Consider the following 71,358-nt stretch of genomic DNA (forward strand, 5'->3'; position numbering starts at 1 on the left):
TTTTTATTTTTATTGAAAAAAAAAAAAATTGAGAGTGGAGGAAGGAATATATACCTGCAAGCATCCTATGAGTTTTATTTATTAATTTAACTGTTATAGAAGTTTCTCAAGGTTAATTTAACTCTAGAATTTAATTTTCAAAAAATAATTTATCATTTGTACTTTTTATTTTTTTACTTCTTTGATATTAGATTTTTATATTATAATATCTTTTTTAATGTTTCAAGTTTTTTTTATTTTGAAAGTAAGATAGAATGAAAAGTTACTGTATAGAAAAGGGACGTGCTAATACATCAACAGCTATACAAAGTGATCATGGTTTAGCCTATCCTTTTGAGTTTAAGTTTTATACAATGATTGATGTAAAAATATTTAAACAAGCAGGTCATTTGGTACACATTATTTCTTGATAAATAATTAAGAATCTGGTAAAATATAGTAGTATCTAATCTGCTGTCACATATTAAAATCTACTGATATGTAATTTTTTTTACCATACTATATATATTATAGTATCCTTGTTTTGGGTGTGTTTGGGGTGGCGTGGGGTGGGGTGCCCCCGTGGGGGGGGTGTGTTAAAGGGTTTTGGGGTAAAGTAAAAAATAAAAATGAGATTTTGACAGTTTTGACTAAAAGTGTGGCAATGCACAGTTCTAGCTGTTCCTCACTCACTATATTGCTTTGTTTCTATGGTCTTTTTTCCCCTTTTTGATGCTTTTTGCAGAGTCATGCATTTCCTGCAGATAATGTTGTAGACGTATGAATTTATGAGATTAAAGTTCATATTAAATTTGAATAAATTCCTGAATTTAAGAAATACTAAACTCAAATCAAGGTTAATTATTTAAGTCCAAACATCGATTCAAATTTAAAACCAATTTTAATTTCACTAGCCCGAAGTCCAAATGGTTATTATTTATTAGTTCATCTTGCCCAAATTAATGTCAATGCCAAATTATATGACGCCAATTAAAATAAAGTGGCAAATAGAATCCTGCAATATGTCGAACGACATGGAATGGTAAATCAAGTAAATTGATCAATTCATGTACGCCAAGCGTAAATAAATGAAATTGGTTCATAACTCAAACGAACAAATCAAATAAAATTTGATCTGATTATAATAAAATGAAGTTATAAAGGATGGTTATTACAAAGAGATATGTATTTAGAGTTAATTTCTTAAATTGTCATAAGTTCATCAAATTATCAACAAGTTTTGACTTTAGATCTTAAAGGTCCGTTAATAAGATAAGCGGAGGTCCAAAGTTCAAGATTACCATTTTTAAAGTTATTGAGTGTAATTCCTTGGTTTTTGTACTCCATCCGTCCCAAGAGTCCTACTTTGACGTTAAAGCCCCCTGCCAAGGGTGACTTAATACTCATGACTTTAATCTGAAACCTTTAATTAATAATGAAAAGAAATTTACCACCCACCATTGGATTAACATAATTAAAATGGTTTTTATCCTATATGGCATAAGATATGAACCATTATCCTATATGGCATAAGATATAAACCAGTTAAAAGTAATGCCAACCCATTCCTAGTAATGCTCTACATTCATGATCTTCTTTCGTGATCAAGTCTGACCACGAAGTCACAGAGTCTAGGGATGGCAACGGGGCGGGTGCAGGGAGGGGCGGGTTTGGGCTTCTGCGGGGCGGGTTCGACCTTCTGCGGTTGCGGGGCAGGTTGAATATTTTTTCCAAAAATTCAATGCGGGGCGGGGCGGGTTTCAAAAATTTAGTGATTCTCCTTTGTTTCGTCTCTGTAGAAGAGACATTACTGTAGCCTCCATTTAGTTCTTATAAAAAACAATATCTTAGTAGCCGTTTGGCCATAGATATCAAAAACAAATTCACTTTTTTTGGAATTTTTGAAGTTGGAATTGGAGTTGGAGTTGGAGTTATGTTTGGCCATAATTTTTGAAATTGTAGTTTTTGGTGAAACCCGCCCCGCCCGCATAACATTTTTCTGTGTTTTAAACCCGCACCGTACCCACCCCGTTGCCATCCCTAATCGAAGTGCAAGCCAAGATTCCAAGCGCCAGATTTGAAATCTTCAGTTTGTAACAGATTGAGTCTCAAATCTTGGTTTGTTACGATCATTAAATTGTTCATGACGCATAACAATTCGTCCGAGATTAAACTATTCAATCACATTCAAAGTTCAAGTTCAAGATCAGGCTCTCAAGCCTTTAAACCTTTAAGGTAATTTAGAATTCGCTCTCAAGTCTATTTTGGAGTATTAGGAATTGATGTAAACATCGGGCGCTAGAAAACTTTTACTATGAATATTTTCATCTAAAATTTTCTACCTTCCTTTTTCGCACTTCTAATTGAAAACTCTATTGATCCCTACCACACTTAATTTATAAGTATGGTTCATTTTTTTAGTTTTTCATTGGGTGTTCGATATCTGAATAATTTTTCGGCTAATTTAATAAGATAATTCGATATATACCAAAGTATGCACTGTTATCTTTAAGTGTTCAAACCAGTATTTTGGTAAAACTAGTTTCTGTTTAAACAAAAAAAAAAATCAGAAACAATGTTAATAATAGAATGTAGATGAAACAGAAATTTCCGAGCCCACAAGTTTCTTGTGCGTCCGTAAGAATCTAATCTCCTCACAGTTGCCAAGGTTAATGAATTAATTCCTCCCAGGATAGAACGGAAAACTATTCTGCAATAGCGGCAATGCAAATTGCAGAACTTCAGCGAACTCAAATGGCGGTAGCAAATCACACTGGACACTTACGGTTTTGGTTTGGAAAATATGCAGAATGCAGAAGAGAGAAGGGAGTAAAAACACAAAGTTATTGTAAAAAAAAAAAAAAATCAGTGAAGAAAATGGGTGCTGAGCCTCGGAATTTATAGCCACAGATTTGGGAAGACATGCCTGTTCATAAAAGGCAGTGTCTGTTCGGTAGTGTCGGTAATATTACAGTTTGGGAGAAAAATAAATTCCGCATTTTTTAAATTTAAATTATAGCGAAAAAAATCAGAATTTAGGAAAATAAATAATGACATTTAGAAAATAAATTTGGTCCAAAAAGATTATCAATCAATCAGATCATTTGACCAAATCCCAATCCGAAGCTGAATCCGAGCCACGACAATGGCGCTAGGGGGAGTCTCTCTTCTTAACTCTTTAAGAGCTAGAAGAAGTGTTTCTATATATAAGTACATGCATATCACTTTCCACCACCAATGTGAGAGAATGCTCATTTGAAAAAGTTTCATTTCCAAATTTCAACTTCCCTCCAATTTTGTTTCCCCCAACTTCCCTCCAATTTTGTTTCCCTCCATTTCCAATTCACACTTCATCTTTAAAGCTCACTACTTAGTGACTTTAAATCCCAACAATCCCCCACATGAATGGGGAATGGCTATATCATGAAGACATGCATGAAAAAGCTTGTGTAATTTGCAAGCAAGGATTAATCGCATCTGGACAAGTAGGTTTCCCTTTGAACTTTCCATAGTGAACACATATCGGATATACTCGATCAATCGGTAGATTTGATATCTTTTAACCGTCGAACTTTAGTGTATACCTAGACAACCACATGTCACACAATTAATCCTTTAACAGTCTTTGGTTCTCATTGTTGTGTTCGTTTCAGCCATGAACCGTGCCTGGTCTCGTAAGTGCGTAGAGAATTGGCCTTACAAAATTTTTCTTGAAGTGGCTTACACTTCACACTTACATATGTGATTCCTAAACGTGTAATCCTTTAGAAACACTATTTGATATACCCTGTATCAAACATAAAAACCATTAAAAAGCCTTAATGCTTTATCCTTGGTCCTGAACATTGTCTTCATCATGAGAATGGACCAAGAATTTGTTTGACAATGTTGAACCGTCAATCATAACTTTGTTTGATCTCTTTGAACCTAGATCTTGGGATCTCCAGTCTTCTAGGTAGAGTTATCGCCATGTTGACTTGTCCTCGGCCATAGTCCCATTCCTTATAAGGAATCGATTTGGGGAAGAACCAAATCAATTCCAAAAACGCGGAAGTTAACGATAAACAAGAAATCAAGACGAGGAAGGAGGATAAAAGCAAGACCCCAATGAATAATGAACCTATGAGCAACCCTCGATATATGAAATCTAGACCCTTTCAATTTGATTCAATTCAAAGAACCTATACTATTTGAAATCAAGGCAAGGGAAATTTAATTGAAATCCACAAATGAACAACCCTTCATGAAATCAATGGAAAATGATTCATAGCCAACAAAGGAATCCACCTATAATGAACTATAACTATCTATAGCTACCTAGCTAAACAAACTCTCACTCCAAAGAGTATTCTCAATACATAATTCATCCAATCTCACTAATGAAATGAACTAAGTCTAGTATTTATACTCCTAGACTAAAAGAAGACTAAGTTATTACAAAAATGCCATTAATGAGGCAAGGGCCTTGTTTGGTTGGTAGTCTTCTTTGGGAATTTCGAAAATAGCCCTCATGTGGAAATCTTCATCTTCCAAACACCAATTGTCTTGCAATTATAGCCCAATTTGTCTTGATTTGCATCGTATAGCCATAATTTGCACTTTTAACCCTTTGCGCTTTTAGCCACTTGGTGTAGAAGTCGCCATAATCTCTTCCCAAGCCGTCATCCAAACGTTTGATGCCCTTCCAAGAATCCTTGTGCCCTTTGTGCTAGCTAGGATCTTATCATCCTCCCCTTCTTCAAAAGGATTCGTCCTCGAATCCGAACCTTGCAAAAACGTAAAAGAGTGTGAGTACACATCCTCGCATAACAAACAAAGGTAATCATCATATGGCAAATGATAATACCTAAAGTGAGCACAACATGCAATCAACATTAAACGCCTTACTCTTATGATATAACCAAGCATCAAATGGATTTAGAAAGAACATGTATCCAAATAATGCCAAAGACACTTGGCTATTCAGGTCATTTTGACAAAAGGATAAATCAAAAAACCCAATGAAAATAGGAATCCCAACATGAAAATCTACATTGGTCCTAACAATTATGAAGCATACATCTCCCTTTAAGTCAAGAAACAAGTGAAATACTTCATGAATAAGTGTAATATCACAAATAAGCCCAACCCGAGTCAAGGGTCCAACCATCACACTAGCCCACGCCAATAAGGAAATCACTCCTAAGTCAACAACGGGCAAATACAAAGATATTCCCCACACTATTTTGCTCACATCTCCCATGCAAGCCCAAAATGCAATTAAGTAGTAACACTAGAATGAAATCACAAGAATGGATAGGTGTGCTACTAATATACTCATCACATAAAGAAGTTACCTCCATGGCTTTAGAAAGCCCAAGAATAAGCATGAGCCACGAATACATACCGTCTGTGAAGGATGTACAAGATGTGACATCATGCCAAAGCATTGTTCGATGAGGTCTTCTCCAATGGGTATCCTCTTCAAGCCTCCTCCTTTGATAAAACTCCACAAACAAGTTAATCACATAATCAAGTTCATCAAAAGAAGGATTTTTACCTTTCGGCTCTTTGAACCTATGCCAAGCTAGGAGTACATCCCCCCACCCTTTAGGTTAGAAGATCTAGGATAGTCCTTCCAAGAAGTATGCTCTTTTCCCTTCAAATTACTCCATTTCTTTAAAGAGCACTCTTCACTTTCGAAAGCCATTCTCAAATTCGATGTTGGTCCATCAAGTGGGTCACAAACCCTCAAGAAGGATCACTTGTCATCGGGGACGGTGTTAAGAACATCACCCACCCCATGTTTGTCATCAAGACTAAGCTCATCGTCATCCCATAGTGGGTTACAAAACACATTATAGCCTCCAAAGGAAACTAAATGCTCAACATTACCATACATTCCACTAGGTACATCATTTCCACAAGTCATGTCAACTTTAAATAAGACATTATCTTTAAGGGAAAAAGATTCAGTGAACAACGAAGAGTCAAAGAATGCAATCTTATTCTCAAAAAGACAAAGGTCATCTACCAAAGCATTTTCATTAACATGACTATTCACATGATAAATTACATCAATTTCATCACTAAATTGAGGTTCATTAAGTACGTCACAAATTTCCTCAAATAGTGGATTATCATTGCAAGCAAATCGATCAAAACAAGTATCCACACTAGTTGGACACAAATTGATCTTGCTCGAAGAATCAATTCGGTCATCGCTAGGATCAATTAGTGGGTGAGCTATCATATCATGTGACAATATACTAACATGCAAATCACAAGGGTCAACACTAGGTGGACACAAATTGATCTCACAAGAAGAATCAAGATGGTCATCAATAGGATCAACTAGTGTTGGACCACCCATATCAATTACATTGTCAACAATCAATGAAGATTCACTAAGACGGTCACAAGGTAAAGGCTTATTAAGCTTAAGTAAGGACAAGCTATCATTTACACTCAATCAATCACATCATTTGGAGTGTCAAGTTTAGCTATTTTACCTTGAATTGCACACAAAGTATTTCCTTTACCATGATTTTCAACTTTGGAGCCCATTTGCTCCTTCGGGAAGCCTTCAACTACCTCATAAACTTTCAAAGTTTGAGGTTCATCATTCGGTTTTTAATCGTCCTCACAGGGGTAAGATAGTAATTTTGTTGGATTTTTGACGCAATGAAGTGGCTACGCATGGCTGCTGAAGTTGTCTTTTCTAGACAATATGGCAATGGGTCCCAATAACCAATTTGTTTGTCCTTTTTCTTCTTTCACGGTGAAATCTTAAAAATGTATACCACCTCCAAGCAAAGAAGTGGGTCCCAATAGCCTTGTTTTTTTTTCCAAAAAAACCCAATGCCTAAAAAAAAAAAGGCTTGAAACCATTAGAAAAATCACATACGTAACTTCTCATTTAATTTTAATGGTGTTACCTTAATTTACTATAATTTTTTTAATTTAATACATCGATAGCCTTTTAAAGTTGTTGCTAAATTTCATTTAAACATTTGAACTACAATTTATTCCAACTGAATATGCGATAACGTCAAATTTTGAAAAATACTTTTGTGCGCGTTTTCAAATGTCAATATGTCTCCTCCTTTAATTATACACATTAGCCTCAACAAATCATAACATTGTGTTTAATAAAGGAGATGCTATATTTTATGTAGTTAATTACCTAACAGATGCTAGCACTCGCAAAAGTTTTTAAAAAATTTGAATCGAAAGAGTTTAATAGGATCACTTTATAAGGTGATGTGCTCAATTGGAACAGGTTATAATTCAGATGTCTAAATGAAATTTACTGACAAATATAATGAACTATTGATATATTGAGTCGGAGGTGACGTTTACGACCATTTTGTGCAAGTGATCTTGCCAATTTGGCTAATGGGTACATGTACACCAATCATTTAATATTCGCTTCGTCTCAATTTATGCATAACACTGTTTGACTATGGATAAAGTTTAGAAGAAATTAAGACTTTTTAAATTTTGATGTCTAAAATATTTGTATGACTACAAATTATTTTATTAAAGGCAAGGGAAAATTTTATAATAAGTTATTTTTATATAAAAAATTAAAGTTAAATTTGGGCCCGGGTTTAGCACGAGCCTAGAGCCACTAGTATATATACATATGCAAAAATTATACCTCAAAAAGCTGCATCAGACTCTAGAAATAAATTAAAAATAGCAGAAACTACAAAAGTTATACCTCCAAATGTGAGTCCCATTAATTTTCTATTTTTTCTTCATAATTCCCGTTAAATCTAACACGCATAATTTGATAAAGTGTTAACTTTGACGAGCTTAAAGGACCAAAATTATTCAGTGCATACTTAAAAGGACTACTTTTAACTTACCCTGAAACATAAAGAACCATTTTTGTCATTTTCTCAATCTTTCAAGTCTTTAACCACTGCTGACTCCACCTTCAAGCATTCTCTGCAAATTTGCCATTTTATAATTTCTCTATACAAAATCATATACCTTTGTAAATTGATTTTCTACAAAAAAAAAAAAAAAAAAAAAAAAACACACACACACACACACACACACTTTACTAATCACATGGCAAATCAACCTTCTTCTTATCCAATTCTTTGTGCTTCTTTCAATCAAGACAACAGGTAAAACCTCCATTTTACAATAATTTTTTTAGTGAGTATTAATGATTTTTCAATCTTGTTTTAGCTATTTGTTGTAATTTCTTTTAGTGGGTATTAATGGTTTTTCAATCTTGTTTTAGCTATTTGTTGTAATTTCCTTTAGTGGGTATTAATGATTTTTCAATCTTGTTTTAGCTATTTGTTGTAATTTCTTTAAGTGGGATTAATGATTTTTCAATCTTGTTTTAGCTATTTGTTGTAATTTCCTTTAGTGGGTATTAATGATTTTTCAATCTTGTTTTAGCTATTTGTTGTAATTTCTTTTAGTGGGTATTAATGATTTTTCAATCTTGTTTTAGCTATTTGTTGTAATTTCTTTTAGTGGGTATTAATGGTTTTTCAATCTTGTTTTAGCTATTTGTTGTAATTTCCTTTAGTGGGTATTAATGATTTTTCAATCTTGTTTTAGCTATTTGTTGTAATTTCTTTAAGTGGGATTAATGATTTTTCAATCTTGTTTTAGCTATTTGTTGTAATTTCCTTTAGTGGGTATTAATGATTTTTCAATCTTGTTTTAGCTATTTGTTGTAATTTCTTTTAGTGGGTATTAATGATTTTTCAATCTTGTTTTAGCTATTTGTTGTAATTTTTTTAAGTGGGATTAATGATTTTTCAATCTTGTTTTAGCTATTTGTTGTAATTTCCTTTAGTGGGTATTAATGATTTTTCAATCTTGTTTTAGCTATTTGTTGTAATTATTTTTAGTGGGTATTAATGATTTTTCAATCTTGTTTTAGCTATTTGTTGTAATTTCCTTTAGTGGGTATTAATGATTTTTCAATCTTGTTTCAGCTATTTGTTGTAATTTCTTTTAGTGGGTATTAATGATTTTTCAATCTTGTTTTAGCTATTTGTTGTAATTTCTTTTAGTGGGTATTAATGATTTTTCAATCTTGTTTTAGCTATTTGTTGTAATTTTTTTAAGTGGGATTAATGATTTTTCAATCTTGTTTTAGCTATTTGTTGTAATTTCCTTTAGTGGGCATTAATGATTTTTCAATCTTGTTTTAGCTATTTGTTTTAATTATTTATAGTTGGTATTAATGATTTTTCAATCTTGTTTTAGCTATTTGTTGTAATTTCCTTTAGTGGGTATTAATGATTTTTCAATCTTGTTTTAGCTATTTGTTGTAATTTCCTTTAGTGGGTATTAATGGTTTTTCAGTCTTGTTTTAGCTATTTGTTGTAATTTTTTTTAGTGGGTATTAATGACATTTCAATCTTGTTTTGGCTATTTGTTGTAATTTTTATTTTTATTTTTGCTTTATTTAGTTGCTTTGCAATTGGAACAAGGGAGGGATTCAAAATCTTTGATTGTAATACTGGAAGACTCCTTTATGAAAGAGGTAAAGTATCTGATCTTGAAATTTTTGTTTTTTAACCTTTTATTTTATTTTTAGTTGCAGCTTCAGTATTTGCTTATGAGCTAAAAAGGGTTTCTTTAAGACTTATCAAGTTTTGATTTTGATTTGAATATTTTGGATAAATTAGGAAGTTAGCATCAACATTTTTAATCTAGTTGTTTTGTTGTAAAGATCAGCTAGAAGGAAATTCAGATTAAAATGGTATCTTTATTTTTGTTATGTAACCGACTCCAACTTGTTTGAGACTGAGACTTAGTTGTTTTGTTGCTTCGACGTAGTTGATAATCAATACCAGGGGCGGCTGGAGCTTTGAGGCATTGGGTTCATCTGAGCCTAGTACTTTCTACACGGAGCATAAATTTATGTGTAAAACTTCACCAAAATTGCAATCAATAGTAGATTTGATCCGCCTCTGTTCAATATCCAACTAAAAATCCAAAAAATTAAGGCTAGAAGAAAATTCAGTTAACAGTGGTATCTTTATTTTTATTGTATAGCTGACCCGAACTTGTTTGAGACTGAGGGTTAGTTGTTGCTGTTTTATTGCTTCAATGCTGTTGATAGTCAATATCAGCTAAAAGTTAAAAAGTTTAGGGTCAGAATGAAATGCAGTTAAAAGTGGTATCTTTATTTTAAATCTGTAGCTGACCCCAATTTGTTTGTGACCGAGGCGTAGTTATTGTTGTTTTGTTGCTTCTGTGTAGTTAATCAATATCCAGCTAAAAGTTCAAAACTTTTAGGGTCAGAAGGAAATTCAGTTAAAAGTGTATCTTTATTTTACTGTATAGCTGACCCCAACTTGTTTGAGACTGATGCGTAGTTCTTGTTATTTTGTTGCTTGAATGTAGTTGATAATCAATATCCAGCTAAAAGTTCAAAAATTTACTGTCGAAATGGAAATCATGGGATATAACAATCTTTAAAATCATGATCTTTCTTTGTTGCATTTGGATTACAAAGTTAGGGATACAAGTTAGCTCCACTATCTTGACGAATTGATTTTTTGGTAGCTGCTGGAGCTTTCATCATAGTAGAAATGTTGTTTAGTTCAAGCCTTCTCGCAATTGTTGGAGCTGGTGAACAGGTTCCGTAATTTACTAAGTTCCAATTGTTGTCCTTTTAAGTTTTAACTATTCATTGATATACTAGATTTCTGATTAGTACCTTACTTCTTGTGTCGTTTCAACAGCCGTCTTTGTCGCCTCGAAGACTGTGTATGTTTAATACTGTGACTGGAGTAGCTCTTCAGGAACTAAACTTCTTAACTTCTATACTTGCCGTTCGCATGAATAAGAAAAGGTAAACTACATTTGCTTCATTGAAGATTCTCGTTGTTCGGTTTTTTATTTGTTTCACATGTTGTACACGGGTATTCTTATAGTAACAAGAAAAGCTTGATGTTTTAGAGGGAAACACTATTTTGGTTCAAATGAAGTTGTAGACTAGATTGAATGGAGCATTTTTCATAAAATATGAACAAAATGGAGAACTTTTACATGTATTATTCCTGATAATTTTATATGTCAGATATTTGTTTTCACTGCCGTTAAGTGTGAGTAACTGCTGTTGCTTTGGTTATTCTTCTAGCTGATTGTATATTTTGTTCTTATTGGACTGAAAATGGTTACTATAAATTAGTCTGAGATCATACTAATGTTTAAGACTCCTGTTGAAACATTAGATTTACATAGTCTTTTCGTGTCAGCTAGGATTTTCTTCCCCGGTACTATGAACTTGCACTTTGATTCTGAATCAGAACAGAATGAATATATTTGGTCTTTGTAACTTGATTGTTAAGGGATGCAATTCAATCCAGTTATTTTTCCATTGTTCCTGATGATTTTTCAAACAATTTCCTGGAATTTGCAGATTGATTGTCATATTGCAGGAGAAGACATTTATTTATGATATAAACAGTCTTAAGATATTGGACACAATTGATACGGTGCCGAATCCAAAAGGTCTGTTTGGAAAGTCTTTTGTTCAACTTTTTATGACTTAACTCTCAATCTTGTTTACTAGATTGATTTGGTATGACATAATCCACCCCGCCTAAAAAGATCAACCGAAAAGGAAAGAATAAAAGAAATCATTGCTTTATAACTTTCAAGGTTTCGTTTAATGAAAGTAGATGGTATAAAATTTCGAGATGGGCTGGCACATTTGCTTATCGACTAGTTCTTGTTTTTCAATTTTAGGACTTTGTGCATTTTCACCCAGCTTGGATGGTTCATTTTTGGCTCTTCCAGCAAGTACAACCAAAGGATCTTTGTTAGTCTATAATGTTTCCGACCTCTGTTTGCACTGTGAGGTCGTGTTTCTTACTGTTACGTATATTGATCTTACGAGATCATTTTAATAAGATCAATTGGTTTTGAAGGTTTAGCACTTTCCTAGCCTTGAACCAACTCTGTTAACAAACATATTCCCTTTCTTTTCCTTTACTAAATGGAGGAGTTCATCTTATCTCGGTTACCGTAATAAAAAATGCAGATAGATGCTCATCGCGCGCCATTGGCTGTCTTGACTCTCTCATCGGGTGGAACTCACATTGCAACGGCATCTGAACAAGGGACCATGATCAGAGTTCATCTTGTTTCAGATGCAACTAAGGTGAACCTTCAGTAGCATATTTCATGAAAAACGTGACACTATCTCTGTTTCAATTTATGTGAAGGTGTTTGACTGGTCACAGAGTTTAAGAAAGAAAGGATGAGTTTTGGAACTTGTGGTCTAAAATAAGCCATAGATATTTGTGTGGCTATAAGTCATCTTATTAAGATTTAAGGATAAAATGGGAAGTTTGAAGTTAATTTGTTGCTAAATATGAAAAGATGTCATTCTTTTTGTGACCGACTAAAAAGGAAAGAGTGTCATATAAATTGAGACGGGGGGAGTAATAAGTATATTTTAAGATATGTATCCTTCTCTTTAAATCATAGAGCTTCTACATTAGTATGTGGACTGATGACCTTCGAGCACTGCTTACAAGTTCTTAGTTTGAGCTTGATGCAAACAAGTAAAGCATGTGTGTAGTATACGTAAAACGTTTCTATGAGGAGTTGAGAAGTACCTATTTTTTGAATTCAATGTATTCGTCGTAGTCCTCTGATTAGAAAGATCTATTAAGATCAACCCATGTGACTCATGGAACCATTAATTCGAGCCTCTGTGTGACCTTTGCTTGGTCAACAAGGGATCATTTTCCTAAAGGGGCGGAGCTATAGTATGGCTTATGGGTTCGGCCCAACCCAATAAATTTGGTCCAAACCCTGTAGTTGTCTCAAAAAAATCCATTGAATGTGTACAAATAATTAATTTAGAATCCAATAACCTAAAAGAATTAGAATTCCTAACCCATAAGCTTCAAATCTTGGCTACGCTTTTGTTTCCTGTTGGCCTGTTTATTCCATACCTAGACAAGAGCCAGCATTTTACCGTTGAGCTCCTAGATAGTTCACTGTGCAGTTCCAACAAATATGACTTGATCATTCTTTCTAAACAATCTATCTAAGGAATGTCAAGTCATATTCGGGAACAATGAGAACGGAAACTAGACTCCCTCCGTCTTTCCTTTTTAGTCAGTCCCAAAAAGAATGACACCTTTCTATATTTAGTAACATTTAACTTTGACTTCCTATTTTACCCTTAATGAGATGATTTATAGCCACAAAAATATCTATGGCTTATTTTAGACCACAAGTTTCAAAAGTTTTCCTTTATTCTTAAACTCTGTCAAACACCTTCACATAAATTGGGATGAGAGCGTACATATCAAAAAAATAGGTAGTTACCTAGTGAGAAAGTACTGTTTCGCTTGCGATGTGTTATATTACATGTCATTAAATTATCAAGTAATTGATGCTTCTGTGTTATAACTTCATTTGAATTATGCCTTTTGATCGATTGTTATTTTAATACCTTATTGGATCTGATCGTGTCCATTGGCAGTCATATAGCTTCAGGAGAGGATCATACGCTTCAAATATCTTTTCTTTGTCATTCGCGCCAGCAGCAGAACTTCCAGATATTCTTCTTGCAACTAGTTCTTCTGGTTCTGTTCATGTTTTCTCATTGGGTGCAACCCCAAATCAAAGGTGAGAGCTCAATTTCCCAAGTGCAATTAAGCATGGACCCCTACATCTTTTAGGGTTGTATAAGCATCTCAAATCCGAACATTGTGTTAAAGAGCAATCGACTAATATATCCGTTTCCCTTTCTCATCCTCATTTCACCTTCTGGTCTCATTTTAGAATCGGGCTAATTACACATTTGGTCCCTCAATTTTCGGTAAATTCTAATTTTAGTCCTTGTGATATCAGACTACGCACATTTAACCTTCAATTATTTGATATGGGTGCACTTTGATCCCTTTACTAGTAAATATTAAAAAATATCCAGAGTTATTAACCATTCCGCCATTTAATTACCCGTGTATTATGTTAGGCTTGTACTATTACTGCATATTTGAGGGTGAAATATTTCTATAAGTAGTCCAAGTATAACTTCTCTACATAAAGGGACCAAAAACTCACATTTAACTAATTGAAGGTTAAAAGTGTTGAGTCATATATCACAAGGACCAAAATCAAAGTTAACCAATATCTGAGGGACCAAAAGTGTTATTCTCCCTTTAGCATATGTTTAAAGTTTTTGCGGGATGATCCAAATGTTGCTTTCCATGGTATCATGTTTGTTTTGCTTTATCGATGTTCTCTTTTGTGCTTGTTTTATTGTACTTACGCATTTGATTGACCACCATCGCTTCTCTTCCTATATTATTTATTGATACATCAGTATGCACATTTCTATTTCATAGTAGGTCTTCTGCATAATTCAAGAATTAGCCCTTATCTGCTTTTTTGTTGCTCAAAAGCGACACAAAGTTGCAGTGTTGATTTTTTCTCAACTACCTTATTTATGTCTTCGTCTTACTTCCTCCGTAATTTGTACTAGGTCTTCTGGACTTCTAGCATCAATAAAAGTACCTCACACTATTAACGATGCCCTGGATCCTGCTCAGCACTGCATACTGCATCGTGCTGTTCCGGCTGGAGTAAGAAGGTATTGTATTCTATCCACACAGTATACCAGCTAAATTTGACGTTTGACATATACTTAGTTGGCATAAGTATTTGCAACTTCCAACACATATTTAACAAAGGCAGGCTAATTTTCAACAGTTGCGGCCTTTTTTCGCCTGCTTGAAGTTGGTTCTTTTACATGGACACATTTGCTAAGAGCTTGGTTTATTTAGGGGCAGACCCAGGAATAGTTAGAGCCAGTGGGTTCGGGATTCTAACTGTGTAGGGAAGCAAATGCAAATGCAAATGCATACACCGCTCTTGAAGCAGTGCCGCAGACTCTCTACTGCCCCCTCTTTCAACTACCTCCGCATTTCTGATGATTGAGTAGAATTGACATATTAATATCATATTTGTATAACAAAGTGACTACAGCAGCAATTTCGAGCTTGTTCAAACGAAAGTGGTCAAGCTTTAACGGGAATTCAAATGCTATGGAAAAGGAGATATAGTGATCCTAAATTGCTGATAGACCTTTGTCGAAGTAGAGTGATCTTAGATTAACAGCCACTCCTTTCAATATTCCTCTGCTTAAATTGCAATATGACAATAGACTTCACAATCTATATTGTTATTCTTGATGGATGTAGATGCAATTTAATGAACAACACTAATACCTCACTCACACCTTTTTCGATCGGCTTGTTTTGCAACAAGGAAACTTGCTTGTGAATCATGAAACTAGTATGAACTTCTTCCGTAGTAGTCAATCGAATTTATTTTTGGACGTTTGTTAGCCTAGGAAATAAATCTCTTGAAGTCTATCTCTCATCAAAGTTCTTCTTAAATACTGCCATGCAGTAAGACATTGATCCGCAAAATAGAGAAATTTGACGAGACAGCAACACCAGAACATGTGGTACTAAGGTGAGAAAACGTAATCGTGTTTACATTTATGTGCATTTAGTTAATTATTGTGTATTTATTTGGATTGTGTTAATTGTTGTTAAGCAACTTTTAGATTTTGAACTTTCATAGAAACATTGAAGGTCTTTCTTTTTGGGGGTTCTTATAAAGTTCACCCTATTTCATGAACCGGTAAGATTAAAATTTGCCAATGAGATTAGGGAAAGTGACTAAAATAGTCCCTTATGTTTGAATGTAGGTTCAAAATAGTCCCTTAAGTATGCACTGAATAGTTTTGGTCCTTTATGTTTGTCAAAAGTGAACACTTTTAGTCTCCGTCAAATATTTAACAATTTATGTTTGTTTGATTTGACGGGAACTATGAAGAAAAGGAAACTAGCAGAAATTCACATTTAGAGGTACATTTTTTGTAGTTTCTGCCTTTTTTTTGTTTATTTCTAGAGTCCGGCACAGCCTTTTTAGGTGCAAATTCCTGCTATGTTTATATCTTTTTAGTGTCTAGTGCAGCTTTTTATGCTGCATATTTTAGGAAAGGAGCAAAATACTGGTGTTTTAACTCACAATGTGACATTTCTGTAGTATGTATGCTTTACTGAAAGATCTATTGGTATGTTATCATCGTATCGTCTATCAACTTTGATCTGTATTTGATTCTGTAGAGCCACTATATCTATGATCACCTACGGTGGATACTTCCTGGAGTACATCTACAACGTCAATCATCAGAACAAGTCTTCGTGGACCATGGAACGGGAATTCAACCTCTTAACAGCAGAAACATCCTCGATATCATGACCTGTCCTGCTCTTCATCCTATCGATCGATGTACATTTAGAAGAAAGGCTCTCCATAGTTTGTCCAGTAGAACGCAAATGACAAATTTGTCCAAAATGTATATGTACTCTGTATAAAATTTTATTGTTGCTCTAATTCTGCTCATGACAGTGCATCTGTGTAACACAATTGTATAGCCGGAAAACTAAGTAGTTATATTTCTGTAAGTTCATTTGTAACATTAGTCTTGTTGTACATTGAATTATAAATTTACTTCTGTTCATAATCACAGTAAGAGTTGTCGCCGTGTTGTCAGGAGGCTATGGATTTCAAGCCGTGGAACAGCATTTGGTAGTGTTGTCAATGTTTAATACTAATAAAGTTTACATCAAGATTATTATCGTTATCGTATATGTTACTAGTGGCGGAGGCAAAATTTTCTATAAAAGGGTTCATCTACTATATACACATAAGTAAAAGAATTATTGACCTTTAAATATACATTGTGATTTTCAAGGAGGTTTGATTGAACCTTTTTACATGTTCGAATGAAGCCCTTCGGCTCCTGTAACTCTGTCCTTGTAAGTCACGTACTTTTATATCCAATCCAACACTAAAGACTGATCCAAGAATTTCATGTATTCAATTTTTTCTAGAGTTCAACAATATTTCATTTGCCATAACTGCTCGCTCTTAGCTAGAGATCTCGACCTTGAGCCCTAAGAATGTATGAAGAAAATCCCGTATAAATTGTACGGCTAGCAACTACCGGACCGGTTTTTGAGATATAGGCAGCGCTTGAAAAGTAGCCACTTTGATGCAGAAGCAACCTGACATTGTCATGGATTTGAAACTTAAACAAGTGAAAGATCCATGACACTATCATTGATTCCAAATTAATTATTTTTAAAAGTTTTTGAATTTGTGGCTATTTTTCAATTAAAAGTTCAGAAACTGACTACTTTTTAATTTTACCCGAAAATTCTGGTCGAGGCTTTTAAATCTAGTGGGTCTTAAGCGGCATATATTTGCACTAGTCGAACAAGTGGATTTCGTATAAAATAGGATAGTATAAAGAATTATTCACTCTATACGTATTTCCATAAACAACCGTTCTCTTACATTAATTTGTATGCATCAAATATTTCTAATTTAAATAAAGTCTCTAAATTATTAAACCAAGCTAGTCTATAATTTCCTTCCAACCAGGAAACTTCCATTTATTAAACCTAACCATATAAGGAATGAAACTTCACAAATTAATTATTTATAACAGTCCAACATAGTAATTAATAAAACGGAAAAGGCTCAAATATGTCATCCAACTATCAGAAATGGCTCATTTATGCCACTCGTTAATAGTTTGGCTCATTTATGCCATCGAACTATAGGAAATGGCTCATTTATGCCATCGACCTATAGGAAATGACTCATTTATGCCACTCATCAATAGTTTGACTCATTTATGCCATCAACTGTTATCAAAATGACTCGTCCATGCCTGATTGACTCATTTATGCCATCAACTGTTATCAAAATGACTCGTCCATGCCATATTTCATTAAAGCTGGTTTTACAATACCATATATATATGACACGTAGCCTCCAACTAGATTATGGTTGTGGGTGGGTAAGGTGTATGGATCGAATTTTTTATTAATTTGTTAATTAAAATTGGGCTGGTTTAATTAAACGACGTAGACCTCTAATTGGAGGCCACATGTCATATCTGGTATTGTAAAACCGGCGTTAATGAAAAAGGGCATGGATGAGTCATTTTGGTAATAGGCGATGGTATAAATGAGTCAAACTATTGATGAGTGGCATAAATGAGCCATTTCCTATATTTCGATGGCATAAATGAGTCATTTCCTATAGTTCGATGGCATAAATGAGCCAAACTATAGACTAGTGGCATAAATGAGCCATTTCCGATAGTTGGATGGCATATTTGAGCCTTTTCCGATAGTTGAATGGCATATTTGAGCCTTTTCCGTTAATAAAATTTAGAAAAGGCAAAAATATATGGAAAAAAAAAACCTTGGGCAAGTTAAAGTAGGTTACGTATTTTTTTTGTGGGCCCCAGTAAATACTAACGTATAAATACCCCTTCCCTAAAAATTCTATGACAAGTTTTTCTCTCTCGTTCTGTGATTTTTGTCTTACTTTCTCACGTGTGAAAAAAAAAAGTCTTACTTTCTCAGGTATGTTCATGCATGTATATTGTAACTTCTAGATTCTAGGCATCACATGGATTCTGTTCATAATTGTTATTGATAATTTATATTGTTGAAGTTTATATATTAAGAAAAAAACATTGAATCCACTTACTGATCTATGTTGAGTTAATTAGCTTTCTGTTTGTCAAGTACTATTGATGTTATTTTTTTAATATTACTTAATATGCATGATAGTTTATGATACGAGTTTAACTGAACTCAGTAGCTCTTGACCAAATAATATATTAATTGTGTTAAGAAATCATTAAATATGTACAGAAATCTAATTAGGACGTAGTTATAATGAGCACTTGAAATCGATTCTAAAATCCAGAACTCATAGAATTGAAATCCTGTCGATCAATATATCAGAGTAGTGAACATAGGAGGCTCTTTGGATTCAAAAATTAAATCTTATGGTCTAATATAAGTAATTAAGAAAATAAAGTAAATAATCTAGTATTACCGGTTGATAAGTTATACGAACAGTATAATAGTGTACATATAAACACTGTAATTGAGAATTTGGTTGGCTATAAAGGAAAGGGAAAATTAATACGTTTTTTTATTGGCTGTAAGAGAACTTGGTTGGCTGTAAGGGAATAACACGAGGTGGGGTGAGCAGTGTTCATTAGTTTTGTGTGTTGAAAAATTGTATTTTTTTTTATTGTTGCCTATTTAAATAATATATTGTTTAATTGTTACCTGTTGAAAGATGAGGCAAAGTCAGAATTTGAAGTTTATGGGTTCTGAACTTATCACCAAACTCATAGTTTGTCTTAATTAATAGATTTCCTGATGATCTGAGCAAAAGGTAATTGGTTTGTCCGAACCCGTAGCTAATGGTCTAGCTCCGTCCGTATTCAAAGAATATATTTTAATCATCCTAGTACATTTTTACTTCCAGCATTACCTTTATAACACAAAGAGTAATCCCTTAAAGAAAGAAAGAAAAGTAATTAGCTGTAATAATCTTTCTGTTGGTGATGTTGTTGTTTAATTTCCTTCATTGAGTTGAATCATTAGCTGATTAATTTGATAGTTTATGATTAATGTGTTAGCTTACCGCTTTTATTCTTTGTTTGTGTACTAATAATCTGGTGAATTTTTTTGTTGCTATGTTTCTTTTTAGTGAATTAGCTTTTCTGTTTCTCAATATTAATGTGCTAGCTTACCTATATTAATCTTTGTTTGTGTACTAATAATCTGTTCTTTTTTTTGTTTGAATTGCAGCTTTGATACACAGCGATGGCAGACGAACACAAGAGCGACGACAGTATTGAGGTATGGAAGATCAAGAAACTTATAAAGGGGCTCGAAGCTGCTCGAGGCAACGGTACCAGCATGATTTCTCTACTTATACCTCCGTGTGATCAACTATCCTGCGTTACTAAGATGCTTGGTGATGAAATCGGGACTGCATCGAACATCAAAAGTAGAGTGAATCGTCAATCTGTGCTTGGTGCTATCACATCTGCTCAACAAAGGCTTAAACTCTATAACACTGTCCCACCAAACGGGCTCGTGCTCTACACGGGAACGATTGTGACTGAAGACGGGAAAGAAAAAAAGGTTGCATTTGATTTAGAGCCTTTTAGGCCTATTAATGCATCTCTATATCTTTGAGATAACAAGTTCCATACAGAACCATTGAATGAACTTTTGGAGTCTGATGATAAGTTTGGGTTTATTGTTATGGATGGGAATGGAACGCTTTTCGGGACGTTGAGTGGCAGCTCCCGGAATGTCCTTCACAGGTTCAGAGTTGAGTTGCCAAAAAATCATGGACAGGGAGGACAATCATCGGTCCGTTTTGCTCGTCTTAGAATGGAGAAACGGCTTGCAACCCAATTCTATATTAATCCCGCTACCAACCAGCCCAATGTTACTGGGCTGATATTAGCAGGATCAGCTGATTTTAAGACGGAGCTTAGCCAGTCTAACATGTTCGATCATCGTCTTAAGGGGAAAATATTAAAGGTTGTCGATGTTTCTAATGGAGGTGAAGATGGTTTTAATCAAGCGATTAAGTTGTCTGCTGAAATTTTGGGCTACGTGAAGTTTATGCAAGAGATTAATATCACAGGCAAGTATTTTGAGGAGATCAGTCAGGACAACGGGAAGTATGTTGTCGGGCTCGATGATACCTTGAAAGTTCTCGAAACGGGTGCTGTTGAGACACTTATCGTGTGGGAAAACCTCGACATTACTAGGTACGTGTTGAGAAATAACAATTCCGGAGAAACAATCATCAAGCACTTGAATAAGGAGCAAGAAGTCGACCAGAGTAATTTTCGCGACCCTGTTACAAACGCGGAATTAGAGATTAAAGATAAAATGCCTTTATTGGAGTGGTTATCTATTGAGTATAAAAAGTTTGGTTGTAGTCTGGAGTTTGTCACTAACAAATCACAAGAAGGATCTCAGTTTTGTCGTGGTTTTGGTGGCATTGGAGCGATTCTTCGCTACAAGCTTGATGTTCGGGATTTTGATGACCTTTCTGATGATGATGAAATTTATGAAGATTCTGAATAGCAGTCAACCAACTTCACAAAAGCCAGTTTAGGGGTGGAGCAGGCAACCTGCACGGTTACACGTGGGCTCGGGCCTGATTCAAGCGCGGATGTGCTTAGCGAAAAATTACCGGGAGCTTGTCAGGTACGTAGAGACGTTGTCTTTATTTTTTTTGTGATGTTTTGATCAGCTTAGCAGTAAAGACCAACTATCTTCTTTTGTGTGCAATATCTTTTGGTGATTGGAAATATTTGCCTTATTTTGTTTCTTATATTTGCTTCTTTTATCCTTGTTTACTAGATGGATGGCCTGCATGAAAAAATGAAGCTACCAACAATTTCTTCGCGTTTTCCTGAGCAATATAAAGGCCATGTTCATCGCACTAATGCCGGTGCAGCAGAGGAGCAGGAAGGCACTGGTGCACGAGGCCTGGCGCCTAGATTGGCCGCTCTTCAGGTAAGTGGACAGAACAACATGTCTAGTTTTGCATGCAAAATGTCTCTTTAAGATTGGAAATATCTCATAATATATATATATATATATATATATATATATATATATATATATATATATATATATATATATTTTTTTTTTTTTTTTTTTTGGGGTGACTGAACATTGTATGTTCTTCTGAGAATGTCCAGCAAGTGTAATCTGTGAGGCTGAACCTGTATCCATGCCATCAATTTCTTCCACAGTTGATAAACAAAATTACACTCTCTAAAAAAGATGGTCGTATGGGACTCATCATGGTTGTGTCACAGTGAGCATTAATTAGAATCCACTAGCAGTCCCCATTTACTAACTCTGTCAGCTGTCATCAGTTTCTCCTGTAACTGTAACCATATTGTGAACTTGGCCTTGGGCCTTGCATCATTCATAAACATTAGGCTCTTCCAAGGTATTCTGAGCATATCACCTAGGATCTTGTAGTGGGTCTATTTTACTATGCTTTTGCCAGGTGACATGTCATGGTTTATCTGTTCAAATAAGCTCCCTGCCTCAAAAATCTTTTTTACGATCTAGCAAATGTCAAATTGTTGGCCTCTGAGACAATACTCATGGAACCATTTGATCCATAGTTTTTCTTGTTTTTGAGCCACATACCAGCAAGTTTTATCAATAGCTACTTGATTCCAGAAATCCAGATTAGTAAAGGTTAAGTCGACCAGTGCATTTGGATGCACAAGTCTTACTCCAAGCCATCAGAACCTTCTTAGTGATTGTGTTATCCCATGACTACAAATAGCTTCTGCAATAGGCATCAATGGTTTTCATCACTTAAGCATAATTTCCCTTCTAATAGTGTCATTTTTTTTTTCCTGGTTTACTAGATGGATGGCCTGCATGAAGATATGGAGTCGCAAGTAATTTCTTCGCATTTGTCTGAGCAATCCAAAGGTCGCACTCATCCCTCAAGTCGCTCGTCTGCTGAAAGAGCGGAGACAAGATCCATATAGTTGCTAGGGAGCTTTATGCTATGCTCCTTGGAGTAATCTAATGGTTTAGTACCACCGATCATCTTATTTAGGAAGAAGTCAGTCTTTTAAATAACACTTATGCAGTATGACTTCGTTTAAATCAGTAGTATGTAATGCGATAACAATATCATGTTGCTAGATTTTTATGACTGGTATGTTGTGGGATATATAGACCGATTTAATTTCCGGATATGAGTTAGTACTAGTATTTTATATATAAAGTTGGGAGTTTTAACTACTATGCAGTATCATTCATTAGTATGAAATCTCAATGACAACTTCATGTTGTGAGATTTTGTTAGTGGTATGTGGAAAGAATGATTCATTACTGAATCTATCCTATTCAAATGCATGAAAATATATAGTGTGTGTTAATATCTGTAAACAGGAAGACAAGATTGCTTATTTTCAGAGAACAGAATTGAAAACGTTCTCGACGATCTGTACCTGAACCAACAAGCACACGTGTATTTAGATATACAATAACGTCGTCGTTTGTCCGGATACTTTTTGGCTGCTATGAGTTGTTATTAGTATTTTAAATATGAAGTTTGGCGTTTTAACTAATAGTATGAATTATGATTAAATAGGTTGCCATCTCATCGAGTACTTCATGTTGTGAGATTTTATGATTAGAATGTGTGCAGAGAATGATTCATTTACTGAATCTATCATATTCAAATGCATGAATATACAGTGTGCGTTAATGTAAACGGGAAGACAAAATTGCTTATTTTCAAAGAACTGAATTGAAAATGTTTTCGACAATCTGTATCTGCAGCAATTTGTAATCGTGTATTTAGATATACATATACAAATCAATGTGTACGAAGGCTGGTCCAGAAGGTCGGTTACGTGTCCCCCCAGTAGCGTTTACTTATGCCTTATATACACATTAAGATACCACTGAATGTGTACAAATATTTATTTGATTGTGAACCCAGTTATTATTATAGTATTAACTCGTAGTAGGAACCCATAAACTTCAAATTCTGGATTCGCTTTTGAATCGCATTGGTTAGAGTTCCTATTTAAGATGCAACTAAGTTGAGCCCTTAAGAACACGTTGTATCAAAACTTGATATAAAGTCATACTGTGTTTTGAGCTATGGTATCCTTTTCTGCAAAGTCATAGAGCTTCTTGTACTGGTAAATGGATCGATGAACTTCGATCCGAGAACTAGTTCAAATTTGACAGAAACAAGTAATTCGTATGTGTATTATACCTAAAAAAATTATAGGGAGCTGAGAAATAACTATATTTGGATTCAATATAGTCGTAGTCTATAGCCTCTGGGCTCCGAGGCTTTGTCTAGTGGATCACAACACAAGATGTATGGGTCAGGTGCATGTCACGTGTTTGAACTCTGACACGTTCATTAGCTCAGTATTTAAGTGGAAAGAGGAGCGAGCCCATTATTCATGGGTTCTGCTCATGATATATAGTGCATCCATGTAGTGCATTTATGTAGCAGTCGTAAAAGAAAAAAAATATTATTTTTTAATTTTTGGAAATTATATCTTTTCGCATTATCATAGGGGAATCATTATATTCTCTAGTGAGGGAATCTAAGATAGAAGTTTTTGACATATGAGCAAAAGTTTAGTGGGCACTGATTTTTTTTTTGGTCTTATGGCCTTCTCTGCGAGCCAACCTATGCGGAAAACATTGTCAGGTTGAGAGTAGTTTGGCTGAAGCAACACATATATTAAGGAGTCGTTTGATAGGTAGCCAAAATTATCTCGAAATAGTTTGACTGATGCAACACATAAAAGATAAATCTCATGTGGAACAAAGAGATAAAAAAGGCAAATTGACTCTAATATCATGACTTGACAATTGATATGTTTAGTCGGCCAACGACTACCAAGTCACCCATTTTGAATTATGAACACATAAGGCCAAAACATGTGGACCGAGCGCACATACGCGGCAACCTAGTAGCAATGGAAGAAAAAGCATAACATGTCGCCATAAAAGCTTAGATTCGAAACATTAATAAAACACCGCCATCTGTTCCAAAAATAAAATTATCAAGAAAAGTTACAACAGGAACAACTTGACTTGTGATTGCCAAGTGTTCATTTTCTATTTGAAACAAAAAAGAAAAAAGAGTGTAGAGCCTTCTAGGATGGCCAAAAAGGAAAGCATAAAATATCTTTGGTGGAGACGTAGAGTAAATTGATACTCCCCTATTCCGATTTATACGACACAGTTAAAATTTTGAGATTTAAATTTTAAATTTTAGTCATTTGAATATGAAAAATTGAAATTTTTCATAAGAAAAATTATACGTATATTTGAAAAATCACAATAATTAAAAAAAGACGTGATCGACTTTCGGAATTTCAATTATGCCACATAAATTGAGACAGAGCGAGTTGTTCTTTTTTTTTTTTGGAAGAAAAAGAGAAGGTCGGTATTTTTTTTTTCATTGTGGGCCCCTATAGAATAAGTATATATATAAAAGAGCCCCTATATTTTCTCGAGTATTCCATAACTGTCGTAATACTCTTTTCTTTCTCTCAACAATTGTTCTTCAGATTTTCTTCTCAAATTCTCTCTAATAAAAGGTAAGTTTGCTAAAATCATTTTTCTATTTTTTTTTGTTTAAAATCTGAAATTTTGTGTTTCCTTTTAACATATTTATGATTGATTTATTCCTTTGTTTATTATTTTTTTAATTTTTTTAATTGTAGTTTTTGGTTATTTGGAGTATTGATCGATCGAACTAGGTGAAGTATCTGTATTGATTTATTCGTTAATTTTTTTTATTATTATTTTTTTTTTGGTTGAATATTTTTTTGTTTCAAAGCTGAAATTTTGTGTTTACTTTTCATATATTGATGAGTGATTTATTCATTTGCTTGTTTATTATTTGTTTTTTATTTTGTTGATTTTTTTTTTTTTTTGAAAGCTGAAATTTTGTGTTTACTTTTCATATATTGATGAGTGATTTATTCGTTTGCTTGTTTATTATTTGTTTTTTATTTTGTTGATTTTTTTTTTTTTTTTTTTGAAAGCTGAAATTTTGTGTTTACTTTTCATATATTGATGAGTGATTTATTCGTTTGCTTGTTTATTATTTTTTATTATTATTATTTTTTTATTATTATTATTTTTTTTGGTTTGAAAGCTGAAATTTTGTGTTTACTTTTCATATATTGATGAGTGATTTATTCGTTTGTTTGTTTATTATTTGTTTTTTATTTTGTTGATTTTTTTATTTATTTATTTTGCTTAAAACTTTTTCTTTTTTATTATAGTTTTTGGTTATTTAGAGTGTTGATTGATCTAACTATGTGAAGTATTTGTATAGATTTATTCGTTTATTTATTTTTATTTTGAATTTTTTTTGTTTGAAAGCTGAAATTTTGTATTTACTTTTCATATATTGATGAGTGATTTATTCGTTTGTTTGTTTTTTTATTATAGTTTGTGATTGTTTGAGGTATGATTAATCTAACTAGGTGAAGTATCTGTATTGATTTATATTGTTATTTATGGATTATGCGTAATTTTTTTCGTTTTGTTTAGTTTGTATTATGATACTGATGATTTAAGCTAGTTTATTATTATGAAACTGATGATTTGAATTGGATATTATTGGAGGAGATAGTGGTAGTTTTTTTAAGATGTTCGCTAAAATCGTTTTTCGATAAGCTGATAATCTGTGTTTCCTTTTCATAATATTGATGAGCGATCTATTCGTTTTTTTTTTTTTTAAAGTAATAGTTTTTGGTTATTTCGGTGTATGATCGATCTAACTAGGTGAAGTGTGTGTATCAATTATGTTGTTATCCATGGATTCTGTAACTTTTTTTCTTTTTGTTTAGTTTATATTATGAAACTGATGATTTGAGCTAGTTTATTATTATGAAACTGATGGTTTGAATTAGATATTATTGGAGAAATTAGTGGTAGTTTTTTTAAGATGTTCGCTAAAATGGTTTTTTGGCATTTTTTTTTGGGGTTTGAAAGCTGAAATTTTGTGTTTCCATTTCATAATATTGATGAGCGATTTATTCGTTTTGTTTATTTTTTTCTCTTTTTTTAAATAGTTTTTGGTTATTTCGGTGTATGATCGATCTGACGAGGTGAATTATCTGTATAGATTTATATTGTTATCTGTGGATTCTGTGTACTTTTTTTGATTTGGATGATTAAACAGATGATTTAGACTAGATATTATTATATAATCTACTTAATGTGAGTTACCTTATTAAGGTGCTTAGCTAAACTCGTTTTCCGATTTATTTATTTTTTGTTTCAAAGCTGAAATTTTGCGTGTGCTTTTCACATACTGATGAATGATTTATCCGTTTGTTTATTTATTATTATTTTTTTAATAGTTTTTGGTTATTTGAGGTACACTGATCTAACTAGGTGAAGTATCTGTATCGATTTATGTTGTTATCTATGGATTGTGTGTATTTTTTTCGTTTCGTTTCGTTTGGTTTAGATCTTGAAACTGATGAATTAGACTAGATATTATTATATAACTACTTTATGTGAGTTACTTTTATTGGAGAAATTACTGGATTTTTTTTTTTTTTTTTTAAGAAAGTGATCTTACACGTTATAACTGAAGAGTAGTTATGATTAATGAAATTTGCTTAATCAGAAAATCTGGTAAAATCAAAGAGAAATATGGTTGACTCTTCTCTTTTTTTTTTTTTTTTTTTGTGGACTTCTATGCTGGATTTGAGAGAGTTTATTGTAGTGAGCTACAAAATATGGGTGAGATTTATTAAAGTTGAGTATTTTAATGTGTAGTGTAGTGCTCATAGAAGGTTGGTACAGAAACTGTTCACCCTTTGTTTTAAAAAGGCATGTAATTTATTGGGTTTGATTGATAATCTTCTTGGGTAAAAAACTGAATCCACGTACCGATTTATATTGCTTGGTATTTACTTTTTTGGAAAAGCAGTAAGTGAACCAGCTCTCTGTTTTTCAAGTATTGATGCTGTTTTAATCTCTATTTGTGGCTGAGTTAGTAAATTAATTTAATTAGTTATTATCAATCTATATAAGGGGTGCATTAGGAGGCTCTAGTGAATGGAAGTGTATGTTTTGTTAATTTTGCATGCTGAAGTATCGTAATCATCCGGGATGGTCTTCACTTGGGGGGGTTGTTAAAAGAAAGTGTTCCCTTAAAAGGAAAAAGAAGAAAGAAGATTTTGTAATAGTTGTAGTAAGATTCTTTTCATTGAACAATCAACTACTATAAAATGTTTTGTGTTTTTTTTTTATTTTTATTTTTTATTATTTTTTATTTTTTTTATTTTAATATTAAATGCAGAAATGAATATAAAAACGTGAGATGTATATTTCAGTAATCAATGAGGCAGTGACCAAATATATTTTCCATTAATGTTAGAGCGGTATATTGACCCTGTAAACAACTTATTGGCCACTGTAACTCTTGGCCATGTTAAAATTTTGAAGTAGTGAAGATTATCAATAAGCGTAGATGTCGGTTCTGGCAGTGGGGAAAATTGAATGTTTTAGAAAGCTCATGGAAGTTTCCTATACTAACTTCTAAATGGATATTGTAACTGTGCCCTAAAATTTGGGGTTAGAAAAACTATAAAACTGGTTCTGCCCATCCTATGTTTAGCACTCAATAGCTGTCATTGGTTTATTTGATGGATTGGGCATTTGTTTGTCATTTGGTGTTAGCTTTACTTTATTCTTTGTGTGCGCACTAATAATCTGAGGAACTTTGAACTACAGGTTGATATACAGTGATGTCTGACGGTCACGATAATGATAAGAATATTGAGATTTGGAAGATCAAGAAACTTATAAAGGCACTTGAAGCTGCTCGAGGAAATGGAACCAGCATGATTTCTCTAATTATGCCTCCACGAGATCAAGTTTCTAGGGTCACTAAGATGCTTGGAGATGAGTTCGGAACTGCATCAAACATCAAGAGTAGAGTGAATCGTCAATCTGTGCTCGGTGCAATCACATCTGCTCAACAGAGACTTAAACTCTACAACAAGGTTCCACCAAATGGGCTTGTGCTTTATACCGGAACAATCATGACTGAAGATGGGAAAGAGAAGAAGGTTACAATTGATTTTGAGCCCTTCAGGCCCATTAATGCATCTCTATATCTTTGTGATAACAAGTTCCACACAGAAGCCCTGAATGAACTTTTGGAATCTGATGACAAATTTGGATTTATAGTGATGGATGGGAATGGGACTCTTTTTGGGACATTGAGTGGAAACACCCGAGAGGTCCTTCATAAGTTTAGCGTTGATCTGCCCAAAAAACATGGGAGAGGAGGACAATCAGCCTTGCGTTTTGCTCGTCTTCGGATGGAGAAACGACACAACTATGTGAGAAAGACAGCTGAGCTTGCAACCCAATTTTATATAAATCCTGCCACCAGCCAGCCCAATGTCTCCGGCCTGATACTAGCTGGATCTGCTGACTTTAAAACAGAGCTCAGTCAGTCTGATATGTTTGATCCTCGTCTTCAGGCAAAGATTCTAAATGTGGTTGATGTTTCTTATGGAGGGGAAAATGGTTTCAACCAAGCAATTGAGCTATCTGCTGAGATCTTAGCCAATGTGAAGTTTATACAAGAGAAGAAGTTGATAGGCAAGTACTTTGAGGAAATTAGTCAGGACACTGGGAAGTATGTCTTTGGGGTTGATGATACCATAAAAGTTCTGGAAATGGGTGCTATTGAGACACTGATTGTGTGGGAAAATCTGGACATGAACAGGTATGTGCTGAAAAATAACACTACCGGAGAAACAATCATCAAGCACTTGAATAAGGAGCAAGACACTGTCCAAAGTAACTTCCGTGATCCTGAGACAAATGCTGAATTAGAGATTCAGGAGAAATTGCCACTACTTGAGTGGTTTGCTAATGAGTACAGGAGATTTGGTTGCAGTCTGGAATTTGTCACCAACAAGTCACAAGAAGGATCTCAGTTTTGCCGAGGTTTTGGTGGCATTGGAGGACTTCTCCGCTATCAGCTTGATATTAGAGCTTTTGATGAGCTTTCCGACGACGGTGAATTTTATGAAGATTCTGAATAGCAATTAAGAAACTTCACAAATACCAGTGCAGGAGTGGAGCAGCAAGCCTGCACTGGTGCGCGAGGGCTCTCGCGTGACTCTGCTGCTCATGTATTTAGTGAAAAATTAGTCAGAGCTCTGCAGGTCAGTGAGTGTCATCTTGTTCTTGAATGTTAGGTTTTGATCAGCTTAGCAGTAAAGACCAACTTTGATGATCTAACCACCTATGTTCTTTCGTGTGCAAAACATCTCTGGCTGATTAGAAATATTTCCCTTATTCCGTTTCTAATATGCTTTTTCTTTTTCCTGGTTTACTAGATGGATGACCTGCATAAAGAAATGGAGTTGCGAGTAAATTCTCCGCCTTTTTCTGAGCAATATGAAGGTTGTTTTCATCTCACAAGTGCGAGTGCGGGAGTGGAGCAGGGATCCGGCACTGGTGTGCGAGGGCTTGCGCGTGATTCGGTTGTTCATGTGCTTACTGACAAATTACTGGGAGCATTTCAGGTCAGTGAGCAGAGACTTTGTCTTGTCCTTGAATGTGAAGTATTGGTGAGCTTAGCAGTAAAGATCAACTTTTGATGATCGAACCACCTAATTCTTTTACATGCAATGTCTTTTTTTTTTTTTTCTCCCTTCGTTTTGCATGCAATGTTTCTTGAAGATTGGAAATTTCGTCATTTCCTTTCTAATGTGCGTTTCTTTTTAGATGGATGACCTGCATGAAGAAATGAAGTCTCTAGTAATTTCTTCTCGTTTGTCTGAGCTATATGAAGGTCACTTCTATTTCATAAATGCCGGTTCAGGAGTCAAGCAGGAAGCTTGCATTGGTATGCGGGCTCGTGCCTGACCTGGCCACTCATGTGCTTAGCGACAAATCACTCGGAACTCTTCAGGTCAGTGGGCAGAGACAGTCTGTTTCTTGAATGTGAAGTTGATTGGCTTAGCATTTAAGATCTCCTTTGATGATCGAACAACTTAGCTTATTCTGCATGCAACGTCTCTTGGAGATTGTAAATTTATGCATCATTTCCTTTCTAATATTTTTTTCTTTTTCGTGATTTACTAGATGGATGACTTGCATGAGGAAATGAAGTTGCTAGTAATTTCTTTACGTTTGTCTGAGCAATCTGAAGGTCACTTTCATATCTGAAGTGGCGCGTCCCCAGTGTAGCTGTGGAAGAGTGAAATGCGTGAGTACTATCATAATATCTAGGAAGTTAGGAGCTTAAGTACTATTAGTATCATATTATCTAGGAAATAATATGCAGTATGATTTTGCTGAAGTCGGTACTATGTAATGGCAATGACTATATCATGTTGCGAGCTTTTTATGACTGGTATTTTGTGGGGATAGACCTATTTCCCTTCTATGAACAAATACTGCTATGATATTATCTATTAAGTTGGGAGTTTTGAACTAATATGCAGTATGATTTTGCTGGACTCAGTAGTATTTAATCTCTCAGACTTCTCATTTTTGAGAAATTTTGTGTGGTCATCGTGGACTCGTGGTCTGATCGTGGACTCGTGGTCTGATCGATACCAGTACTATATCGGTGGATGATTGGGACTGTTTTAGTCTGCATTGTGATACTCGCTACACTTTTTTCCTCATCTCCTTTTCTAATGGACTGTTTTTAATCTTAATGTCATGAATAGTATCTGTTTGAGTTGAACTGCTCGACGATTGCCAGTTTCGCTGAAGTTAGTATCTTGTAATGTTTGTGAAATTTATGTTCTGAGATTTTGGACTGTTCATTCTTGAGATTGACCAATACAAGTTTTGAGTATCATTGGGATATCATGTTGGACTACTTGGGCAATATATTACAGTACCTATGTCTATCTTTGGATGCACTGGTTTTAGTTTAATGATCACTTGATTATGATCAGCTCTAGGCTATGTTATACCCATGAGAAACTGTCTACTTTGGTAGACTAGACATGTTCGTAAACTAATTTTTATTGCAGTAGACAAATAGGTGGGCTTTTGTTGGATGCAATATGGGTTCAATTGAACTCACAATTTTGACAAGGATCATAGATGCATATGTATGAATAAATTTTGCAACAAATATTAGATTCTAAATTGATAATCTCAGAAGTGCAACGGGTTTAGTGGTTTTAAAAAAAAAAAATAGATAAAAATTCGTGAAGTTGGAATCTTGAATCTTTAGCGAAGTGTGACACATTTTATATCATTTTATATCACTGAGTTCCGAAAATCTTTTTTTTTTCCCTTGTAAAACACCATTACATAATTAAGAGAAAGTATGCTCTGTATTAGCCAAAGAAATAAAAGAGGTGATGGATCTCTCAAAGTACAAGGAAACACAGAAGTTCTACAATAAAAGAAAATAGAGTATCTAGAGTGGATATGACAAATTTATTAAAATAACTATGCCTCAATACCAAATAAGTTGGAACCGGCTGAAAGAAGAAAGCAACATAAGGATTCTCTAGGGGTCAGTCAAGCTAGTATGGTCTTCGTCCGAGTACGCTTAACGGCTACAATAACTATGCCTCAATTCCAAACGAGTTGGGACGAGCTGAAGGAGGGACACAACACGAACTTCCTAGGAGCCGCACTTGTTAATATTTTTTTCGCTCAAGCGTGCTTAACTTCGGAATTCTGATGTGGTCCGACCTCCAACTTGCGCAAAATCAATGGAGCACCATGTTGAGGTTGAAGAGTGATAACTGTATGAGGAGCATGTGCATAAGATGGAGAGAGCTCAAAAGCATAGTGTTGTAGAATCATTGCAAGTGCCATTTTTGCCTCTAACATAGCAAAATTTTGTCCAATGCATATTCTTGGTCCCCAACTAAATGGAAAATATGCAAATTTACCCTTTGTTGCTTTATTAATTCCTTCACTAAACCTTTCTGGATTAAATTCCTTTGCATCATCACCCCATATTTCATTGTCATGTTGCAAAAATATTGCTGGTAACAGTAGCAACATCCCTTCAGGCAGTGACAAGTTTCCTAATTTGGTCTCCTTGTGTACCCTTCTACCAATCATAACTGCTGGTGGATATAACCTTAGAACCTCATTGAATATCATTGTTACCTGTTGAAAGAAATAAGTAGTGAAAATAGTGAAATGTCAGCGTGTTTGGTACGACAGAAGTCATCCACAGAAAATGTTCTCAATAGAGAATATTTTTTTGTGTTGAGTGGTGAGTGAAAAATATTTTCTGAAGAAAAATGTATGTTTTGGTATATATATTGTAATATATTTTTCTTGGAAAGTATTTTTCCTGCAATATGTTTTCAAGTATTTTTGTTGGTGAGTGAAGAACATTTTCTGAAAAACTATAAGATTAATATTAGCATATTGAAAAGCTTTTAAAAAGGGTAGCCCGGTACATGAAGCATTTCGCATTCACACAGGGTCTAGGGAAGAGCCACACCCCAAAGGAGGGGTAATGTAAGCAACTTACACTGACACAAGCATCAAATAACACCAACTTGAACCCATAACATATAGGTTACACAAAGACTACTTTACAGTTGCTCCACGCCTCCCCTTCATATCGAAAAGTTGCTTGGTGAATATTTTGATTTAATAAGTTTTTAAGTGTTAGTTGGGGCAGGTAATAGAAGTCAAGATAATCGAAGAAAAATGACTGGCGCCCAAAAGTCATTTTCTTTGTTTTGACGGAGAAATGTCTTCCAAGGTAAATGACTTCAGTGGGAAATTGACCTTCTAATCACAAAGAGCATTTTCCTGGAAAATGACTTTCGCCGTATCAAACACAACTCAAATTTTGAATAACAAGAATTTGTACTTACAACTTTCAGTTGATTCAATGAGTCATGGTCAGGTTTGTTACTCCCAAATACTTGTTGAACCTCTTGTCTAGCTTTTTCTTGCCAATCCAAATGCTTGCTCAATAAAATCAAAGTCCAAACAAGTAATACTGAAGTAGTCTCTTGACCAGCAAAATAAAACAATTTGCATTCTTCAATCACATCATCAATTGTCATACCAAAGTTCTTGTTTTCATGCATTTGTATTTCTTTGAAATTTGATTCCAATAATATACCTAATAAGTCATCTTTTGTAGCTTCTCCTTCCTTCATTTCCCTAATTCTTTTGTTGATAATTCCCAACACTAATGATCTTACTTCATTTGCAATTTGCTTCACCCTCTTGTTCCTTTTTGTTGGCACAAACCTATTGATAAAGCATATACCAAGTATAAAGGGTTAAATTCACGTATGATCATTAAATTAAATATATAATATAGTTATAAAGTCATGAAACTATTATTTGGCATATTAAAATAATGGAGCTTTACTCAATATCTAACAGTAAAGTCACAAAACTATCTTCAGTCTATTCGTGAATTGCTCGGAAAATACAAAAACCGAAATGCCAAATATATGGCGTCGTTCAATCCTTTTTCTCCTTTTTTTATGGTTTCATTTAATTTTTGTTATTGTCATAAAATATACAAAAAATAAATTTACATGATGAACTTATTATTTTCTGTCATTTGTATGTTTTTGAGCTGGAAATTTGACCTTTTGGTCGTCTGTATCTTTTAAGCAATTCACACATAGTTCAATCACTTTAACGCGACAAGAAAATGGTCTTCTGACTTTATTGCTATCATAGATAAAGTTCAGTCACCGCGGATTTTACTCATTATATCAGTCAAGTCACAAACTATTTTTTATTGGCATATATAGTAGTATGATGACATGAAATGAGCTCAAATGAAGAAGCTAGCATTCAAATAGCAAGCATAACTTATTTGGGGCTGAAGCATTGTTATTATTGTTGTTGTATAGTATATAATTTGTAAGTCCAAATTTACCTCCATCCAGGGATATAAAGCCACCTTGCTGTTTGTAAAATTAAATCAGCTAGTTCTTTTTGAAGCTCAAATATTTGCCTCCCTTCTTCATAGTTACTACCAAAGGCAGTTCTTGAAATTGCATCACTTGTCAGAGTTTGCAAAAAAGGCCACACATCTATCTCTGATCCCTCTGATGAAACTATATTTCCCCATTTGCTGAGCATGTCACAACAACTCAAGTAGAATTCTGGTAGCATATGCTATATACACAAAAAGTTCAATTAATCATGGTTATTAAGACTCAATATAAGAGACTTGGATCGAAAGATACAAGTATCCAATTCTATGTATTATTCCACTCTTATCTATTATTATCCAAAAGTAGTCAAGTCATTAATGACGAGATGAAACCAAGAAATAAATCTTTAAGTGCAAAATTATAAGAGAATCCCTTAAGATCAAACAATGTCATTGAATTGAGTAGGATTGTATGTGTGATAGCATCTATTATCGGAGATTTCAGATTCGAGCCTCCTAGAAATGGAGTCGCCTTTGGTAGGGTGCGGTTTGCCCTTAAAATGGGACTTCCCGATGCGAATCCCGATTAATCCGACCCTAAAGTGGGCGTCGAACATTAAGTGAAAACTTCAATAAAAAATAGGATATAATTTTTTGATTTTCCACCCGATATCCGGTACCTGTATTAGGAGCCAACTAAATCTGGATTCGTTCCGGAAAATCCCACATTTGGGAGATAATGTACTCACTAACAAAGGCGACTTCGTACCAGGACTCAACCCAAAAACCTCTGATTAAGGACAAAAGTATACTTATCAAATAGTATGGTAAAGCTATACCTTCAATTTGTCAAGGTGAAATGCAGGGTTGATAATTCTTCTATGCTTAGCCCACTTCTCTGTTTCATAACTTGCTAGTCCTTGTGCTAGCAACCTAGTGATTGGATTGCTTTGAATCTTCTGGTAAATGTAACTTTTTGATAAAATTTCCCTTATTAATTCAGGTTCTGTGATGATCATTGTTGGTTTTGGCCCCAACCACATAAAACAATTCTTACCTACAAGATATGAACCAGCTAAGAGTAGAGAAGACCCATATCTCACACTAATAAAATCTTCTAAGGATGTTAAAGAGATGCAAGAATTAAACTGAGCTCTATTTTATATCTAAGACACATTAAGTGTAAAAATATTTTATTCTATCAATGTAATTTAACTTGTGATAGCATGTTAGTTACAATACTATTTTTATCAGATTATCATTAAAGCTTATTTTAGAGATTTACGTGTATTTACCGTATTGTGTAAATGCTTTATATACTGCAAGTGCATAAAACTTCAAACTTGAAAGAGTTCAAGTTATATAGACTAACAGCATAACTTTCTTCTTACTCTATCAAGTTAAGTTGACTCGAACCAACAATTTTTATATCAAATCCTGATATGATAACCTAGAAAATAGATAAAAGCATGGCATAATCAGTTCATTAAATTGACACTGTAAAAATTCCTTGTAGCAGTGCCCACAATAAGGTTTTTTCATATTTACAGTCTTTTCTCCATATACATGTTATGGCATGACATGTTAAAGATCATAAGTTCTAAAATTCTTTATTTCTTTCTTAAACTTCGTGTTCTGTATTATCCGGACTCTTCAAAAATGTCGATGAATGTGTGTTGGATCCTCCAAGAGTAATAGATGCTTGAAAGAACTGACACGGACACAACTTCTCCTGATCAAAATATATATATATATATCCAATCAAATTATGTCATATAAATTAAAACGGAAATAATAACATATTACATACCATATTGCATCATCAACTTGGTGAAGTGAGGCAAAACTCTAGACACATAGTCATTAGTGAAGTTAATAGGCTTAGATTTTGCTTCTTCAACCATTGTATTAATCTCCTTCATATCTCCAAGTAAAAGCTTATAAGAGCTTCCTTTGAAACCTTCCATTTTGAGTCTTTTTTCCAAATTTTTTGGATGAATCCACACCCAATTCAAGAATTTCCATACCCATCTCAGAATAACTAACACAACCACCAATGAAACAGCAACTTTGCTATTTATCTGCACCATTTTTTATTTTTTTTTCAAAATAATGTTTCTAGTATGGAGCTTTCTTTTATAGTGTCCTAGTACTCTTTGACATGTAACCCAATATATAGTGGTTGTGAAGAAGAATGGGTCGTCTTATCAACAGAAGTTTCATAATACAATCAAGGGAGTGTTTGGCTTGATTGAGAATATCAAAAAGTATTTTTCCAAAAAAAAAAAAAAAACATTTTTCGTGTGTATATGGCGAAAAGCAAAAAATTAGCGACAGACAACTTTTGTTCTAAACAACAAAATCTCATTGTTAATTTTATTTAACGACGGATTAATGATGCATTGTCAAATGATCAAGGTTAGTTACAGCTATGTAACACCATATTAGCGGTAAATTACGTAGAAAATTCCTTTTTTTTTTTTTTTTTTTTTTTTTATGTTATGATATTGTTGGCAACATTGTTTCTCATTAAAAGAAAATCACTTACTTCACTGATAGATGGAAATTATCTTCCTTCATAATTATCTCAAATTTTAACTTCATAACACTGCTTTAACCAACATTTAAATATCATTATAAATATTTAATACTCAAAAATTTCATCTCGACACAGTCCAGTTTGTTAATATTATTATCAGTCTTTCATAAATGTATTTTCCTAAAATAATTTCTACTTTCTAATCGTACATTGAAAAGTGTTTTACCAAAAAAATAAGTTTATCTTTTGAAGAAACATTTTTTTAAAAATTACTCCATCATGCCAAACACGCCCTTATGTCAAAATCAGTGCAATAAAGATATTAATGATTTATGACCAATCAATGAATACACATGGCAGGAAATGAGGATGAAGTTTCTTCTTTTACTTAACCAAGTTGTCTTGTACTCTTGGTTGACAACTACATATTTTTTGTTTATATATACTCTAAGGTTGACTAGAACAATAATTTAGTTTGGGGGTAGGGGTAGGGGGAGAGGCGGGGGAAATAAAGTGGACCACCAAGAGTTGTGGGACACTGCAGGGTGGATATGATGCGCCTACTCTTACTTAAAAGTTTTGGGTTCGATCCGAGAGTACAAAAAAAATTGATTGAGAGTTACTCTCCTTTTATCGGACTTTAAACCCAATGCAAATTCAAATTAATTGAGACTCTAAAATTGGTATTAATACATGTTTTGGGACCGAAATAATTCGAATGCACTGAAAAGTCCCACTTGGGGGTAAGGCCCTCCCTACGTACAACGATTTAATTCTCAAAACTTAAATCCAAAATTTCTTATTAAAAATAAAGAAATACTTATCGTTCCGCCGCAACCTGTTGTGGGGTTGAGAATCTCTATTTCACATATTTTGAAACGCACCTTAAAATTTTCAATTTTTTTTTTTTGTTTTTTTTTACAAATGATACTATTTTCTAAAAAAAATTTAACCAAATGCCACCTAAAACGCATCGGTCAATCTTAGTTCTTAAGTTAGCATCTTAAGGAAATTCGAATCTTTAGTCTCACAAGAAGTCAAAGTCTTAACTTTTTTTTTTTTTTTCTTAATCCGAACAAAAATATTACCGTAAGTAGAAAGAGAAAAAGTTATCTGGATGTGTGTTGTCATTGTAAATTACTTAGAAGTACCATTTTTCCTTACAATTAAATTAAAAAATTGTACCAAACAAGAAGACATCATGCATGACGAAAACGCAATAACTAAACCTATGATTCCACGTGACATTTGTAACAAGGTTTGTCGATCACTTAAAGTGAATTACTTAACGTTTACTTTCTTTTTTTCTCACCGGATGTCCAGTACCTGCATTGAGTTCGACTAATTCAGATTTATGTGCACATAAAATTCATTAAAGAAAAAAACGCTCCCTACGAGAAATTTTTTCTGTACCCAGAACTCGAATCCAAGACCTCTAATTTTTTTATTTTTTTTATTTAAACTGAGCCTCCATTGATCATTGATGTGCAAAAAGTTACAAGTTAAGTTTGGCATCCCAAACTTTGTACATGATCATTGAGATGAGACTAGAATATTTACAAGACCTCTAGTTAAAAACAAAGAACACATTCATCCTACCACAAGCGTTGGCCTAACATTTACTTCCTTAGCATAAAAGGAATGGGTTACAAGCTTTGGCGTAACATTTACTTCCTTAGCATAAAAGGAACGGGTTGTTTATCACATTTATTTATTTAGCATTTTTGCAAACGCATTATACAACGATTATTAATTATTAATAATAATCAACGAAATTTATATTTATGTTTAGTTCTTTGTAGTAAAAGCTAGATGTGTAGCATTTATTTAATCTAAAACATGTGTTTGATCATAAGTCGGGTAGCATGGTCTATATCGAAAACAATGAAATAGGAGTACAATCAAAAAGTTAAAAAAAATATATAATCATTTCAATGACATAGCAATGTTAAAAGAAAAGCTAAAATGGGTATGCACATGAGGAAAAATTCAAATTCAAGAAAACATATAGTAACTCCCACTCTTTCAATAGCAAATGCACTGATGACTGATGAGTAATTGAAAAAGTAAAAATATACCCCCTGCATAATTTGATACCCCTTGCATAATTTGAAACATACTCCTGAGCAATTGAAAATGTACATATATACCTCAAACAACTAAAAAGATTAGTATATACCTCACCATGGTTCCACCGATGGTGCGATGGCATATTTGGACCTTTTTCTTGTCCAAAGATATATTTGAAACTGAAAATAACGTTGGGAGCTTCTATAAACTGATAGGTTACACAAATAAACAAATCAGATGTTAGGGGTATTTTTGGCCCTTTTCCGAATTTTCAATTGTCATGATAAATAGCACAGCATAATAGCTCAATGGATGGCACATTATAACTGCATATCACTTAGATTATGTCCAATGGTACAGGTTCTTGAAAAGGGGATCTGGAGATTTAGTCAGCTGACCAAAGACATACACAGATATATTAAACAGACAAAAATGCGTTTGTGTATCTGGCAATCCTACAAAGTGTACCCAACGCAATAATTTCCAACAACATCATAGTACATCGATCTCCAGTCTCGAGATAACTCGTGTGCTAACCACATTTTTCTGACATCGAGGGCAACCGTTAATCATCACCCAATGCATAGGTCTCAGAGACACCTACATCATTACAGTAGAATGCTGAATTAACGGGCTCTTGTTTTGATGAATTTGGTTCTTGAAGCTTTCTTCTCCAGTTTTTCTCTCTTCTTTCTGGTCTTCTCGTCCTCTTCAGCATCCTGGATAATCATGAAAAACATTAGGGTACTCAGTTAAGACATTGTTTGATCTATGAAGATTTGATTCACCATTATTAACACAAACCTCTGAACCTTGAGGTAAAAATCCTTTGAAAAATCCGGAGAGCTTGTACGCTGCAAATGCAGGTATCTGAAAAGGGAAACAATAATTTTAGTATAGATCCATCAAACAACATAAATGTTCCATTAGTTATTTAACTAACACAAGTGTAAGAGCTACTCAATGCTCGCCTGTGTGCACACAGAAACAGACTTTGCAGAAAGGAGCTCTTCACAATTGTTGTTTCTGGAAAACACAAACTTTTTTTTTTCATGAAGAGAGAAAAATACAACATGAACTCGCTTAGCAGCACCATCTTTTGTTTGCTTCCTCTCTTCATGACTGCACTTTCACCATCTTTCTTCATTTCCCGAACTAAACTTCAAAATTCTCCGTTGTATTGTATATTTCCCCTGAAAATATAACTCGCCCAACCCGCTCAAGTTTAACCCGCCCGTTTATTAGCTCAGCCCATTTTAGTCCAACCCATTTTAGCCAAATCTAAAAATTGGGTTGATATGTAGCCCAAATTGATCCATTGAAACCTTGTCAAAACATTTTTGAAAAGACGTTTTTATTTGATATGTTATATATAACCATAATAAAGAAGAAATAAATTTATTAGGTACTTCAATTATAAAAAAAACAAATAAAGAAATTAAAACTTTGTAAGAATTGATCAGGTTGGGTTATGACCCGCTTGTCAGCCTATTTAAGCCCAACCCGTCAGCCCAAGTAACTTTTGGGCGGGTCAATGAACCCGCATATTTATTAACTCATCCAATTCTAACCCGCCCAAATCCAGCCCAACCCGCCCATTTGACACCCCATATATTTCCTACCAATCATATATATCAACTACTAGTGCTGATGGGATCACAAGGTATCTGTGCCTATCACCATTCCCAGACATGAGTCAAGCATTACAGAAATGAGAGGTTCCAGTGTCGACCCCTCAAAAAAAGACAATAAGGAGAAAAATGATCGTTAAAAAGGTTGACAAAAGGAGTGGTGCAATTTCGCTAGACAACTTCCATAAAGCTAGATTCTGAGGAACTCCTTAACTTTTTCCCTTTTGGATGACACACTAGCATTCAGGCCAGCTCCCCTGCACCTTGACTAATCCAAACATCTATTGGGAGCCTGCTGTAGCCCACAAGCAGCTGGTGAGATCGGGGCGGCTAGACTTAAATGAAAAATGTGCACCTTCTAAGATCTCCAAAAGTACGATTAAAGCAAGTTAAAAACATTTCCTTCTCTAATATAAGAACGGAATTGATAAATTATCTCGACTAGTGCCCTTCATTCCTGAGAATTTGCCAAATTGAGTTACTAATTTCCTTGAAACAAAAACACCCTAAAAGACAATTGTCTTGGTTTCGCCTTAAAGGGAAATCTTTTGCAAAATCATCAGAAGATTTTTTTTTTTTTTGGGGGGGGGGGGAAAGTAATCAAAGATTTTATAAATGCTTGCGCTAAGACAGTGCGATAAAACATAACTACAGATCGTGCAGATCCCGAATTGTATCTAAAATTACATTAACATCCTATACAATAACCAGGTTGCACCAAAAAGCTACCAAAATAAGACATCTTTGTTTAAGACTATGTAAATTTCTCCTATGGCCTTAAAAAATTCTGTCATTTCTTTCAAGCCAAACCGTCCACCAAATGGCTTGAGGGATGGTATTCCAAGTCTTTTGCGATTTCTTGCACATCCCTTCTTTGTTCCAACATTGCAGTAGCTCCCTAGTGGATTTTGGCATGGACCAGGACATGCGTAACAATCCCTTCACTCTACTCTAGCAAAAGCGCCCGTTTTAATAATGCAATGAAGCCATCTACTTTACCAAATTGTGAAGGAAACAAATCCCTCTGGACGTCAAGAGGTTTTCATTTTGGAAAACTTGGTATCTCTTTTCTCCTTCTGCTTTCCCTCTCTCCTCAAGCAAACAACTATCTATAGATATGTGTGTGTGTGTGTGGGGGGGGGTGGGGTGGGGTGTGTATCTGGTTGATGAATAAGGCTCTAATTGATATTATGACAGGCATTGCTTTGTCAAGCACCTTCACAAGACATAGAATTGGGAGGAGGGCTCAACTGTAGAAAACAATTCCTCAAATAACGTTTCAACTTTACTAACAAAAATATAAAGTTTCGATCTCATGCAAAGCTCCTCGTGTCGGGAACAAAACAAAAATTACTCTTAAAGTTATCTGAAATCTATACTAGTCCCAACCAGATACATGGAAGAATGATGGGGAAGTCAACTTATTTTCTTCTTTCTTAAGGTGCATCCTTTTCACTCAGAAATCAACCAAAGTTGTCCAAAAATCATTGCATGTTGACGAAAGATCAAAAAGGACTGTTTCTCCAACGTCATCAATAAGACATTGTGGTGATGGCTAGACAAACTATAGATCATACCAAGAAGAGAGACAACAGAAATACCACATTGCCAATGCTTTATGTTTATAAAATTTTGGCTGCAGTAAATATGGATATTGCCTACTAATTATATGCTCTGATCCATTCTCAAAATGCAAAACGATGACTATGAAATGTAAGTAAAGCATCGATAGAGGTAGAAGAATAAACTTACCACTAGATATGTGTACCAGAACTTGTCGGAGATGATAGAAGCCAATTGCACGAAACATGTAATGTAGATTATATCATGTAAATATCTGCAAGCAAGATTCATAGCAAGGTAGGATAATATTTCCAAACAAAATGGAGCAGGAGATTATGAAGTTACCACAAAGCTAGTACTTTTGGTAGGAACACAAGATCAATAAGACTGAGCATATTCACACGCAAAATTACAACTTGAAGCCAAGTTCAAATTTTAGAATGCAACAAGCAGTCTCCCTATATACACATTAAAAAGCGACCATTGCATACTAGTAGTTGGCATTTAATTATCCCCCAATCTTCCCCCTCCCCCACAAACCCAAAGAATATAATTAATATATAGAACTTTTTATACAAGGAAATTGATATGTAGTGGGCCTCGGTGATAGAAAAAGAAACACTTAGTAGTTTGACATGCCTCCTTTAGTAGAGCTAATACATCAGCCAGCACCCGTCCTAAATCTTACCCAACCAATGCAAATCACATACTTGTTAGTCAGAGAGAAGGCATGAAATCAAATGAGATGCTTTTCCCTCGCTCATTTTGAAATAAAGAGGACAAATGATACTTGTCAGAGCAAAGACATTTCATTTTTAAAATTGGACAAACGCCTTCGCCTCTTATTTTCCCAATGTGATAACAAGACACCTTCACCTTCGCGTTTTATTTTCCAAATGGCCACCCACAACGCTGGATAATAAGACAAGACAGGAAAGAAAATGCAATTATGATAGCTTTTCTTCCTGATGAATAAACCTCTAAATATCATCCATCTAAGGAGTCCAAATGTTCAACTCCATCACTAGTTGAACCACAACTTCAACACACAAATGGATATCAACAGATGATTACCCAAAATAAGGGGAAAAGCTTAAAGATAGGACAGCATTTCAACATAACTACGAGTAATATATTTCTAGCATAGTCAAGTAGCAGGTACCCCGAGGAATTCGTCAAAGGTGAGTGCAAGTTGGCCCAGACACAATGGTTACCAAAAAAAAAAAAAAACAGAACACTCTTCATTCATCTACTCATCATTTATGTTTGTCTTTCCATTTCATCATCGGTTCAAATATGGGTGATATGGGGGAGATCCTTCCAAGTACACTCAAAACCTACTACAAATTGAATGCAGCCGCACCCAAGGGTGTGACCTAGTGGTCAATAAAGTGGGGTGAGAACCACGAGGTTTCAGGTTCGAATCCCAAGGAGGCAAAAAACACTAGGTGATTTCTTCCTATCTGTCCAAGCCTTGGTGGACAGAGTTATCAAATATCTGTGTTGGTGGGAGGCAATAGTTACCCCGTGAAATTAGTCAAGGTGTGCGCAAGCTGACCTAGACACCAGAGTTATCAAAATAAAAAAAAAAATTGAATGCACCCACTTTAACCAACTAAAAATTGATCATACCCAAGTCAGTACTCATCTCACACTTGAGTCCATGTAACATAATCCACATGTTCTACAAAAACCTAGGCCGGTAATATATCAAACAAAAGCCAAAACAGCTCAAAAAATATATAATTCAGAACACAAAATAAAAACTGACGAAAATGAATTGGAAGTGAAACTACACATACCCACATATACCACCAGTACTCATATCAAATCCACCATCAAACATCTCCCCATCATTGCCATAACTTGGCTTTGCCATTGAATCTAATTGTTTGTACGGTAAAGCATAAGCCAAAGAAGTCAACAATAATCCTACGATATGCTTCCATGTGAAACTTGAATAGAAAATCCCAGCTCTCACCAATAAATAAATTACCTATACACACAAAAAGTAATTGAATATGAAGGAAAAATATTTATACATAAATACAATAAATATTCAAATGTTGGCTGCAATTCTCAAAACCAGAAAATAGCTAGTAGCATCCCTATTAATAATAGTACGAAACCTAGTTTGACTAGAAATTGAAAAACGTATTCCGATATAACTCTGACTATAAGGGGTCGGTTGGTATGCTGGACAAGCATAAATAGTCCTAGGATAAAAATTTAGTATTCTCTTATCCCTTGTTCCTGGGACAAGTTATACCAGGATTAGAAATAGTAACTTGTCCCAAGATTAGAAATAGTACCGGGATAAGTTATCCCTGCCAGATGGTGGAATAATACCACTACCGGAATTAGTTATCCCTAGACAAAACAATGAAAATGATAAAAAATAACCCTAAGGTACCTCAAAACACTTTTTCTACTAAATAAGGTGGAGGGTATTTTTGTAAACAAATAACTTTTTCTTAGAATTTATGCAATGCATGTTATTTTAATACAACAAACTAAACAGTCAATAAGAAATAATATCAGGATAACTAATCTCAGTATAACTAATCTCAGCATAACTAATCTTCACACCAAAAAATTTCCAACAACTTTGAATCATTTTTCAACAGAATAAATAAATAAAATTGACTAGAAATTGAAAAATGCATTCCTGTATTTTTTTAAATTTTTTTTTTTTTTGAGACAGGTAACATATAAAAATGTATTCCTAAACAAATTTATTTTCCTACAACTTTGACAAATAAAATTAAATAAAAAAATGATGGGAATTTTACGTTGCAGGCAATGATGACTTGAAAGAGTTTCTTCATATGACGAATATTTTCCTCTTTACGCTTTTTTGCTCCTTGATTTGCCATTTCTGATTTCTCTTAAAACGGTGTCGTATTATGATCTAAATGAGTGAAATTGAAAACCCTAATTTTGAAAGATTGAATTTTATGAAATTTGGGAATTAAGAGATGATGAAGAAGGAGAAGAAGAAAGGTGACGTGGTTTTAATTTTTAATTAAGGACTGTGTGGATGATGAATTTAAGCCCAGTTCATAGAGCCCAAGCCCAAACAAGTCCTTATTGGAGGTCCACTATAATGTCCACAATTTTTTGGGGGGATTTTCTATTTTTGGGACAATTATTAGTAGGAATTTTTACTTGGTGTAGCTTTTTCTAAGAAGTAATTATTGATAATAACTATCTTTTAGTTTATTTATATTTTGTAGTTACAGTGATTTTGTAAATTACCATCTGTAGCTACATCAAAATGCATGAAGTTGGAGTGACTGAAGTGGTTATTGGGCGAGGCTCTTACCCTGCCCGCTCAGGTTCGAATCTGGCCAACAATATTTTTTTTCTTACATACATTTAAATAAAGTTTAAATACATGTGACATCAAATACATATGAGATACAATATGAGTCAAATACATATGACGAAAATACACTCAAATACACTTAAAATAGAAGCAGAAGAAGTTAGGAAAAATACATAAGAAAAGTAATGTTGCGCGAAATACAATATGAACAATAGTGTATTTAGTAAACATTGACTCTTTTTTTATTGATTCAATACAATAGTGCAGTCCCCTACCGAGACAAACTCTGAACGGAGATGATCATTCTTTTATTCTCTTGCAATTTATGGAGATTACAGTCTAAAAATTTCTTTTAAGTAAATTGATAATTTTATGAAAAAATGTTAGACCATTGTCTAAAATTTTATAAGTTAATAGACACATTTAGCGACAATTTAATATTTTTTAATTATAATATGTTGGAGATCAAACCATTTCTGAACCTTTTATTCTACACAACAATGGAGGAAATGGTTTGAAAGAAACTGAGGAAGAAAGATCTAAGGAGAAGAAGAAGACGGTTCAAGAAAGTCAAAATGATGTTGATGTTGCTTTGGTTTTGTCGGCACGGACAAGGAAAAAGACTAAAGTGGTCTTTTGTTCCATAGCCCAAATAGAGATATTGGGCCATATTCACAACATTAGCCTGTTCATCATCGTTGCGAAATATGGAAAAGCCCAACTACAAAGAATGAAGATAAAACATAGATATAAAAGTATACGTGTAAGGAATCCAATGTGTAATTATTTCGTAAAATTGTACAAATTGCTAGAATACAAAATCGCTTAGTAGTAGCCGTAATTAGTCAAGACTTTATTTTATTAGTATTCACATACACAGTCCCTAGCATAGAATTGTATATATACATGTAAAGGTTGAAGTTAACAGAGAAGAAAGAAAAATTTCCCAATTTCTGCTCTTCAATTTTCCATTATGGTATCAGAGCAGTAAGCTCGATCCAATCTCTTTCTTCACCATCAAAATCAATCTCTCTTTATATCTCAATTGTTGTTCATTCATAATGCCTGATCAGACTGAAAACGCCACTGTAGCACAGACTGGAAATATGGTTCCAGTCGACTCTAACAGCCCTTACCATCTTCATCCTTCAGACACACCTGGGATGAACCTTGTAAGTGTAGTCTTTGATGGGAAAGGGTACCCAGCTTGGAGAAGGTCTGTTCTCATCTCCCTTTCAGCAAAGAAGAAATTGGGGTTTATCAATGGGGTTGTTAAGGCACCAGATCTGAACTCCACTGACTTTGAACAATGGAGTTCTTTGCAATGACATGGTCATTGCTTGGTTGTTGAACTCATTGTCTAAAGATATTAAGGACAGTGTGATTTTTTCAAAAACAGCCAAAGAGCTTTGGGACGATGCTTCTTGAACACAGATTTGGGAGGTCAAATGGTGCTAAGCTCTTTCACCTACAAAAGGAACTGAGCATGTTAGTGTAAGGATCCACTGATATTTCAACTTATTTCACAAAGATCAAACGAATATGGGATGAATTAGACTCTTTAAACTCAGATATAGTTTGTAACTGCAACTGCAGTTGTGATGGAAAAAGAAAGCTAGCTAAGTCATTTTTGGATCAAAGGATGATTCAATTTTTAATGGGACTAAATGATGTATATGCACAGGCCAGAGGAAACATTTTAATGATGAATCCTCTGCCTGAAATGGATTATGCATATTCCTTGCTTTTACAAGATGAAAACCAAAGGGAGATTTATGCTAATGCTCAACTACACATAGATCCAGCATCATTCATGGTGACAAACAAAGGGAGAAACATCCCTAGATCTGGTTTTCAGAATCAAAATTACAAAAGTGGAAACCAAGGGCAAAGATTTGGGAACTATCCTCAGAAACCAGGAGGTGTTCTTTGGACGACCGAGATTCAAAGTGGAAGAAACCAAAATATAATCCAAATGTCGGTTTGTACTAATTGTCACAAAAACGGGACATGTTGAGCGTGATTGCTATAGGATCATAGGGTTTCACGAGGATTTTGTTTTCACTAATCAAAAGGAGTATCAAGGACAGTAAAAGCAAATGCAAAGAATGGGTGGTGAGGAAAGCCTAATCAATCATCAGGAGCTAAATGAATTACAGAACAGAAATCAACACTTTAACAATCAACAGTTCAGTCCCAACAATCAACTTTTCAGTGCTAACAATCAACAGTTCAGTCCCAACAATCAACATTTCAGTGCTAACAATCAACATTTCAGTCCCAACAATCAACATTTCAGTAGGGAACAATGTACAGAGATAGCTCACATATTCAAACAACTTCAAATGGAACAAGGAGGGGGTCTGGATCAGGGATCAATGCAAATGCAATTGCTGGTACTATTTTGAAATACTCGGGATCTTGTTTTTACGTTTATAACTCTAAAAACATGGATTATAGACTCGGGAGCTTGAACACATACGTGTTACAATTCACATTCCTTTTCTTCCTTAATTGCACTTCTCTCGCTCCTATACACATGAGTCTTCCTAACTCTTTTAAAATTTGTGTCACACATACGGAAGTGTACCCTTATCTTGCCCAATCTAACCTCGAACAATGTGCTTATGTCCCAGTATTTCAAATACAATTTGCTCTCAGTAAATAGATTATGCACTCAAATTGATAGTATTATCTATTTTACAACTACTAAGTGTCTGTTGCAGGACCATTCTTTGAAGAAGGTAGAAGTTTTTGGTGAAGTTAAGGAGGGGCTTTACCTACTGCAACCTAGAGTTTCAAGTCCTAAGTCTAGTCCAAACGTTTTTAATCTTCAAGAAGGAAGAAATTCCAGTCATGTTCCTAGTTCTCTTTCTACAGTTTGTGCCACTGCTGTTTCTGATGTAAAGCTTTGGCATGTAAGACTTGGTCACTTACCTTTTCCAGTAATGAAAAAGTTCAATTTCATTCATTTTCCTACTAATTTTGAATATGTGTGTGACATATGTCCTAGAGCTAGACAAACAAGAAACTCCTTTCCTATCAGTAGCATTAAGTCTAAGAGGATGTTTGAACTAATTCATATTGATACTTGGGGGCCCTACAAACATGCTACCTACAATGGTTACAAATATTTCCTCACTATAGTGGATGACTATAGTAGGGGTACCTGGACATTCTTATTAACTACTAAATCCAATGCTTTCCCTATGCTGAAATCTTTTCTCAAAATGGTTGAAAGACAGTTTGAAGTACATGTGAAGTGCATTAGATCAGACAATGCTTTGGAATTAGGTAAAGGCACCCAAGAAGCAGCTTTTCTATCTGCTCAAGGAATTTTACACCAAACAAGTTGCACTGCCACCCCACAACAAAATGGGGTAGTAGAAAGGAAGCATAGGAACCTTTTGGAACTTGCCAGAGGACTATATTTTCAATCTCATGTTCCCATTTCTTACTGGGGAGATTGCATTTTGACAGCAACCCATCTCATTAATAGACTACCTTCTAAAGTTCTTAAGGGTAAAAGTCCATATCAAATACTTTTTGGTAGAAAACCAGATTTTCACTCTTTAAGATCTTTTGGTTGCCTCTGTTATGCTTCTACTTTGGTTCAAGGGAGAGGCAAATTTGATGAAAGAGCTAGACCTTGTGTTTTCCTAGGGTATCCTCAAGGTCAAAAAGGCTACAAATTGTTGGATTTTGAGTCAAGAAAAGTTTTTGTGTCTAGAGATGTTCATTTTCATGAGAATCATTTCCCTTTCACCTCTACTCATTCTATTGCACCCCCTTTATTTCCTAATGTCAATCCCATATCAGAAGAACCCTCACCCATTCTGGATCCTTTTCCAGTTATCATCACACCTACTTCCAACTCTCCTCCAGCCTCCACTAGTGAAACACCTGATATTTCCTCACCCCACCACTCTCCTTTTTCTCCTATACAGTCCCCTGTTTCCATTCCTAACAGTCCTACAAACATTCCATCACCTATACCTACCAGACACAGCACTAGAATCTCTCATCAACCCAAATACTTAAATGACTATGTCTGTAACAGCATTTTTGTCACTGATCTTAATCCCTCTTGCTTTAGTGCACCTACTCATCCCAACACTTTTCCTTTTACTGCCCTTTCTATTGACAACCAACATATCCTACATTCTCTATCCACCCTTTCAGAACCTAACAGTTTCTCAGAAGCTTCTAGACATCCAGGTTGGAAACAAGCTATGGATTCTGAATTAGAAGCTTTACAAATGAATCAAACCTGGGAGGTAGTTGAACTTCCTAAAGGGAAGAAGGCTTTGCCTTGTAAATGGGTATACAAGGTTAAACACAAATCAGATGGGACAATTGAAAGGTTGAAAGCAAGGTTGGTTGTAAGAGGGGGCATTCAAAGGGAAGGAATCGACTATAATGAAACCTTTTCACCTGTGGTCAAAATGACCACAATCAGGTGTCTATTAAGCGTGGCCATCAAAAAGGGATGGACAGTTTCTCAACTTGATGTTAGTAATGCTTTCTTACATGGAACTCTACAAGAAGAAGTTTTTATGAAGTTTCCTGCAGGTTTAAGTGGTCCTAGTCCCAATCATGTTTGTCTACTCAAGAAATCATTATATGGACTCAAACAAGCCTCACGGCAATGGTATGCAAGGCTTGCTGGTGCGCTCAGTTTCAAAGGCTACACAGCTTCCCTAAATGACTATTCTTTATTCTTCAAGAGGTCTGGTGATTCTATTTCTATACTAGCAGTGTACGTCGATGACATATTGCTAACAGGCAATGACATGAATGAAATAAATCAACTCAAGCAGTTTCTTAGTTCAGAATTCAAAGTCAGAGATTTGGGTGCCATTCATTATTTTTTGGGTATGGAGGTTTTAAGGGAAAAACAGGGATTCATTGTCAGTCAAAGAAAGTTTACCTTGGATTTATTGGATGAGTTTGATTGCTCACATCTCTCTAAAGTAACATCTCCCCTTGATCCTGCACACAAATTATATACTAATGATGCACCTCCCATGGAAAATCCTACAATTTACAGACATTTGGTAGGGAAACTCAATTACCTTACTCACACTAGGCCGGATCTCTGTTTTGCTGTGTTAAAACTCAGCCAATATATGCAAAATCCCAGTGTCACTCATTTTTCTGCTGCACTCCGGGTTGTCAAATATCTTTCCATCGATCCAGGTCAGGGAATCCTTTTGTCCTCTACTCCTTCATTCTCTTTGACTGCGTTTTGCGACGCAGATTGGGCTTCTTGCCCGGAATCTCGTAAATCGGTTTCTGGCCTCTTCATTATGTTAGGCGGGGCTCCGATTTCATGGAAATCGAAGAAACAAGCATCGATTTCGCTATCTTCGGCAGAAGCCGAATATCGATCCATGCGTCGAGTAACTGCTGAACTTACTTGGCTTATTCGACTTCTTGAAGATCTTTCCATTTCGCCATCACTACCGGTTCCAGTTCACTCCGATAGCCAGGCAGCCATACACATAGCTCGCAACCCCGTTTTCCATGAGCGAACCAAGCATGTGGAGCTTGATTGTCACTTTGTTCGCCAACAACCGCAATACGGCATAATTTCTTTATCCTTTCTTCCTTCCAAGCTTCAACTGGCAGATCTATTCACGAAGCCTCTTACGGGGGTCACCCATCGCGATTTATTAAACAAATTGGGGGTTTCTTCTCTCCCCTCCAATTTGAGGGGGGATGTTGGAGATCAAACCATTTCTGAACCTTTTATTCTACACAACAATGGAGGAAATGGTTTGAAAGAAACTGAGGAAGAAAGATCTAAGGAGAAGAAGAACAGGTTCAAGAAAGTCAAAATGATGTTGATGTTGCTTTGGTTTTGTCAAGCACGGACAAAGGAAAAAGACCAAAGTGGTCTTTTGTTCCATAAGGCCACAAATAGAGATATTGGGCCATATTCACAACATTGGGCACTGTTCATCATTAGCGAAATATGGAAAAGCCCAACTACAAAGAATGAAGATAAAACATAGATATAAAAGTATACGTGTAAGGAATCCAATGTGTAATTATTTCGTAAAATTGTACGAAAATTGTGCTAGAATACAAAATCGATTAGTAGTAGTATTTGTAATTAGTCAAAGCACTTTATTTTATTAGTATTCACATACACAGCCCCTAGCATAGAATTGTATATATACATGTAAAGGTTGAAGTTAACGAGAGAAAAAAGAAAAATTTCCCAATTTCTGCTCTTCAATTTTCCATTATAATATAAAACAAATATGTGCTCCTTCCCTCTTCTCTAATGAGTTCATCGCATCGCAGAGCTAGCTTGCACCTCTAGCCTATCGAAGTTTTGCTCAAAAATCTCGTCTTAAAACTTGTATAGAGAAAAATTTCCTGCTGAGCAATAGTTTTTCCATACTATCGAAGTTATGGCAATAATGGGGAGATGTTTGATGGTGGATTTGATATGAGTACTGGTGGTATTTGTGGGTATGTGTAGTTTCACTTCCAATTCATTTTCGTGGAGTTTTCATTTTGTGTTACGAATTATATATTTTTTGAGTACATTTTGGCTTTTTGTTTGATATATTACGCCTTAGGTTTTTGTAGAACATGTGGATTATGTTAATTGTTTGTACGGTAAAGCATAAGCCAAAGAAGTCAACAATAATCCTACGATATGCTTCCATGTGAAACTTGAATAGAAAATCCCCCTCTCACCAATAAATAAATTACCTATACACACAACAACAAACAAAAAAAAATGAATATGAAGTAAGAATATTTTTTCATAAACTCAATAATTTTTTGAATGTTGACTACAATTCTCGAAACCAAAAAATAGCTAGTAGCATCCCTATTAATAATATTACGAAACCTAGTTTGACTAGAAACTGAAAAACGTATTCTTATATACTCCCTCTGTTCACTTTTACTTGTCACGTTTCGTTTCTCGAGAGCCAAACTACATGGATTGCCACTTATACTCCCTCCGTTCCAATTTAAGTTTTTACTTTCCTTTTTGGTCAGTCCCAAAAACAATGCCTCTTTCTATATTTAGTAAGTTGACAATTCAAACATCCTACATGGCAATTTAGGACCACAAAATTCAAAAGTCTCTTTTTATTCCTTAAATTTCATGTCTAATCAAACTAAGAAACTTAATTTGGGACAGATTCGAACATCTAAATTTTAATTATAAGATTTTGAATTAATCTAGTTCAATTTAGCTTCGAAGATTAGTCAAATTGAGTCTCGAGAAGCGAAACGTGACAAGTAAAAGTCAACAGAATTGAATAAATATAAAATACTAAATCCTAAACAAATTTATTTTACTATAACCTTGAGTTATTCTTCAACAGAATAAGCAAATAAAATTGAAAAACATATTCCTATATAATTCTGACTATAAATTCTATTTAGACATGAATTAAACAAATATCAAATACTAAATCCTAAATAAATTTGTTTTCCTACAACTTCGAATTATTCTTCAACAGAATCAACAAATAAAATTAATAAAAAAAATTGAATAGAAATAAAGTCAACAATAATCCTACGATAAATAAATTACCTATACACACACAAAAAAAAAAAAAAAAATTAATTTTAATTGGAGAAATTTACATTGCAGGCAATGATGACTTGGAATAGTTTCTTCATATGACGAATGTTTTCTTCTTTACGCTTTTTGCTCCTTGATTTGCCATTTCTGATTTCTCTCAAAACGGTGTCGTATTATGATCTAAATGAGTGAAATTAAAAACCCTAATTTTGAAATTTGATTAAGAAGAGAAAGAAAGGTTGACTGAAGTTTAATTTTTAATTTGTAATTTTTTCTGTTTGGATGAGCTGGGCTTCCTAGTCTGATCATGGATTTGGGCCTAACATGGATGATGAATTTAAGCCCAAACAAGTCCTTATTGGAGGTCCACTATAATGTCTACAACGTGGAAATGACGCGTGGTGTCTCCAAAAGTATCCGGTCTTGAATTTTTATATCCGTTAAATAAAATCTTTAAAAAGTGACCTTAACTTGAAAAAATTCATTGGGAAGAACTTTTGTTGTCGATCCGGAGTCGGGGAATCCTTTTGTCCTCTACTCCTTCATTCTCTTTGTTGCGTTTTGCGACGCGATTGGGCTCTTGCCGGAATCTCGTAAATCGGTTTACGGCCTCTTCATTATGTTAGGCGGGGCTTCGATTTCATGGAAATCGAAGAAACAAGCATCGATTTCGCTATCTTCGGCAAAAAGCCGAATATCGATCCATGCGTCGAGTAACTGCTGAACTTACTTGGCTTATTCGACTTCTTGAAGATCTTTCCATTTCGCCATCACTACCGGTTCCAGTTCACTCCGATAGCCAGGCAGCCATACACATAGCTCGCAACCCCGTTTTCCATGAGCGAACCAAGCATGTGGAGCTTGATTGTCACTTTGTTCGCCAACAACTGCAATCTGGCATAATTTCTTTATCCTTTCTTCCTTCCAAGCTTCAATCAAGGCATCTATTCACGAAGCCTCTTACGGGGTCACCCATCGCGATTTATTAAACAAATTGGGGGTTTCTTCTCTCCTCAATTTGAGGGGGATGTTGGAGATCAAACCATTTCGAACCTTTTATTCTACACAACAATGGAGGAAATGGTTTGAAAAAGAAACTGAGGAAGAAAGATCTAAGGAGAAGAAGAAGACAGTTCAAGAAAGTCAAAATGATGTTGATGTTGCTTTGGTTTTGTCGGCACAGACAAAGGAAAAAGACCAAAGTGGTCTTTTGTTCCATAAGGCCACAAATAGAGATATTGGGCCATATTCACAACATTGGGCCTGTTCATCATTAGCAGAAATATGGAAAAGCCCAACTACAAAGAATGAAGATAAAACATAGATATAAAAGTATACGTGTAAGGAATCCAATGTGTAATTATTTCAGAAATTGTACAGCTGTGCTAGAATACAAAATCAGTTAGTAGTAGCTGTAATTAGTCAGCACTTTATTTTATTAGTATTCACATACACAGTCCCTAGCATAGAATTGTATATATACATGTAAAGGTTGAAGTTAACAGAGAAAAAAGAAAAATTTCCCAATTTCTGCTCTTCAATTTTCCATTATAATATAAAACAAATATGTGCTCCTTCCCTCTTCTCTAATGAGTTCATCGCATCGCAGCTAGCTTGCACCTCTAGCCTATCGAAGTTTTGCTCAAAAAATCTCGTCTTAAAACTTGTATAGAGAAAAATTTCCTGCTGAGCAATAGTTTTTCCATACTATCGAAGTTATGGCAATAATGGGGAGATGTTTGATGGTGGATTTGATATGAGTACTGGTGGTATTTGTGGGTATGTGTAGTTTCACTTCCAATTCATTTTCGCGTTTTTTTCATTTTGTGTTCGAATTATATATTTTTTTGGTGTTTTGGCTTTTGTTTGATATATTACCGGCCTAGGTTTTTGTAGAACATGTGGATTATGTTAATTGTTTGTACGGTAAAGCATAAGCCAAAGAAGTCAACAATAATCCTACGATATGCTTCCATGTGAAACTTGAATAGAAAATCCCAGCTCACCAATAAATAAATTACCTATACACACAACAACAAACAAAAAAAATGAATATGAAGTAAGAATATTTTTTCATAAACTCAATAATTTTTTGAATGTTGACTACAATTCTCGAAACCAAAAAATAGCTAGTAGCATCCCTATTAATAATATTACGAAACCTAGTTTGACTAGAAACTGAAAAACGTATTCTTATATACTCCCTCTGTTCACTTTTACTTGTCACGTTTCGTTTCTCGAGAGCCAAACTACATGGATTGCCACTTATACTCCTCCGTTCCAATTTAAGTTTCTTACTTTCCTTTTTGGTCGGATTCCAAAAACAATGCCTCTTTCTATATTTAGTAAGTTGACAATTCAAACATCCTACATGGCAATTTAGGACCACAAAATTCAAAAGTCTCTTTTATTCCTTAAATTTCATGTCTAATCAAACTAAGAAACTTAATTTGGGACGATTCGAACATCTAAATTTTAATTATAAGATTTTGAATTAATCTAGTTCAATTTAGCTTCGAAGATTAGTCAAATTGAGTCTCGAGAAGCGAAACGTGACAAGTAAAAGTCAACGAATTGAATAAATATAAAATACTAAATCCTAAACAAATTTATTTTACTATAACCTTGAGTTATTCTTCGACAGAATAAGCAAATAAAATTGAAAAACATATTCCTATATAATTCGACTATAAATTCTATTTAGACATGAATTAAACAAATATCAAATACTAAATCCTAAATAAATTTGTTTTCCTACAACTTCGAATTATTCTTCAACAGAATCAACAAATAAAATTAATAAAAAAAATTGAATAGAAATAAAGTCAACAATAATCCTACGATAAATAAATTACCTATACACACACACAAAAAAAAAAAAAAAAAAAATTAATTTTAATTGGAGAAATTTACATTGCAGGCAATGATGACTTGGAATAGTTTCTTCATATGACGAATGTTTTCTTCTTTACGCTTTTTTGCTCCTTGATTTGCCATTTCTGATTTCTCTCAAAACGGTGTCGTATTATGATCTAAATGAGTGAAATTAAAAACCCTAATTTTGAAATTTGATTAAGAAGAGAAAGAAAGGTTGACTGAAGTTTAATTTTTAATTTGTAATTTTTTCTGTTTGGATGAGCTGGGCTTCCTAGTCTGATCATGGATTTGGGCCTAACATGGATGATGAATTTAAGCCAAACAAGTCCTTATTGGAGGTCCACTATAATGTCTACAACGTGGAAATGACGCGTGGTGTCTCCAAAAGTATCCGGTCTTGAATTTTTATATCCGTTAAATAAAATCTTTAAAAAGTGACCTTAACTTGAAAAAATTCATTGGGAAGAACTTTTGTTGTCGATCCAGGTCAGGGAATCCTTTTGTCCTCTACTCCTTCATTCTCTTTGACTGCGTTTTGCGACGCAGATTGGGCTTCTTGCCCGGAATCTCGTAAATCGGTTTACGGTCTCTTCATTATGTTAGGCGGGGCTCGATTTCATGGAAATCGAAGAAACAAGCATCGATTTCGCTATCTTCGGCGAGTTTCGAATATCGATCCATGCGTCGAGTACCGCTCGAACTTACTTGGCTTATTCGACTTCTTGAAGATCTTTCCATTTCGCCATCACTACGGTTCCGATTCACTCCGATAGCCAGGCGACCATACACATAGCTCGCAACCCCGTTTTCCATGAGCGAACCAAGCATGTGGAGCTTGATTGTCACTTTGTTCGCCAACAACTGCAATCTGGCATAATTTCTTTATCCTTTCTTCCTTCCAAGCTTCAACTGGCAGATCTATTCACGAAGCCTCTTACGGGGGTCACCCATCGCGATTTATTAAACAAATTGGGGGTTTCTTCTCTCCTCCAATTTGAGGGGGATGTTGGAGATCAAACCATTTACGAACCTTTTATTCTACACAACAATGGAGGAAATGGTTTGAAAGAAACTGAGGAAGAAAGATCTAAGGAGAAGAAGAAGACAGTTCAAGAAAGTCAAAATGATGTTGATGTTGCTTTGGTTTTGTCGGCACAGACAAAGGAAAAAGACCAAAGTGGTCTTTTGTTCCATAAGGCCACAAATAGAGATATTGGGCCATATTCACAACATTGGGCACATTCATCATTAGCGAGAAATATGGAAAAGCCCAACTACAAAGAATGAAGATAAAACATAGATATAAAAGTATACGTGTAAGGAATCCAATGTGTAATTATTTCAGAAATTGTACAGCTGTGCTAGAATACAAAATCAGTTAGTAGTAGCTGTAATTAGTCAGCACTTTATTTTATTAGTATTCACATACACAGTCCCTAGCATAGAATTGTATATATACATGTAAAGGTTGAAGTTAACAGAGAAAAAAGAAAAATTTCCCAATTTCTGCTCTTCAATTTTCCATTATAATATAAAACAAATATGTGCTCCTTCCCTCTTCTCTAATGAGTTCATCGCATCGCAGAGCTAGCTTGCACCTCTAGCCTATCGAAGTTTTGCTCAAAAATCTCGTCTTAAAACTTGTATAGAGAAAAATTTCTTGAGCAATAGTTTTTCCATACTATCGAAGTTATGGCAATAATGGGGAGATGTTTGATGGTGGATTTGATATGAGTACTGGTGGTATTTGTGGGTATGTGTAGTTTCACTTCCAATTCATTTTCGTCAGTTTTCATTTTGTGTTCTGAATTATATATTTTTTGAGCTGTTTTGGCTTTTGTTTGATATATTACCGGCCTAGGTTTTTGTAGAACATGTGGATTATGTTAATTGTTTGTACGGTAAAGCATAAGCCAAAGAAGTCAACAATAATCCTACGATATGCTTCCATGTGAAACTTGAATAGAAAATCCCAGCTCTCACCAATAAATAAATTACCTATACACACAACAACAAACAAAAAAAATGAATATGAAGTAAGAATATTTTTTCATAAACTCAATAATTTTTTGAATGTTGACTACAATTCTCGAAACCAAAAAATAGCTAGTAGCATCCCTATTAATAATATTACGAAACCTAGTTTGACTAGAAACTGAAAAACGTATTCTTATATACTCCCTCTGTTCACTTTTACTTGTCACGTTTCGTTTCTCGAGAGCCAAACTACATGGATTGCCACTTATACTCCCTCCGTTCCAATTTAAGTTTCTTACTTTCCTTTTTGGTCAGTCCCAAAAACAATGCCTCTTTCTATATTTAGTAAGTTGACAATTCAAACATCCTACATGGCAATTTAGGACCACAAAATTCAAAAGTCTCTTTTTATTCCTTAAATTTCATGTCTAATCAAACTAAGAAACTTAATTTGGGACGATTCGAACATCTAAATTTTAATTATAAGATTTTGAATTAATCTAGTTCAATTTAGCTTCGAAGATTAGTCAAATTGAGTCTCGAGAAGCGAAACGTGACAAGTAAAAGTCAACGTAATTGAATAAATATAAAATACTAAATCCTAAACAAATTTATTTTACTATAACCTTGAGTTATTCTTCAAGAATAAGCAAATAAAATTGAAAAACATATTCCTATATAATTCGACTATAAATTCTATTTAGACATGAATTAAACAAATATCAAATACTAAATCCTAAATAAATTTGTTTTCCTACAACTTCGAATTATTCTTCATGAGAATCAACAAATAAAATTAATAAAAAAAATTGAATAGAAATAAAGTCAACAATAATCCTACGATAAATAAATTACCTATACACACACAAAAAAAAAAAAAAAAAAAATTAATTTTAATTGGAGAAATTTACATTGCGAGCAATGATGACTTGGAATAGTTTCTTCATATGACGAATGTTTTCTTCTTTACGCTTTTTTGCTCCTTGATTTGCCATTTCTGATTTCTCTCAAAACGGTGTCGTATTATGATCTAAATGAGTGAAATTAAAAACCCTAATTTTGAAATTTGATTAAGAAGAGAAAGAAAGGTTACTGAAGTTTAGTTTTTAATTTGTAATTTTTTCTGTTTGGATGAGCTGGGCTTCCTAGTCTGATCATGGATTTGGGCCTAACATGGATGATGAATTTAAGCCCAAACAAGTCCTTATTGGAGGTCCACTATAATGTCTACAACGTGGAAATGACGCGTGGTGTCTCCAAAAGTATCCGGTCTTGAATTTTTATATCCGTTAAATAAAATCTTTAAAAAGTGACCTTAACTTGAAAAAAATTCATTGGGAAGAACTTTTGTTGTCGATCCGAGTCGGGGAATCCTTTTGTCCTCTACTCCTTCATTCTCTTTGATCGCGTTTTGCGACGCGTATTGGGCTCTTGCCGGAATCTCGTAAATCGGTTTCGGCCTCTTCATTATGTTAGGCGGGGCTCGATTTCATGGAAATCGAAGAAACAAGCATCGATTTCGCTATCTTCGGCGAAGCGAATATCGATCCATGCGTCGAGTAAGCTGCCGAACTTACTTGGCTTATTCGACTTCTTGAAGATCTTTCCATTTCGCCATCACTCACGGTTCAGTTCACTCCGATAGCCAGTGTGCAGCCATACACATAGCTCGCAACCCCGTTTTCCAGAGCGAACCAAGCATGTGGAGCTTGATTGTCACTTTGTTCGCCAACAACGCAACTGGCATAATTTCTTTATCCTTTCTTCCTTCCAAGCTTCAACTGGCAGATCTATTCACGAAGCCTCTTACGGGGGTCACCCATCGCGATTTATTAAACAAATTGGGGGTTTCTTCTCTCCCCTCCAATTTGAGGGGGGATGTTGGAGATCAAACCATTTCTGAACCTTTTATTCTACACAACAATGGAGGAAATGGTTTGAAAGAAACTGAGGAAGAAAGATCTAAGGAGAAGAAGAAGACAGTTCAAGAAAGTCAAAATGATGTTGATGTTGCTTTGGTTTTGTCGGACGAGACAAAGGAAAAAGACCAAAGTGGTCTTTTGTTCCATAAGGCCACAAATAGAGATATTGGGCCATATTCACAACATTGGGCCTCGTTCATCATCGCGAAATATGGAAAAGCCCAACTACAAAGAATGAAGATAAAACATAGATATAAAAGTATACGTGTAAGGAATCCAATGTGTAATTATTTCGAAATTGTACAATTTGTGCTAGAATACAAAATCGTTAGTAGTATTTGTAATTAGTCAAGCACTTTATTTTATTAGTATTCACATACACTGATCCCTAGCATAGAATTGTATATATACATGTAAAGGTTGAAGTTAACGAGAGAAAAAGAAAAATTTCCCAATTTCTCGCTCTTCAATTTTCCATTATAATATAAAACAAATATGTGCTCCTTCCCTCTTCTCTAATGAGTTCATCGCATCGCGAGCTAGCTTGCACCTCTAGCCTATCGAAGTTTTGCTCAAAAATCTCGTCTTAAAACTTGTATAGAGAAAAATTTCCTGCTGAGCAATAGTTTTTCCATACTATCGAAGTTATGGCAATGATGGGGAGATGTTTGATGGTGGATTTGATATGAGTACTGGTGGTATTTGTGGGTATGTGTAGTTTCACTTCCAATTCATTTTCGTCAGTTTTCATTTTGTGTTCTGAATTATATATTTTTGGGATAAGGCATCATTACCCCCCTCACCTAGTAGCGTTTTTGCTACGACACACCTTACCTAATGTTTGGTCCTATCACCCCCCTAAACTATTTAAAACCGTAATATTTTACCCCTAAATCGATGTGGCAAGGAGAGTGTGTTTCACTCTCTTGAGAGAAGTGAGAAACATAAAAACGGAAAAACTTAATTTTTTCTTAAAAATTTGTATTTTCTTAAAATATGAATATAAATATAGTTTTTCACATTTTAAAAAAATAATTAATTTTTTCAAAATTTTATAAAAAATCAGTTTTTTTTTTTCAAATTTTGACAAGAAAAACACTTTTTCCGGATTTTATTTGAAAAATAAAAGTGTCCTAAGAAAATGAAATCATGAAAATCAAGATCTTTTAAGACATTTTAAAAAAAATAATCAAGCTTTCCATATTATTAACAAATCCATTTTTCCATATTTTAAAGAAAAATCGGCTTTTTAATTCGCATTTTCAGTTTTTTTTTTTTTTTTTTTAAACGGGTTTTAAAAATGAATTTTTTAAAAGAAAAATCAGTTTTTTAATTCGACTTTTCAGTTTTTTTTTTTTTTTAAAACGGGTTTAAAAATAAACTTTTTAAAAGAAAAATCAGTTTTTTAATTCGCGTTTTCAGTTTTTTTTATTTTAAAAAAACGGGTTTTAAAAATAAATTTTTTAAAAGAAAAATCATTTTTTAAATTCTCGTTTTCAGTTTTTTTTTTTTTTTTTTTTTTAAACAGGTTTTAAAAATAAATTTTTTAAAAGAAAAATCAGTTTTTTAATTCACTTTTCTTTTTATTTTTAAAAACGGGTTTTAAAAATAAATTTTGTAAAAGAAAAATCAGTTTTTTATTTTTTTATTCTTAAAAATTGACACGTAAGCTGAATATTAAAAAAAATAAAAATAAATGCACATGTAGCAAGGAGAGTGTATGTCACTCTCCCATACGAGGGCGTCGCGTTTAGGGGGGTAAAATATTACGGTTTTAAATAGTTTAAGGGGTGATAGGGACCAAACATTAGGTAAGGTGTGTAAAAAAACGCTTACTTAGGTGAGGGTAATGATGCCTTATCCCAATTTATAACGTCAAAGAAGTAATAAAGATTTCCAGAAAAGCTAGTGACTTTTTTAGGTGACTCATCTTCCATAATGCACCGAACCCTAAAAATACATGTCAATAACAGTAGCCCAAATGCCAATATTACCCCCAAAAAATTTATATATTACAACTTCTCCAAATAATTTTTCCTAAGTCAACTAAGGAGACATTTGTCATTAATAAACTGAATGCTGGTGTGATTCAGACACCATTAATAAATCCAAAACCTGTGAAGATTAAGAAAAATAAAGCTCATGAAATAATGGAGAATCTTTGATCCCATCAAAATCCAACCCCACTCTTCCTAATTTCTTTTTACTTCGGGTTAAGAAGTCGTGTGATTCGCATCCTAGTTATATAAAAATTATAATGCAGAAAAAAGTTTTTTTTATAAATAATAAATAAATTATTATAATATGAGGATGGTTATGCAGTGGAATTGGTTAAAGTATTATTTTGCAGAAATTACATATTTTTAAGAATATTCTTAATTTTAAATATTTTAATTCTGATGTTATTACAACACATTCTTACATAAACTAATACATAATTTCCACATAACGTAATAAGATTAATTAATTATCGTCAATCAAGCATTGCACACATGAATTATTTTTCTTATACGGTCAATCAAACGCAGTGTAAGTTATGCGCGTTTTTTTTTTTTTTTATAAATTTCATTAACCAAATATAGTATCATCTACAAGATTTTATGGCAGAACCATTTTTTAATCTTTCCTACCAAACGATTATTTCCTACCGTGTTTAAATCAAATTAGTAAATACACGAGTAGTGTTATCTATATAAATTTTATGATATAATCATTTTATTGCTTATTTATGATAAATTGTTATACCATCAAATGATGCCTTTATAAATACCGAATGCGAGTAAGTATTTATCTAACCCCTTACCTAAAACCCTTAGAAGGTTTTGTTTCTATTCTTTCTCTATTTTTCCTTCTTTGTTGTTCTTTCCCCTAGGAGATTCCTGAAAAATAGGGTCTTGAAACTCATCTATTTCTTGGTTTTTGTAGTACTTAATTAACCTCATTTTCTTCTTCATTGACACTACTTTCTATTTGTAGAGATTCTCTTCTACACACACAGTGAGATAGACAGATACATTAGCTTCATTGTGTGCGCATTTGGCAAGAACAGATTTTTATTTCACTTTTTGTTGAAGATCAGCTCATTGGCATTTGACAATTCTTGGTTTTGGCTCAATTTGCGTATAAGGTAATTCCATTTACATCTTTTCTTGAACTTAAAATTGTTCTTTGCATGTTAGGTTGTTTCACGCGGTTTTCTTAATTTCTATGTGGTATTCAGTATCCGTTTGAGGTCAGGGAAAGCTAGAAGTTGGTAACGATTCGATCAAACTCAAGAGTTTTAATCCGAATTTTGAATTTGTATAAAAAAATCCACTCGATATGTATAAAAATTGAATTCATAATTCAATTATTAACACCTAATGTCCCTGTTCTAGATCTAGAACCCATAAAATTTGAATTCTAGTTTTGTCTCTGCTTGAAAGCCCACAAATCTGAATTTGTGCCGCGTAAGGAAAGCGTTTCCTACCAAAATTTACACTTATTTTTGAGGCTCGAATCTGTAACTCTGATTAAGAATAAAGAAATCATGTCCATCTCAGTAGAATGTTTAAAGCTTTTTTTTGTTTGGGAGGATTCTGGTAGATACTTCGGTCAATTCACCTGTGCTTTAAGGGTTTTTCATAACTCTTAAAAATTACATTTATTTAACTATTAAGAGTATTTATCTAATTTTTCCTTTTATCTTTCTCTTAATGTCATTTAATCAATACTACTTGTTGAAACTGTAAGGTGAATTTGGAAAAAAAAAATTACTTCCTCCATTTCAATTTATATAAACCTATTTCCTTATTAGTCTGTGTCAAAAAGAATGACCCCTTTTTATATTTGAAAACAGGTTACCTCATGCAATTATTTATAGCCACACAAAATATATGTGACTCATTTAACACCACAAGTTTAAAAGTCTTCTCTTCTTTTTTAAATTTCATGCCCAATCAAATGGGTTAATGTACCAAAAAAGATATCAAATGATTTCAAACATATTCAGTTAGCCGATAAATATGTGGGACTATTAGATACTCTTTTGGTCCCATTTTAACTGTTGTTTTATTATTGTTTTCACAGTCATTAAAAAAAATAAGACGTAGTTTACTAAGTTATTCCTATTTAATAAAGGTAGATAGATTTTTTCCTCTTAAATACTATGTATAATTTTTTAATATTAAGGGTATAATTGAAAATAATTGTCAATTTTAATCTTGAATTTCTAAAGTAATAATTATCCTGGAACATATTTTTTCCAGATAAAATGACTATTAATTTGAGAAGGAGGGAGTATTTGACTAGCCTCTAGTTTTGGTATTTTGCTACTGTGATCCAATTTTCACAATGAATTTATAAATTATACTACTATTTGGAAAAAGAAAAAGAACAAGTTAACCTTGAACGTTACATCGTCATCATTTTTGGAAATGCAAGTTGTCCAATACTGCGTTCAGCATGCATGTGGAATCATAAATGTAGTCAGAAGTGAATTTAACATTTTAAATTAGTAGAGGCAAAATATCAATAGTTAAAAATATAATTTAATATATAGTATAAATTATTTATTCATGGTGTTATAGGTAGAGGATAATATCCTCTGATCGAACAGGGAAAGGCCACTGCGACTTAAAGTTAACAAATGCAATTGATTGGAAAAGTGTGAAATAGACAAAAGTAAAAAGCGATTATATTTAACTAGTACGTGTTCAAATTGAAGATCATACAGTAATTCTTTAAAAACGTAAAATACGATAATCTGGGAAACTGTTAATACTATTAAGTATCTCGTTTGACTTGACTATAGGTATCAACGCAGGAGTTGTAACATGTGAAGGCAATAGCCGGGAGTTAAGGACATTTGTATCCGTATTCACGAACGTGACACCCTAAATAGTTTGGAAATAAACGTTCGATCATGAAGTCGATCGTGTAACCATCGCTAAATATTTAGATACGAAACATTATGTCTCGAAAAAAGAAAGATTGTAATCGACTATTTCGTACATCCAATTCCACGACGACACTTGCTATTTTTAGCCACTGTAATATCTACCATAATAAATCCATTTCGATAAGTTCTGTAAAGCTAGAAGGTATAGTAAAAGATGTTTTATTAGAAAGATGAGTTTGATACGTCACACACACACACATTTTATATACACACATATACAATAATCTTTTTTTAATAATTAATTAAGTTCGTACAATGTAGGGACACGTAACCGTTGGACATGGAGAATAGTGAATTAGATCCCAATTTTAGAAAAGGAATATGCACGTGAATTAGAGGATCTTAGAAAATAATGCTTGTTTTGACAGAGAAAATAGTACTATAATTTTTAATTAAATTATTCGTTTGTTTAGTGGGCCCAAAAGATTGAGTTGTTTGTGGCGATGGGCCTCCGGGTCGGCATCAAACTTCTAAGAAGATGCCATTTGACTACCTAAAGAAATTTTCAGTTGATTGCATGCCACTTAAAGATGCTAAATTTGTACTAAATACTTAATGAGAATGAATTAAGTTTTAATAAAGAGAGATTCTAAAATAGATATCCAACACTAAATATGAAAGTAAAGAAAAAGCTTGTTTTAATTTACATACCATATACTTGATGGGTTTCGTAGACAATTATTTGATAGTCATGTGGCTTCGATGAGAAATGGGTTATTGAACGCTTCTAAATAATTAGAAAAGCGTCAAATTTGACCGCCCTCAAATAGATGAATTTGGGATCGATTGTGAAATCGAGCATAAAAAACAGGGCAGGAAGATAGACTAGGTAAAATAATCGCTTGTATGACCCTAAGAAAAACTTGAAGGTCCAGTTAAGAAAAAATAAATTTTATTTGAGTTAGCTTTTTAGTTGGAATGGTGGTCAGGGAAAAAGTGATCTACCATCAATAAATAGATTAGTCTAACAAGTTAATAATCTTTTTCTTCGTACACATGATCGTCCGCTTTTATATCCTAAAAATTATAAATATAAAAAATTTCCAAATAAATAAAATGTCCCGTATCAAGTAATTATATGTTCAGTCAAACATCAACACATAAAAGCGGGACGATTAGTAATACTCCCTTCATCCCAATTTAAATATCATAGTTTGATCGGACACTTGAGTTTTATTGTTTTAAATTAAAGATGTGTATAATTTTTTAAATTTTATGTTTTTAAATTTGTCATGTAAAATATTAAAAGTGTCACTTACTAAATATAAAAATAAACATAAGATAAAGACCTATACAGTGACGTTTAAGTGACTCAGCTTCTATAATGCACCGTGCTCAAATACGTGTCAGTAAAGTATTCCTTAATACCAAAATCACCCCCAATTAATGCCAATATTACACTTCTTCCAATTCATTTTCCTAGTCAACCAAGGACAATTCTGTCATTTGAACAACTCCAATTAGTTATCATGACCCCAGCGACCATTAATAAACAATCCAAAAGCTGTAAAGATTAGAAAACGAAGAAAGCTAATAAAATATTGGAGAAACTTTTGATCCTAACCCCACTTACCCCATACCCCAACGCCACCTACCCCACATTCTGTAAAAAGTCCATACCCTACTACCCTTTTGAAGGTTTCTTCATGTTCTTCCCCTTCTTGTCCTAACGATTATTTTCGGTAGCGGATTCAGAATTTTCATTTAGGGCGTTCGGAAAAAAGAAGAAGCTAAATATACATTATAATTTTTTATCGAGAGTATTTAAAAGTTAATATATGCACATAAATATAAAAAAATTACTCTATATTATACACCGTAATTTTTTACCGAAGGTGTTTGGGTGAACACCCTCAACAACACGTAGATCCGCCCCTGGTCTTTTCATAGCTGATTAGAAGTAAGTTATTCATGTATTAAAATTTTGTATAAGTAATGTTGTATTTGATATTAGTTATGATGTGAGTTATTCATATTTAAAATTAGTACGGCGTTTTGGTTTGCAATTTAGAAACCTGCATAATTAATATATGTTTAAGTTATGAGGAAATTTATGTATTATTTATGCAGAGCAAGTAGTGGAATAACTAATACACGAATAATTAATACACGAATAACTAAACACTACATAACTAATACCTGCATAACATAAGATTCCTCATAACTAATCCATGTATTGCTAATACCTGCATAACTCTAACCAGCTTCCAAACGACACCACTCCTTAAAAAAATAGTTATTTTAAATAAACTATTTTGAATTAAATAATACCGCGTGATTGTTTCTCTCTCTTCATTTATCTTATTATATGTTGTTATTGCCGCATGTTATTATTATTGTATTGGCAACTTCTTTTGAGCCGAGATTCTATCGGAAACAACCTCACTACCTTCCCAAGTTAGGTTAAAGTCTACGTGCATTCTACCCTCCCAGACCCCATCTAGTAAAAATATACGGGATATCTAGTGTTGTTACAACATTCTGAATTAAATATTATCTAATTAATATAGCCTTTTGATTACGTATACAGTATACCCACTTATCTAAATAACGTTAAATTTAAAAGAAAATACATAATTTCTTTTAAATTATGTAAGTGAACACTTATTTTGAACTAATATAAAAAGACTAAAAGTGAACCCTTGATCGTTTGGTAAGTAGCCAAAATTATTCTGGAATTATAATCTCGGGATTAATTTATCCACCTTTTGGATTATTTTATCCCATCATTCAGATGGAATAAAATAATCCCAACCTTAGTGGGATAAGGTGGGATATCCCATCCTTGGGATTATGCTTCATTTTATACCGTGTTTGATAGGAGATATAAATTTATCCTGAGATAAATTTATACCTCTTACCAAACACGACATAAAAAATTAATCTTTGGGATATTTCAGCCTATATCATGCACCAATCACAATTATATCCATCAATAAATCCAAAAGCTGTAAAGATTAGAAAACAAAGAAAATCTCATAAAATATTGGAGAAACTTGTGATCCTTACCCCATACCCACGCTTGGCAACCCCATATACCCAACCCCCCACCCCACCTACCCCATATGCTGTAAAAAAGTCCCATACCCTGCCACCTTATTGAAGGTTTTCTTCATATTCTTTACTCTTCCTGTTTATTTTTGTTTTTTGTTGTTGTGTTTCCCTATGTCCAGAAAAATAGGGTCTTGAAAAACTCTCTGTTTTTTTGGTGTTTGTAATTTTTATACCCCAAAAAAACTTATGACACCCAAATAGGAAAAGTAAGTTCTTTTTATTCTTTATCCCATTTTATATATATGTAAAAAAAATTCCAGAAAAATGGGATCTTGATAAATTCTTCTCTGTTTCTTGGTCTTTAAAAAAAAAAAAAAACACTTAGACAACCATATAGAAAAATAAGTTATTTTTTTCTTCTTTATCCCATTTTATCTGTTAAAATTCATACACACATATAAGCTTCAGTAATCAGCATACATTTTGTGTGTGATTTTTGTTGCTGTTTAGTTGTTTAAAGAACAGATTTTTATTCACTTTTCTTGAAGATCAGCTGTTTGGCAATTATTGGTTTTGGCTCAATTAGCCATATAAGGCGTTGTGATTTTTTTTTTTTTCAAGATTGGATTTTTATATCATTTTTCTGGAAAATTCAGCTATTTGGCAATTGTGGATTTTGGCTCAATATAAGGTATTGTGATTTTTGTTGCTATTAGTAATTGTTTCAAGAACAGATTTTTATCTCATTTTTTAAGTCAATTATCCTTATAAGGTGTTGTGGTTTTATTTGCTGTTAGTTGTTTCCAAGAACAGATTTTTATTCACTTTTCTTGAAAATTCAGCTATTTGGCAATTCTGGGTATTGGCTGAATTAGCCTTATAAGGTGTTGTGATTTTTTTTTTTTTGGCTCTTAGTTGTTTCAAGATTGGATTTTTCATTTTTCTTGAAAATCAGCTCTTTGGCAATTCTTGGTTTTGGCTCAATTAGCCTTATAAGCTGTTGTGATTTTTTTTTTTTGTTTCAAGATTGGATTTTTATTTCATTTTTCTTGAAAATTCAGCTCTTTGGCAATTCTGGATTTTGGCTCAATTATTGTTTTGATTTTTGTTGCTATTAGTAATTGTTTCAAGAACAGATTTTTTTTTCATTTTTTGGTCATTTTAGCCTATAAGGTGTTGTGGTTTTTGTTGCTGTTAGTTGTTTCAAGAACAGAATTTAATTCACTTAAAAAAAAAATCTTTGGCTCAATTAGCTTATTAGGTGTTGTGTTTTTTTTTTTTTTTTTTTGCTCTTAGTTGTTTCAGATTAGATTTTTATTTCATTTTTCTTGAAAATCAGCTAAATTCTGGGTTTTGGCTCAGTTAGCTTATAAGGTGTTGTGATTTTTTTTTTGTTTCAAGAACAGATTTTTATCTCTATTTTTTTGAAAATCAGCTCTTTAGTAATTCTGGACTTTGGCTCAATTAGTGTTGTGATTTTTGTTGCTGTTTAGTTGTTTCAAGATTAGATTTTTATTTCATTTTTTCTTGAAGATCAGCTCTTTGGAAATTCTGGTTTTAGTTCAATTAGCCTATAATGTGATTATGGAATCTTTTCTTGAATTTAATTTGCTCATGCAGAGTTATAGGTGTTTGTCTTAGTTAGATCTTTATTGATTCTTTTGGTATTTTTGTAGATGTTTTGGTCAACTAATACTTCTGGAATTTAAGACAATTGAGTTGTGTAATAGTTGGAGTTTAGTGAATTCTTGGAATAAAGTTAAAAGTTGATTAATTACTATACTTTTTGTAGCTAAGATAGCTATTATTGGTTGGTTCATTTACTTTTCCAACTGTGTTTCAGGTTTAAATTAAGGGTAGGAAAAAATTACTCTCTCCGTCCCATTTTAACTGTCATTTTAGCTCAAAAAAATTATCACTTTAGGAATTCAAGATTAAAGTTGTCAATTGTTAATACTGTTTAATTTTCAAAAAGCATCTAATAAATATTCTCCAACTTGAAAGTAACGGATGCAAAGATTGATTTTTTATTAGTGGTTCAAATTTTTATGCTAGGAGAATTGTTTGTCTTGTACTGTGGAAGTTGGTATATATTCCACTAATTATTTATTTATTGCTACTTGCTTGTTTCAGAAACTGGTGTTTATTCAAGGAACTTGTTGAGGCTACTCTTACAGAAATTAGGGAGGAATAAAACTGGCAGTCTTTTCCTGCGCGTTTCGAATCAACATGAGGAAAGTTCTGCAATCTGTGAGGCAAATTAAATCCGCTATGCGATATAGAAAGGAAAATAATGTGCTTAATAGTCTTGTAAGAAGACAATTTTTTTCGACTGATTTAAGTCGTGGCTGTTTATGCAAAGTGTCCTACAATGGTGGTATTAGTAGATACACCCAACCGTATTATATGTCGTCCAGAGCCAAGTTTGCCGATGTAGCTACGGTTAATAATGGAGGTACATATATGATCTTATGATGAGTTTCTTTTTATTTTTTATTTTTATAAGTACTTTCTGTGTGTATATTTCGATCATAAGTTCTTACAATTTTGGTTTTTGTTCTGATTGATACGATTATAGAGGAGACCAGAGGTGGGCCTCTAGTGGAATATGAACGAAGAATTGCTGAGGGTGAGCTCTTGGATGGAGATGCTTGCCAGGTAAGCGACAACTAGTCCTGTGTTAATCAGCTTTGGGTAGGCATTTTTATATGCTTATAGCCTGTTTGGCCAAGCTTCCAAAATGTGCTTATTTTGAATATTGCTTTTTGTCGGAGGTTCTTTTCAAAAAAGTGCATCGAGTAGCAGTTTGTGTTTGGCTAATCAATTTGAAAATTACTTTTGCCAATATTAGAGCAGTATGTTGTTCTTGGCAAATGTTCTAAAAGTGCTTCTAGGGATGAGTTGCTTTTTTTAGCTTCTCCTACTACTCAAAAGCGAATTATTATTTCCCAAAAAGCTTGGCCTAACACCTCAACTTTCTAAAATAAGCACTCGGAATAAAATGAGCACTTTTGGATTCCCAGAAGCTTGACCAAATAGGCTATTAGTTACGTTAAATAGATTCAGAAAAAAAATGAGCATGTTCTGTTTGTGCCTTCTGTGCACTTATGAAATTTTTAATTCCTTCAACTCTGTATTAATGCATTCTGTCTAGTGATCACGAAGCCCATTGGAGGTATTGAAGTCATAAAATGTGGTAAATTTTAAAGAATTCTCTATACTTGGAAATCTGACAATTGATGGGGCTTGAAACTTTGCAAAACTCAGTTTCAGTTACATCGGAATGAAGTTGATATGATGATGATCAGTGGATTTTTATCTCTTTATTGCTTGTTGAGAATAGATTCAGACGATGATTTTGTAGGTAGGCACATTGCAAGAGCTCCAAAGACTTTATGATCAGCTCATCGAAAAAGCTGAAGAGTGTCGGTTAGACAAATATGCCTCTTCTGATAAAGCCGGAAGGTACACACCAACTGAGTTGCCACCATTTCAACTGTGTATCTGTATCTTAAAATTGGAAACATGTACATTTGACTAGGAGCGCGAAAAAAAAATGGTTTTATTGATGCATCACATCACTCTGGTAAATTTGCAGGAGTCGATGGTTATGGTCTCGTCTCCTACCACAGTCGTCATTTGC

The 71,358-nt window shown here is 33.9% G+C and overlaps 5 protein-coding genes and 1 pseudogene across 12 annotated transcripts in view; 4 read left to right on the plus strand and 2 right to left on the minus strand.

Moving 5' to 3' along the window:
- Nucleotides 1–7,900: 7,900 nt before the first annotated feature.
- LOC132039911 (autophagy-related protein 18b) lies at nt 7,901–16,545 on the plus strand. Its single transcript, XM_059430470.1, has 11 exons — nt 7,901–8,099; nt 9,411–9,484; nt 10,513–10,586; nt 10,692–10,801; nt 11,372–11,463; nt 11,701–11,813; nt 11,996–12,115; nt 13,454–13,599; nt 14,459–14,566; nt 15,388–15,453; nt 16,113–16,545. Exons 1-11 carry the CDS (start codon nt 8,041–8,043, stop codon nt 16,246–16,248), a joined length of 1,098 nt encoding a protein of 365 aa, XP_059286453.1. The 5' UTR covers nt 7,901–8,040; the 3' UTR covers nt 16,249–16,545.
- A 3,134-nt stretch (nt 16,546–19,679) lies between these two features.
- On the plus strand, nt 19,680–21,033 carry LOC132040166 (eukaryotic peptide chain release factor subunit 1-3-like; annotated as a pseudogene).
- Nucleotides 21,034–24,871: 3,838 nt separating this feature from the next.
- On the plus strand, nt 24,872–30,615 carry LOC132041049 (eukaryotic peptide chain release factor subunit 1-3). Of its 2 annotated transcripts, none has more exons than XM_059431800.1 (5): nt 24,872–25,015; nt 28,179–29,629; nt 29,804–30,037; nt 30,195–30,381; nt 30,555–30,615. In XM_059431800.1, the coding sequence occupies exon 2, from the start codon at nt 28,193–28,195 to the stop codon at nt 29,504–29,506; it is 1,314 nt and encodes a 437-aa protein (XP_059287783.1). In that variant the 5' UTR covers nt 24,872–25,015; nt 28,179–28,192; the 3' UTR covers nt 29,507–29,629; nt 29,804–30,037; nt 30,195–30,381; nt 30,555–30,615. The 2 variants fall into 2 exon arrangements, with proteins under 2 accessions (XP_059287783.1, XP_059287782.1); XM_059431799.1 differs by having other exon boundaries at nt 29,804–29,992.
- A 1,195-nt stretch (nt 30,616–31,810) lies between these two features.
- On the minus strand, nt 31,811–36,477 carry LOC132040025 (cytochrome P450 CYP72A219-like). 2 transcript variants are annotated; one of them, XM_059430626.1, is made up of 5 exons: nt 36,128–36,477; nt 35,157–35,374; nt 34,318–34,559; nt 33,287–33,671; nt 31,811–32,561 (listed from the first exon to the last, which is right to left on the minus strand). In XM_059430626.1, exons 1-5 carry the CDS (start codon nt 36,405–36,407, stop codon nt 32,097–32,099), a joined length of 1,590 nt encoding a protein of 529 aa, XP_059286609.1. In that variant the 5' UTR covers nt 36,408–36,477; the 3' UTR covers nt 31,811–32,096. The 2 variants fall into 2 exon arrangements, with proteins under 2 accessions (XP_059286609.1, XP_059286610.1); XM_059430627.1 differs by lacking the exon at nt 35,157–35,374 and having other exon boundaries at nt 36,128–36,267.
- A 2,762-nt stretch (nt 36,478–39,239) lies between these two features.
- Nucleotides 39,240–56,083, minus strand: LOC132039886 (uncharacterized). 4 transcript variants are annotated; one of them, XM_059430436.1, is made up of 6 exons: nt 55,979–56,025; nt 53,069–53,128; nt 43,923–44,116; nt 42,310–42,394; nt 39,731–39,796; nt 39,240–39,645 (listed from the first exon to the last, which is right to left on the minus strand). In XM_059430436.1, the coding sequence occupies exons 2-6, from the start codon at nt 53,102–53,104 to the stop codon at nt 39,553–39,555; spliced, it is 474 nt and encodes a 157-aa protein (XP_059286419.1). In that variant the 5' UTR covers nt 53,105–53,128; nt 55,979–56,025; the 3' UTR covers nt 39,240–39,552. The 4 variants fall into 4 exon arrangements, with proteins under 4 accessions (XP_059286419.1, XP_059286417.1, XP_059286418.1 ...); XM_059430434.1 differs by lacking the exon at nt 53,069–53,128 and having other exon boundaries at nt 55,920–56,083; XM_059430435.1 differs by lacking the exon at nt 55,979–56,025 and having other exon boundaries at nt 53,069–53,228.
- An 11,755-nt stretch (nt 56,084–67,838) lies between these two features.
- The window catches only part of LOC132041056 (uncharacterized), an 8,762-nt gene continuing 5,242 nt past the window's right edge, over nt 67,839–71,358 (plus strand). Inside the window, exons 1-6 of one of the 3 annotated variants that reach the window (XM_059431810.1) lie at nt 67,870–67,981; nt 68,372–68,406; nt 69,849–70,170; nt 70,294–70,373; nt 71,080–71,180; nt 71,314–71,358. The exon at nt 71,314–71,358 is cut by the window's right edge and continues 78 nt beyond it. In XM_059431810.1, coding sequence (XP_059287793.1) covers nt 69,945–70,170; nt 70,294–70,373; nt 71,080–71,180; nt 71,314–71,358 — 452 coding nt within the window. In that variant the 5' untranslated portion in view covers nt 67,870–67,981; nt 68,372–68,406; nt 69,849–69,944. Of the gene's footprint in view, nt 67,982–68,371; nt 68,407–68,574; nt 68,600–69,848; nt 70,171–70,293; nt 70,374–71,079; nt 71,181–71,313 lie in introns of those variants that run through there. The other 2 variants (XM_059431811.1, XM_059431812.1) reach the window with 2 other exon arrangements.

The sequence above is a fragment of the Lycium ferocissimum genome, chromosome 12 (assembly GCF_029784015.1).
Source record: "Lycium ferocissimum isolate CSIRO_LF1 chromosome 12, AGI_CSIRO_Lferr_CH_V1, whole genome shotgun sequence".
Classification (NCBI taxonomy): domain Eukaryota; kingdom Viridiplantae; phylum Streptophyta; class Magnoliopsida; order Solanales; family Solanaceae; genus Lycium; species Lycium ferocissimum.

Coding starts and splice junctions, on each gene's coding strand:
- LOC132039911 (XM_059430470.1), top strand. CDS start 8,041: ATGGCAAATCAACCTTCTTCTTATCCAATTCTTTGTGCTTCTTTCAAT. Junction 11,814..11,995: donor ACCTCTGTTTGCACTGTGAG/GTCGTGTTTCTT, acceptor TAAAAAATGCAG/ATAGATGCTCATCGCGCGCC. Junction 13,600..14,458: donor GGTGCAACCCCAAATCAAAG/GTGAGAGCTCAA, acceptor AATTTGTACTAG/GTCTTCTGGACTTCTAGCAT.
- LOC132041049 (XM_059431800.1), top strand. CDS start 28,193: ATGTCTGACGGTCACGATAATGATAAGAATATTGAGATTTGGAAGATC.
- LOC132040025 (XM_059430626.1), bottom strand. CDS start 36,407: ATGGTGCAGATAAATAGCAAAGTTGCTGTTTCATTGGTGGTTGTGTTA. Junction 34,560..35,156: donor TTCACCTTGACAAATTGAAG/GTATAGCTTTAC, acceptor TTGTGTATATAG/CATATGCTACCAGAATTCTA. Junction 33,672..34,317: donor CTTTATATCCCTGGATGGAG/GTAAATTTGGAC, acceptor CTTTATCAATAG/GTTTGTGCCAACAAAAAGGA.
- LOC132039886 (XM_059430434.1), bottom strand. CDS start 56,003: ATGGCAAATCAAGGAGCAAAAAAGCGTAAAGAAGAAAACATTCGTCAT. Junction 44,117..55,919: donor AAGTCATCATTGCCTGCAAT/GTAAATTTCTCC, acceptor TTGTGTGTATAG/GTAATTTATTTATTGGTGAG. Junction 39,646..39,730: donor TTTTACCTCAAGGTTCAGAG/GTTTGTGTTAAT, acceptor ATGATTATCCAG/GATGCTGAAGAGGACGAGAA.